We start from the raw sequence: 72,089 nt of genomic DNA, 5'->3' as shown, positions 1-72,089 counted from the left end.
GCGTTGAATCATTAGAGAAGCCACGATTACAGTGCACGTAGGACTAAACACAATTTTCTAGAGAAAATCAGGGCGGCCGTTGTTTCATGAGCTCTTGAATTTCCATCGAGTCTTTTGAACTGAAAAAGGAAATAACAGTTTGATATACCTGATTATTAGCAGATGTAGCAGTCGAGTCCGGGGAGGTCCTTAGAACCTTAATAAACTTCTAAACCCCTCCTTTCAATCCCGACCGACTAGAATTGCTCTCGAGGGAAGCAACCAATTGTGGGGAGGGAAAGTATGTTGGATGACGGTAGAAGGTGGAGCGTGGGGTGGCGGAGTAGGGTTGGAAACGAAGGAACTTGGCGAAGGAGGCCTTGTAATTAGTTTAGGGCTCGTTAAGGTGGCGCGCCTGTAATTACCACTTTAAATCGTCTTCCGTGAATGGGACGGCCGTTGAATGAGGTGAGAAGGGAGATTAAGGCTTGGGAGAGGGAGGGATGGGTGGAGTGGGAGAGAGGAGGAATTCGAATAATGGGTGCGATGGAGGGGTGGAAAATGGGAATGTGGGGGCTGAGCGGTGGTGCGGGGGAGGGAGACAAAGAGAGAGAAAGAGGGATGGGCGGGGAGAGGAGGGATTAGCCGCGAACCTCAGGCCGCAGAAACGATCCGAGCTGTCCACTGTACCTACTTATACAACTTACGTAATTAGCTCCCCACTTACGTAACTAGCTGCCCACTTACGCGACTTGTTCCAATCTCAAATGCAGTGGCTCGTTTTCACCCGGTTCCAAAGGGGTAAGAGTACTGCAATGTTCAAAAGTTTAATGCCAGTAATTGTATACCATGAACTAAGTGCACTTAGCAACGTAGGTAGTTAATTAGATTTAAAAGAAGGGGTTGTACAAACAAAAACGTCTCCGGAAAAGGGAGAACCAGTACATCAGTACATGAGAGGGTAGCATTACACCTTAATTCACAGCAGTTTTTCTGCGACAAAGTGAGCGATAACTATTTAAGCATTTGCCTTGATTTTGCATGTTCTGCGAGAGTGTCCATATATATATATATATATATATATATATATATATATATATATATATATATATATATATATATATCAGTGATTAAAAACTCGTCTATAGGGAGAAAAAATAATTATGAAGAGGGATAAATAGCTATTGAAATTTAAATTCAATAAAGTTACGCCGTTACATACCTGTTGCTCTATAAAATAAAATTTCGCAGCCTACAGATTTATTGTGCAACAACTAATTATCATCCAACAAAATTCATGAGATCGGTCCCTATAACTTCATAATTATTACCAATAAAATATTAGCTCATTGGTTAAACTATTCTTTTGCCTTCAGTTTCACGTTAGTAAAAAGTTTCTGATTAAATACTGCAAAAAATGCAAAATGGTTTCGTATGCAGTTTTTCATTAAATAAGTACGTTTGCTGAGAAATTTCATATATGGGTAGCGTATTATCCCCAGCAAAGTGACGCCAGTTATGAGATTACGTTAACACTTCACCTTCCAACTATTATTTCTCCAACTTTCACGGAAAGATGACACAATTCATGACCTAAGATTGGACTGGAAAAAGGACCACCTACTATGATCGCTAATGATCGTCCTTGTGATTTGTTAATCATCAATGCAAAAAGTTAATATCGAGAGAAATTTCGTTATTTCAATTTTCCCACATTATTTTTCATTTTGAAGGATTAGCATAGAAATGACACCATGCGAAGTACAAAAAGAAAAACACAAACTTCATAATCCTCTTAGATAAATCTTGATGATAACACCCTCAATTTACACTCCTGTCTTTGGCGTCTATTCATGTTCCGCAATATTTGCTCGAATTCTTTGCCAAGCGACCCGCATCGTTCATCGCGGGTCGCTTAGCAATGAATATTTTAGCTTCTCTACGACAAGAAAATTTGCATAGAAAACTAAGAAATAATTGCTCCAAATCAAAAGACAACAAGCATTGGAGAGCAAAAAGTAAGTAGGTTTTTATTGGACTATTATAAATGTATTATTTTTGAGTCGGCATTCGTATCCTAAAATCTAAAATATGGTAAGCGGAGTGAACTCTTACAATTGCATGGGTTGGCGGTAATTCTGCAGGCTCCTTTGAAATTCAATTAAGAATCCGGGGAAATCTCAATGTATTTTACAAAGTATGAGTGATGATCAAGGGTGATATTTTTTACAGATTTTTTATCTTGCACAAAAAAATGAGAAAATGCACAAGAAAAAGAGAAGATTGGCATCATGATTCTCGAAGACCTGCCTTTGGTATTCTTACGGAAAAGAAGTTGTAACGCTCCTTTGAAATAATTGAAAGAATTAATGCATGTTGAATTTCTTCCTGATATACAATTAATTATGCGTCATTTCAGTGGATAATAGTTTCGAGTCAGAGGGCGAATAAAGTGAATACAATAAAAGGCAATAAATCACGATAATAAAATAACTATAAATGGATACCTGACTAAAGAGAACAAAGAATAAAAGGGACACACTGCTTCCCGCAGAAAATATGCGAAAGAAAAATTGAATGCCGCGAACTGCTAATACGTGCAGTTGGTAAACATTTCTCAGAACCTTATTCCTACGTATGCACCTGTCACTTCAGAAGTGAAGAGGAATCTTGTATACCTTGAATGCCTTAGAGAGAATTCAAAAATTCCGGGTACCATTTTACAGGCTAATTCCACGTAAAACGTAATAAATCAAGAAACTATGTGTATCATCTGTAATACTAGTTGATTAAAAGTTATCAGTAATGTTATAATTGTATGCTTACAAAATTTTGGCTTATATTTCGCAGGACGAAAACAATATTAAATTGTAAAACTTTGAAAAGACACATGAAGGTCTAAAATGGTTAGATGATTTGATTCCCATCGATTTTCAATAAATTTTAGGACGTGTCTTTATGTCATTCAGCTACATTTCTGCTACGTTGCAGCTATTAAACTGACAGTTTTAATGGGCAATTTCGTGGAACAAAGGTTGACCATGCCATAAAGTTGTAGGCTCTTCGAACATTTAATGCCATGGGTGTAGGTTATTAATAGTTCCATGAGAATGTACGAGAAAATAGGTGTAGCGACTGAAACCTGCTTGACGTAAAGTATGCCATTTTTGATCCAAACATCTGATAACCAGTCTTGAATATTTGGTCAAAATTTCATGCAGAAGAACAGTAATGGTAAAATTTAACATTGAAATTTCAATTACAATCGCAAATTCGCTAGGTTTTACTGAGAAAAAAATTAGCAATTTATGCATTCTCATAAAAGAGGACTTACCGCTGTACACGGGGCAGAAACAGTGATGAGAATTAGGTGATGAATATATTGGACCCGGTTGTCCCTGAACTTGGACACTTTATTCCCGATTAACTCAGCACAACTCATCTGAACTTAAGTCCTTCCATCCCTTCGTCACTGCGTCCTTCCCCTTCTCCAACTTGCTCCTGCTGGCCGAATTTTTGCTTTCTTTTTGCGGCAATGAAGGAGGAAGACAACGACTGCACTCTGACACTCGGCGCGCACTTAAAATTCGATCGCTCCCACGGCGTTCGCCTTTCATTCTGATTTACAAACGAGTTCTGCCCTCTCATAAATTTCCCTAACCCCCTTTAAGCCGTCTTCGTGCTTCATATCGGTGTGCAATTCCGTTTCGTATTTCCTCTGCGTTTTCACGTCATTAATGGTGTCAATGGATAAAAAAACATCGTAATTTATCATTAATTGCAAATACTGTTAAAAAAAACTACATAGATGCCACCGACGCGATCGGAGAGAGCGAAATTAGAATATCTTATTACCTCAGTAATAATCTCGGTCCCTGAATCCAAACATAAGATTAGAAAGTAACAACATAAATTATTTCCAGTTAATGTTTAGCAAATTCCTGATTTTCGGAGAGTTGATCGCATGTAATAACGCCAGCAATTTTGAAGATACGAAGGTGGTACAGTAAGTCCTTAGAAAAAAGTAGAAAAAACCATTTTTTTGGGCAATTTTATTTTATTTTTTTAACTAATCTCCTTTTAACTCTCCAATTTTTCTATGCGTCTAAAAATTAGGATTTTGGAAGCTCCTCAAAATAAGCATTTATTTGATCGAATTCTTCTTCGTTAGACGGAAACCTTCGTCCGCCAAGCCGTTTCTTCAAGTTTGGAAATAAGAAATAGTCACTGGGGGCCAAATCTGGTGAGTACGGTGGATGTTGTAACAATTTGAAATTAGTAGTACTAAAGTTGCGTTTTTTCTTCGTTACAAGTGTACAAAAATTAGAGTTCTCTTTAGAGTCCGAGATCGTACAAAGTTTTGGTATTTTGATTTATAATATTGTCGATTAAAATGATTTTATTATCACATAAATATCTAAATACTATATAGACTTTGATGGGGCCAACGAGATGGCTCAATTTATCATAAACATTATTTCATGGAACAATCTTTCTCTGAAGAACATATCCTAGTCACATATGTATAGCATGGCTCTTTGACCTAGATCTACATAATACCCCGTAAGCCGCCGCAAGGGCGTGTGGCGGGGGGTGTTTGGTCACCACTCGTTAAAAGGAGCAATACCACATGCAAAATCAACAACATGGAAAATTACACCCACAGAGGCGGACACATTCATGCAAAAATCCCTTTGCCTTCCCAAAATCCCTTGATGAGTGGTTCCAGGAGGCCATTCACAATAGATGATACGCTTAAAATTGTCACCAATAGGCCATTGTTGCTTAGATCAGCCCAAAAATAATATATTTAATATAATATTGTTTGTGTGTCACCGCACCTAATTGCGTTGGTTTATTGCTGAAATTTGATTACACTATGTCCCTAATTGTTTTATTCATTTCCTTTGTGAACATTTTATAATATGCAAGCTTGTGATGTCGTCTTATCAATGTGAATTTTCGTGCTAAAAATATAATACAAGCAGGATGTCTCTGTTTGATTCTTAGATATTTACGGCATTGACTTAGCCCGCGTGCAAGACGGGGGATAGAGATAAGGACAGCAGACACGGTCAGGCACTGCAGAGCGAAATGGATGAAATTAATGACCGTATTATATAATGTACGTGTTGTCTGAGAGATATGGGTCTTTTTCGTAACATCTACTGGATAGGAGATGAGGGAAGTTAATTACCAACTCAGAGAGATTCGCGGTTGATAACGCTTTGGCTTAGTTACGGTTACTAGGATGATGGATAGCAGTTACTCTTGAACAAACTACGGCATCAAATTAAAATTCAGGATACATAGATAAAAGACTATGATAATTAGATTATAAAGAATCCGGAAACTATATTAAGTATTCGAATGAGAGCGAAAATGGAAAAATTTCCGTATTTTATGAGATTTTGGACGAAAATGGTCATGGACATCTACAGCATCAATATGAAAGTTGAGGAAATTTGAGATGTGGGTTTGGAGAAAAATTAACTAAATAAGACTAGGGTGGGATATTGTTAGAGATGGTTCTCAGATGGTTATTCTAAGGGAGCAGATAAAAATGGATAGCAGAAACTTTTTGGGAATAAGAATGTTAGACTCTTGAATTGTGTGACAGGTGTGAGAACGCTGGACGAGTGAGGATGAAAGAGAGAGAAAGAGAACAAGTATTTTGGACGACTTTAAGGTAAATAAAAATTGGAAGCAGCTGCAGATGGAAATGGTGGCCAAGAAAATATTTTAATGTCCTTTAAGCTCGAATTAATGTTTTATTCTACGTTAATTTTTCCCGATGGGTTATTTAACATGATGATTTTTATGTACTCATGTATTACTATATGATGTGATTTCCAGATTTACTTTGTGGAGGCGATATATGACTCAAAAGAATACACTTTGTATTTCCACATAAATTATATATTTGTACGATCTATGTTTTAACGAGTACCGTCATCATCAGGTTTATTACGTGATGATGAGGCTACGATTGGAAACCTAGGACGTCCAAATACATAATTTATGTGTAAATACAAAGCGTATTCTTTTGAGGCTACTCATGTATTGATTTCAATATGATCGGATAAGGTAAGCGTAAATTAGAATCTTAACATTAACTATTTTGAATAATGGTTCGTCCTAAACTCGGACTACTTCATTCAGGTAAATATCTACATATTATTGATTTTTTTAAGGGGTGAAATAACTTTGGAATTTAGAGTTGGATTTTTTTAACATTTGATTATAACCTACCCTTCAGCATATTAGAGGCTGTACTCTTCTGAATAAAATTTAATACACTCCAATAGTTACATCAATCCATGGCTAAAATTTCATGAAATTTAACGTCAATTTGTCTCGAATTTATCACCCTTCGGTGAAATTAAATCCGCGGCGAAACATCGGCCCAGCCGTGAAGCCCTTCGAGAGCGAATGCGGCGCATACAAACTTGGCGGCCTTCCGCTCCAATTCGGCTGCAATCAAACTGCTATTTGGTAATCAACTGATTAATTGTGATGATTAAACCCTTAATGACTCAGGTGGAGGCGATTCACGTCCCTCAGGGGTGCATACGATGCGATCGAGCTGGCGACATCGAAAAAACACGCTCTCTTTCTCTTTCTTTCCATCCCCATCCCAAGGGATCACGAAACGTAACTTTTGGATCACGAATGAGGGAACGGATCTCCGTGAACTCACTTAACCTTTGGGGAAATTATTTCGGGAGATGACGCGCGTCCCGCGTGCCAATCGACGGAGAAATCGGAAATGAGAAATAAAAATGAGAAGACGAGAGCGGTCGCTCCATAATAATTAATGATATCACACGTCCGAATCGGAAGACGAAGGAAGGGAGCGCAGCTGGGAGGAAAAAGAGATCTCGCCGTAATTAAAACTGAGGGGGCGTGTGTGTGAGGGTGGGTGGAGGGGTTGTGGGAGTCAGTCACATGAAGGGGGAGGGAATGGGGTGAGGGAGGAGCGGGATTCAATCAAAATGAAGCGAGGAGCGGTGAATTTCTTCCGAGTCGGGAAAGAGAATTCTCCCGGGGAAACGAATGGATGAAGGCGTGTGAAAATGGAGCATTTGCCACAGTGTCAACCGGTGTATCTGCCCACTTTTGACAACAGTTATTAAGTGTAATGGTGGTCAAAATCATTTCTCATCGAAAGGGAACATTCAAGGTAGTATTTTATAAATAAAGCGTGATTAACCACTGCGATACTTATGACTACCGCTTAAAACGACACGATATACCGCAACCCCCAGGCGAAAATAAACCATTTTTTTTAATTTCGCATATTTTTTACTATCGCATGTTTCCTCTGGCTATCTCGCCTTTACAACGTTATCCCCACTACATTGAGGACTTAACCATTCCAGTGCCCCTCAAAATTCCTTGCATACATTTTTCCTGTTATCTGTGAATTTGTCCAAACCACCATCTCCCTCCTCCACTGCAATGCCCAGGTCTGCCTTCAATGTCGTTTAATGTTTTAAATTCATCTTAACACTCTCGCTCAATGAAAACCTTAAACTTACTCTTTTTCTCTAGAATAAACAGGGACCAAGTTTCAAAACAGTACAGCGCTCCAATCCTTATGGTCTTTCTCAAATATTTTTTGATATTGAAGTAAGTTACTATCAACGGAGCAATGGAGAAATGCTTTTTTCTGTATAAACGACAGATCGATGATTCAAAATTTATACCTGACTATTTACGTAGATTCATACGCACTCGTCTTCATAGGCAGGGTCACCTTGCCAAAACACCACACCATTTCACTTTTTCAGAAATACCTCTTTTCTTCTTAAACTCCTTACAATCGCACTTCCTGAAACCCGAATGTGTTGTTCCATTCTTCGTCGTCCTCTGCATTTCGTTCCATCCATTATTTCCTCTATTTATAACTCCAGGAGACTATCATGGGCGGTAGAACCCTTTGAGATGGCCTCTGGTTCTACTGCTAAGTGTATTGCAGCGCCTACTTTTAAACATTACCCTTTACGAGTACGATATTTAATTATTGATATACTCAATATACTTTTTCTCACTATAAAAGTCGTCTCTTCTCCGCTGTTTTTGACATGGGAACCTCAGTACAATAGGTAAGCTGGCGAAGGTATCCCCCAAGCATTTTGCGGAATAAAATATTTAGTCTCAATCAATATCCTACAATTATACTTAAACTCTAGCCTAAATGAAACCTCCAAATTTTCATCACAAATCGTGTAAATATTTCGATGGCAATAGAAATCCTTAGATTTTGATGTAAATAACAACATATTTGTATGCATCTAAAAGAAACATCTTAGAAAATTCTTCCAATTGGGACGTTCTGTAATTCAATTCTTTTTTGTCATGTTTTTAGCAGCTGAAATGACGGTGCCATTTAATTTACTATCAGCAAAACGTTTTCACTCACGATGCGTGCGACTTTCTTTCGGAGAGAGTCGATAATCCCGCCAATCAGAAAAAGCATTAAGCCAAAGTACAAATCAGACATTGGCGACATCCTTCTGCTAAGGATGTTTACTAATTGCACATTCATTAACATAACAATGAGACCTTTTTACATTGAATTCAATGTGGTGTTTTTATTGACCTTCGCTGATACAACAATTGGGAAATTGGAATGGGAAAATTTCTGTAGCCCACAGTGGAACGTGTCCGAGATTATTTAAATAATATGAGTAATTTATTACAGCAAAATATTTCCATTTAACTTACCATAAAGATGATATGATAAAATAATAAACTAACGTGGTGAAATGGGTACATCATGCAATAAAACTGGGATTTAAATTAACTTGCGGTTTACTCAACAAGCTGGGAAGGAACTTCGACACACAATTCGAATACTGTTGAATGAAACATAAACCTGAGAAAGGTAATAATGCATGGGTGCCCGCTAAGGTCGTTCGTTTTTCTATGCGCACATCTAGTGGGAGACGAAAGTGGTAAATGAAAAGCAAACGGTGTTGTAAACCTTCATTTAGTAGAAATTAGCTTGTCATGGCTAGCAGATGACATAGTTACGCCAGCAGAAAAAATAAAACCCCATGGGGATACTAGTCTCTATGGAAAAATGAAAAAAAACACACACATTCTCAAAATAAACAGAGGAATGTCAAAGATACAGGTCTGTGGCCAAAGGAATGGAGATAATGTTCAATTAAAATTCAATTATAAATGAATGAAACAAGGGACAAGGGGAAGGGCGTTTTATTGCCAAGAGGAAAGATCAACGGCGTTTGGCGAAGCAAATGGGAGATGGTAATCAGAACAGTTTGAGCGAAGGTTTTCATCAAAGGAAACGATTACTGACGGCAAATAACAGTGGACTACATTCGAGGTTTACTTTTCTTCGGCTGTCAGGAGCGGCTTAGAGCAGCAGCAGCAGCAGGAGAGGGAAGATGATTGGAAGCGATGGAGATATGGAGCTACCGAAGGATGATGAAGATAAAACGAACAGACCAAGTGACTAATGAAGAAACCCTTCGAAGAGTGGGTGAGGAGAGAATCCTACGGAAGCCAATGAAGAAGAAGAGGAAAATAATAAAGCAAATATTGATGCACAATTGTGTTCATAAGAATGCAATAATAAGTACCGTAGAATAAAAGAACTGTACAGAGAGGTCAAGGATGAATTGCGTTTGAACCATCGATGGGAGATATAAATAAACGTATTCATAAGATTGGACAGTTGGGCGGATAAAAGAAAATATAAGAGGAATATTAAAATTCATTTTCAGCATTTCTCACTCCTGAAAATGGTGAAATAATTCATCGGCAAATGGACGATGTAACAGTAAGGTACGTTCCAAAAGTAATGCAAATATTTAAAAAAATTAATTTAATGAACAGATTTGCATAAACACAAATTCTTCAAAGTACTGTCCTTGGGCCTTTGGTCTTTTGTGACACGGTTGGTGCGCAGAGGTTTACAATAACTGACGTCATGCCGCTCCCACAGCTTGGAGAGCACTGAGACTTGTTTCGCGGCAAAGCTTAGCGTCCTCCCCACCTACTCCAAGTAGTTTGATCCCACTTCAACCGATAGGAGCGGCGTGGAAAATCCAATTGTATTGCTGTTGGAACACACTTGTGGCACGAGAGATCTTCTGATTCCGGTAGCTTTAAATACTCATCCTTCCATCGCAATATGCAAGCGACGAAAACTATTGAAAACCATTGAAATAGTTTTTATTGACGGTTTTAGCTTCCCAAGAGCCAAATTCACTTTTTAACGAAATCATCGTTAACTTCCTAGCACTTTTCGCAACGTTCCACCGGCTTATTTGATCCATCAGCAAAGATGTTTGCCATCAGGGAATTCAACCAGATACAACGATGGTCTTGAGTCCATCGTCGTCTTCAAACCGTTGTCCATCAAGCCACCGTTCAAGTGCAAAAAATAGGCAATAGGAGTAAGGTGTGGTCATCTTCAATCTTGGCAATAGCGGTCCAAAAACGCTAGTCCAGTCAACATTGACTTTTCTTTGAGTTCGCCGCTAAGCATTTTTGGTACTCATCTTGAACAGAATTCGTGACATCAGAGCTTTTCCGTAGCAGTCGTATTAATAGAGGTACGCCCAACAAGAGTAAATTCATCAGCTAGAGCACTGGCGGCCGATAAGATCGTAGTTCTTGGTCCACTTGTTGAACGATTTCATCGGTCTGGGTACTGGTTTTGACACTCCACTCTTCATTGTGCAATTGATGAATTTTTTTAAGTCTCGACACCAATTTCTAGCCGTTTTTTACTCATTACTGTAGGTCCATAAACTAGGCACAACTCCGGATAAATTCGATGCTTTCAACGATAGGAAAACCACTACTGAATCAAAACAATAGCTTTATTGGCTTTTTTCTAACCCCCCATTATTTTAATATAAAAAAACAGCCCTTACTTTTCGAATATGCCGCGTACTATTTGGTTTACATCCCCAGATCATTATACAACTTGTCTTCATTCCCTCTACAGAACCTATACGATATATTCCTTCTTCTCCCCTACTTACCGGACAATACTCCCCTTGTACCAAAGCCTAATATAACGCACTACTTCCACACAATATTTCTATGAAAATATAATTAGATGAAATGTTCGAAGTCGAAGAATCGACCTAGGTAAGCACCGCTGGAGAACGAAAAAAAATTAGGTATGGGACAGGAGAGAGTTTGCGATTGTTCATTATGGCGCATTATTTTTACATTTTTTATTTTAGTTTTGCGCTGCTATATTCGTTAATCCGGGAGTAGAGCACATGAGCTGAATTTTTGATTTATTAAAATGATGAACAAAATCAACCGTTTCCTCATGAAACAAAAATTAAAACATCGAAAACATATGACTAAATAGATTCTTCGATTGAGATCGGGTAAACTCTAGGGCTCGTGATGTTCAGAAGGATCGATTCTAATTCCATTCATTCTTATTTCCCCTATTCTTTTCCCACTGAAAGGATTTTGCCAACCAAATGCTTATTTTTCGCGAGTATTGCACATGAAATAAATTTCTTTATATTTGAACGCATGAACGGGTGTGACTATTATGGCGGATAGTGACCGTTTCAGCATAATACTAGGAAGGAATTTATAAGAAACTAGTAGCCACAGTGAATACAACATAAGATTATGATGTTTGCAAGGGTGAATTGGGTAACTTAGTGGATTTCCCTTATGATGCGCGGTAAAGAAAATCCTTCTGCTATTCCACATAAATATGCATTTACTGCGACCGATTAGGAAACACCCAGATGTAGCCAGATGATGATAAGTTGTATCGAAACCGGCCACAGTAAATTCATAATTGTGTGTAATAGCAGAGTGATTTTCTTTCCTACGCATAAGTTTTATTCTAACTGCATATTCATCTGTATAGAGCGACAGGCTAACGCAGAAGTCGTATATGATGGCAGAAGAGGAAAATGTACTCCCTTATACCCAAAAAAGAGAGGAAATATTGGGTGGAGAAAATTCTAAGATATAGTGCGTCTCGTAAGCCGTGATAGAAGGGAGAAAGGGGTGGAGAACTGGAGGTAATAAGGTTTATAAATATCATGAAGGCTGATAAGATGAATGAAGAACTGCTGGAGGATATAACGTAGCCCAATGATAAGGAAGTCAATGCAATACATAGAAAATAATACTTGTTGGGAACAGTCGAAAAACCTACCTTATAATGATTACCTTGAATGAATCTTCTCACCAATTCAATGTGACCAGCGCCGTTAATGAACCATTCACGATTGCTGAGGAGGGGACGGGGGTGGGAACATTCCTTCCATCCGGAGAAACTCACCCCAAACCGGGTCGGGGGTTGATTTGGAGAGGGGGCGGGGCCATGCGAGGGGGAAGATGCAGGGTTGGAAGGTGGCGAGGGAGAGAGAGAGCGCCCCAACACATTCGATGTAATTAATGTGTGCCTTAAATGGTGAGAAAGTAATACGGGAGGACGTTAATGAATGTGTCGTCTCAGCAGATGGCTTTCTCTCTCTCTCTTATTCTTATCCCCTTCACCCCTTTTTGTCCCCCCCCCCAAATAGGTGATTCAAGGCCACGTCCCCTATGTAAACCCTTCCCCCTTCTTTCTCCGGACTCCCCAACCCAGTAACCTAGCTCCCACCCCAGGGGAACGCGTAATCGAAAGTAATTTGTCAGCAAATCTCGTGATGGAAGAGGTTGGATTGGAGCAAGGGATTGGAGGGAAATTGAATCAAAGGGATAAGCGGGGCTGTAAATTGTAAGAGGTCACGAAGAGGCGATTCCGGAGGGTGTGGGGAGGGGGTAGATAGATCTCCAATGCTTTTAGTGCGAGATGTTTTGAATCGATATGCATCGAGTGGCATGAAGATGATTTGTGTCGCTTTCCCATCATGCGCGAGGATAAAAAAGATCATATAACATTGCCATGTTTTACGTAGGCAGTATACCGAGTAGGCGTAGTTCTTCACACTCCCTGTGAAGACTCTTCTACATGTCGTAGTAAAATTTTGGAAACCCTCTTAAATGGTACACTTGGCCTTCATCCTCAGGCTATTGCCGTAAAACAAAGGTGATTTCTTTGTTTCTTCTCTCCCAGCAATTTTCATCATCATGTTGGCCAATTTTTCCCTTCTCTTCTCTCACCCACAACCCCAAATCTCTCACTTCAATCGAGACCTCCAATATTTCATTGCTGTTCACCGTCTAATGTGTCTACATTTTCCAATCTTTTCAAATTAACTTCATAAAATTTCTCCATTTTGTCCTGCTTTCCGATACTTTGTTTATTTGCTTATGGTACTTAAACAGTTCGCACTTTTAAACAATTTTTATTTTCTAGAATAATTTTAATTTCCTAGAGTCATTTCCAAGGAAACTTCCCCACTTACGCGTCCTTCCTAATAATTATTCGTTCATACACTCTAGTCAGTTAAATTAACTATAATTATAAACACATTTTTTTTCTTTTCCCGGTCGATTTAGATGTCCTAGCATACGTTTTAAGGTTTCAAGTTAATTTAAAATATAAAAATCTTATAATCAAGAATAGATATTTCGAAAATGTTTATAAGTAAGCCACGGGAAACCATTTCTATTAATGTTTTGGTATTTCTCTATAATCAGATATTTTTCCCCATACTCCTCTGTACTCATATTTCAACAACCTTCAATTAGTGCATCACCCATTATCCTCAAAGACCATACAAATGTAGCACATGCCTATGTTCCATTTCAAAGTGTTCATTGACAGTTTTCTTATGTATTTAATAAAAGAATCCTTGTCATATTTTCCCTTCCGTCGAAGATGTTTCTTTATTGACGCATTCATTTCCTAAGATCTTCATTTATAGTTATTTACGTTCATGAAAGTTATCATAAAAATATGTTCGAGAGAATTGAGAAAAATAATTGTCGAAAGCAATCAAGTATTCTGGAATGGGAAGTAATCAACAACGGGCAAGTACTCATTCAAAACAAATACATATAGGATTGTGGTTTTAACGTGAAGATTTCGGAAATTTGGTCTCTCAGGTAGCCAGCGTAGATTTAATTGACTTCAGAGATGTGAGGGATACGGCGGTGAATGGATAAAATAAGAGTTGGTACTCACAAGGACGCAATTGAAGTAGTCTAAAGGTGAGGGAGGAGTGAAAGTTGGGAAAAAAGCAGTTTCGAAGAGGGTATTAATTTTGAAGGATGCCTGATATTCCTTAAACGTAGGCAAGAACATTTACTTTCATTCACAAACAATTGTACCTTAGAATGTAGTAAAAATTTATCCAATAATGTGCAAGTTAGAATTTGAAAAGTAAGAAAGCGAAATTCCACTACCACATGGACAAGCAACGTACAATGGTCTCCTCCCCCAAGGACACAGGTAGGGATTGTGACTCAACACTTCAGGTAGCGGGAGGGTCCCCCCCACAGCAAGAGGCATTAATATAGATGAACTTTCAATACATATTTGCATGCATTGCTCACGTACAGGTAAGGCTATATATTTTACATAATTTAATGATCACATTAACGTAAAATCTGCAATTTACACTGTCATCATCAATATGTTGAGGTATTTTTAATAATAAAATAAATAACATGATAATTTCAAATAGAGAGTGAAAAAAAGAACGAGATGCCTGCTTACATTTCGGCGACTATTGAGTCTACTACAAACAATTCAGGTCTCGAGAGTAATTACATATATGGACACGTAGAACACTGAGTTCGCTTAGATATGAGACATTCCTGTGAATCCAGCCCTTTCTCCTGCCCTCATTGGATTGTTAAGATTTTGTGAGGTCGGAGCCAGGCTGGATGGGTGGGCTGAAAGTAAGAAAACCGAGTGGGATTGGCACACAAGACGACGGGACGAATGACTGGCGCGTAAATTAACTTTTTTAAGCATTAATAAAAGGGGGCACTTATTGCGCAGGTGAGGAGCTAATGCGCACCTGACAGTTTTGGATTAAAGAAGGAAGGCGCTGAACTTTTGGGTGGGTTTCCTTCTTCCGTCAGACTCAGGGATTTCAGTAATATGAACGCTGTAATTAGCCTTCCGCAATATGTAAGAGCGTGACCTCGGCGCTTCAGTTTTCTCTTCGGGTGCGGTAATTGGAAGAAAGTAATTCCCAAGAATTTCACTGAATTTTTTTACACTCAAATTTGATGGAATAAGTGCTCAAAAAATAAATTGAGGTGTCCATAACGTTTCGACTAGGAAGTGTTAGCCATGGTTGGAGGTGATGGATGGCAATGTCGCCCACACAGAATGTTAGTAAGGTTATATCTGGAAACACACACATATATATATATATATATATATACATTTCTATATATATATATATATATATATATATATATATATACACATAGGGGTCGCGGTAGTCCAGGGGGTAGAGCGTTGGACTGCTGACCGGAGGGGCCCGGGTTGGATTCCCGGGAAAGGCACTCTGAGCACCTGTAGCTCCACCCAAGCTATGTGATTTTTCGGGTGCCAGGTCTTCCTGGGAAACCATAACCGGTAAAGGGAAAGGAACTGGCCCCCCTACCCTGATGTGTGAATTTCACACGCCGTCGGGCTTAGTACTTGGTGAACTCTACCATCACCAACCAAACCTTCGGGTTGATTACTGTGTTTATGGTTATATATATATATATATCAGCAACTCTTATATATATATATATATATATATATATATATATATGCTTTCGTAGACGTAACACGGAAGTGCCGAATAGTACAATACACAGTAACACACAATATAGAAACACAAAAAAAAAGGAAGAACACTCACACGTATTTTCTTGATATTTCGACGGAAACAATCCGTCTTCATCTGAAGATATAGAAGTAATGACTGCTGGCATTGTTGAGGTGAGGGGTGCGAGAGAAAGGGAAGGGGGCCAGGGGAAGGGGAGAACGGGAGGCGAAGGAGGGGTGAGAGGAATGGTTGGGGAGAGGAAAGGTAGAGGGAGGGGGTGGAATTGACACAAAATCGGAAAATAGAACAACATGCTCACCGCAACTATTGCAACATACGAGACCCATTCTTCAACCTACAAAGTATTGATCAAGACCTCGCAAGTCAAAACAAAGGCCACGTACACCAAAACTCATTCGGAAAAACACAGTGTCCACCCCCCGATATGCTTTGCTTCCACAAAGTAACAATTTTAGGCCACTCCCACCAGTGAACGACATTGAGGCACGGATGCTGATAGGCCATACAGATGTAAATCAATGCCATTTCAAGAGTTTTTAATTCTATAGGGTTATCGGATGTGGGACGGGACGCTAGGACGGAAACATTGTAACACTGGTTGAAAGGGGTATTATGATGAAAAGCATGTTTAGGGATGGGGAGACCCGCGGACGGGGAGGAGGGATTGCACGAGGCGCGGTAATTATTAATCCTAATGTCAAGTGGTGTGGAACATTGGCCTATGTAAAAGGACGGGCAGAGTTTACAGGTAAGAAGATAAACAACATTCTTGGAAGTGCAAGAGGAATAGGGGAAGGGCGGGAGAGAGTTAAATGGTGGGATGGAGTGGGGTGGAGTGGTGAAAATAGGGCAGGTTTTGCATCTTGCTCGATGACATGGAGTGGGTATGGGTCTGGGGGTGTGAGGGGATTTTGAGAGTGGCCTGGTGGATTTGAGGATATCTGCTAGGTTGGCGGGACGTTTGAAGGTGACAGAGGGGCATTTGGGAAGAAGATTGGAGGAAGTGTTGTGATTTTTGAGGATGGGGAATAGGTCTTTGAGGATGAATTTGAGAGACTGAATGCCTGGGAAGTAGGTAGTACAGATTGAGAGAGGCTGGGAGTCTGTGGTTGAGGCAGGCTTGGGGGTGTAGGAATGTTTAAGTATTTTTTTATGGAGGAGAGAATCAGGGTATCCTCGTTGGAGGAGGGAATGGTGAAGGTTGTTAAGGTATTTGTTAAGGGATTCGGGATGGTTGCAATTGCGGTGACCGCGGATAGAGAGAGAGTAAGGGAGGGAGCGCTTGGTATGGGAGGGGGGACAACTGCTGTAATGAAGGTATTGCTGCTTATTAGTAGGTTTGGTGTGAACAGAGGTAAGGAATTTGTTAATATTAACATCGAGGAAGGTAATCTGAGAGGATGAAATGGTCGAGGTGAGAGACAGAGATGAGGAATCATTGGGTTTGGAGATGAAGGAATTGAGGGAATCTATGCTGTGTGGCCATAGTAGAAAGATGTCGTCAATGTATCGGAGCCACAGGAGGGGTTGCAGAGGATAGTTTGAAAGGAACTTCTCTTCCAGGACACCGAGGTGGAGGTTTGCATATGAAGGGTTGAATCTGCTACCCATGGCACAGCCCTTTATTTGGAGGTAATGGTTATTGTTGAAAGAAAAGGAGTTGCGGGTGAGAATGAAATTGGAAAGATCAATCAGATCAGATTTTTTTTTGAGTTTCTATATTGTGTGTTACTATATATATATATATATATATATATATATATATATATATATATATATATATATATATATATATATATATATATATATATATATGTATATGTATATATATATATATAAGAGTTGAATAACAAACTTGGACAGCAACAAACAATATAAGAACACATAAAAAGATCACTCACACGTCATTTCTTGATCATTTCGACGGAATTCAGCTCCGTCTTCATCGGAAGAAATAGAAGTAATGACTGCTGGAATAGGAGAGGTGATGGATGCGAGAGAAAGGGAAGGGGGCCAGGGGAAGGGGAGAACTGGAGGCGGAGGAGGGGTGAGAGGAATGGTTGGGGGAGAGGAAAGGGAGAGGAGAGGCTAGAGGGGAGCGGAGATAGGGAAGGAGTGAGAGGGAGGAGGTGGAATTGATACATAATTGGAAAAGAAAACAATCTGCTCACAGCAACTATTGCAACATCCGAGACCCAGGTTTCAACTTAAAAAGTCGTAATCAAGACTCTGCAAGTCGAAACAAAGGTCACGCACACCAAAACTCATGCGGAAGAACAAAGTATTCACCCCTCCGATATGAATCGCTTCCACAAACTGGCAATTCAGATCATTCTCATTAGAGAACGACATTGAGACCGGGATGCTGATAGGCCATACAGAGCCAAATGAATGCCATTTTAAGAGCATTTAATTCTATAGGGTTATCGGATGTGGGAAGGGACACTAGGATGGAAACATGGTAGCACTGGTATAGAAGAGTTGGGCATTCTGCGATTCACTGGTGGCCCTCCAGCCTTACGGAGCTAATATTACTAGTTATTGAACAGAATATTACCTGAACAGCATACTACCATTTAAGCTCTCTTTGATATGCATTGGCGTTTTCCGTAAAATCAATGATCTTCCTAATCGGCTGGGGAACTACTGGTTTGACTTTGCGGTGATCTTTCCTTCTTCAAACTATACTTACTCGCATGGGTTTTCCGATACCGGATTACGTAATCAAGCTCCTTAATTACGGAAAGGTTGAATTTTTCACTTGTTGTCACATTTGTATCACCGCCATGGATTAAGAATGACCTTGAGAGCGAATAGAAAGGAGTTTTCGATAAGATTGTATTGCCAACGCAATCTTACAGCTTAAAATGTTGAGTTTAAGCTTCTCTCCAAAGTAACAGTATATCATTAAAACAGTGTTTTTTACTCCCGCAACACCCCATGTGGCAACAGTGATTTCAGATTTGAATTCACAATGCATTTATCCACGGTTCTATTGCGTTTCGAAATAACGCGAGAGAAAACTGAAAATTAAAATCTATTAGTGCAGCAGTGATTAATTTTAATATGATTTAATCCATATGGCACACATCTTATCTTTAGCAGAGGAAGTATTCATTAATGTCAAAACGTTTTATGCTCGGGGTTAGGATGAATTTCGCGTGATCTTTGCCGATTTTACCCGCAGCGCCAAAAATGTAAAACATCAAGCCCGGGGTCGGTCCTTGTGGGCCATAACAAGAAGTCTAGTTAATATCAGTATATTTGCCACATACGAGCCATACTTCAATCCTCGTAACAACGTGGATTGAAGTATGAAAAAATTCTTAAACAGCAGAGACATTTTGATAACACCTCGGAAAAAACTGTAAAAGTCAATGGAATTAAATTACATTTAATTAAATTCATAATCTTGTGGAATTACCATGATTTCATGTCAAATTACTTATGAAAGTGAAATTATAGCATGGCTATTTTCATAGAACAGTTAAATTACCCATAGATCATGTAATATCATGCTTATAGCAACATTTATCAGAAATATCACCAAAAAGTACCACCACCATTCAAGTTTTTTTTTATTATTTGAGGTAAGGTTTGAAATTATTAAGTTTCAAATTAATCTCCGCATATATAACATCATGGTACATCTCCTACTTTGAAATGAGAAAAAATAAATTTTCTCTTCCTTTTAACAATGTCATTCAATGCGGTCTTCAAACATTGACAATGTCTGTCCAAATCAAAGAACTTCCTACTGGTCAAGAAAAAAATAATTTAATTCGCTACCTCTAATAATAAAAATGGATGGACACGGGGCACTCGAGGAGTGTTTGCGATGAAATTAGGAGAAATAGTGCGAGAAATGTGTGGGTCATGAAAGAATGAGGATTAAATGAAATCACTACTACTAAGTATGAATTGTGTGCTACACTGGTATGGTAATGCTGAGGGGATGGAGGAAAATCGAATCATCAAACATATGAGAAGAAGAATTTGCTGACGACACGGTGATATACAGGGAAATTAAGAGCCAACTAGATCGCGAGCTACTCTCTAGAGACTTAGACAATATCTCGGAATGGTGCAATAAATGGGGATTAACACTTAATATAGATAAATGTGCAGTTTTGAAATTTTGGAATAAAGGAAGCGAGGAACAGGATATAAACTACAAAATAGAGGGTTCAGTATTGACTACGGCAAATCAAGTTAAATATTTGGGGGTTGTTCTAACACCACGCCTTTCATAGGGAGCACATATCAGGACAATATGCGGATCAGCTTTAAAGAAACTTGGCTTCATAAAACGGGTGGTGGGGAAATGTAATGAAAAAGTTAAAGAGAGGTGTTATTTTGCTCTAGTTAGACCTCATTTGGAATATGCCGCAAGTATTAGGGATCCGTGGGAGAAAATTTGGCAAAAAGAATTAGATAAAGTCCAGAGAAAATCCGCTAGATTCGTTAAAAATTGTTATGATAAAAACACAAGTGTGAAAGGTCTCTTAGGGGATTTAGGCTGGGAACCACTTGAAGTGCGGAGAGAACAAGCGAGGCTTAGACTTTTAGAAAGGTTCAGAACAAACGAGTTTAAATATGACACTGAAGGAATTATAATGGCCCCACACTACTTAGGTAGATCAGGCCACAAAGATAAACTAAGGGAGATAGATTCCAAGACAGATAGGTACAAATACTCATTCTTTCCCCGAACAATCAATAATCATAATAGCAAGAAACCGAAGTCACTTTAGAAATATTAAAAACGTTGAATTTACAAGTCGGAACAAAATTAAACACTATAGAGATGTTAGGTATACTTTCAGGTGCATGTGTATGTTAGTTGGTAGTTTGAGTGTTTGCATGTGTCTGGGGTGTAAGTGTTCATGCATGAATGTATGCCATGTTTTTTTATATATGATTTTGTCGTTATTGCATGCGGTTTTTTTTTCTTTTTCTTTTTCTTTTCTAAATTATGGGTGGTGTCCTAGCACCCCCCGCCACACGCCCTTGCGGCGGCTTGCGGGGTATTAAGTAGATGTAGATGTAGATGAGAAAAGGGCGGAAGTTTCCAGATGAAGGGATAAACTCAGAGAGTCATGGGTGGTCATGGCCCAAGAGAATTTCAAAAGACTATTAATATGAGAAGTCTCAAGAACTAGAACTTCGCTTGAGAAAATAATTACAATTATGACCGAGGCAAAAGAAGAATAGAAAGGGTAGGGTAGCGTGGAGAAAATAAGGAAAAAGGAATTTTCCTTTCGTTATCTATCACAAGAGTTTTCCAAACAATCTACTCAGGCAGAAAGGGAGTTTTATATAAATACATCAATAAAAAATCTGGCTTTGCTGTTGGAAAATGAGGTACTTCCATTGATTTATGGATGGTATAATGACTCTGGGTTAATCTCACTGATAATTTCAAAATACCAGACATGAATAAAAAGTATAATGTGATTCATTGTTTGGACCCTATTTGCCGTCAAACAACAAGTTTATTTATCTACGAAATAAATCCTTTGTATATTTGTGTTTTCCTTGTCCTCTCGTATATCGTTCGGTCACTAGGTATATTTTTGCTACCCGCACGTTCTTATAACGATAAGGTAAATAAAGGAATCCCTACAAAACAGGTTATATAAATACCTCTATTCGTGGTTGAATATGAGCAAAATAAAGTGAATGAAACGCACTGGCAATCATACGACCCTAATTGAATTAGCAGTAGAATTGCAGCGTAGAATGGGAATAATAATAGGCATAGAATAGTTTTTAGATTAAAAGGTTAGTGTAACTAGTAAATAGGATAAGAGTTTTATTTGTTGACACAATAGAAGTCGCTGTTATTTCATAACTGGAAGGGAGGATAGTAGGGCGTACAGAGTATTATATCTGGGTAGTTAAGCAACATGAAACGAAAGTTGAAGGAGAAATAAGAAGTAGTTTTTAAATGGGAAATAATGTGTTTCTAAGAAGGTGAAAGGTTTTGCTAACTTTGAGTATGGAAAGAGTTCAATTGTCTAAGAGGTTTGCTAAGGGTTTTACATGGAGTGTGGTCTTGTATGGATGTGATACATGAATCCTAAAGAAGTATTTGGAACATTTACAACCGTGGTTTTGGAGAGGAATTGAGAAATTCAAATGGGTTATGTAAATAATTGCGAGTACATAGACACACATAAATTTAATTTGCTGAAAAGTCATATATAGATCGGCTCAAAGGCAAATGAGGATGCGTTACGGAGGGAAAGAGAGATATTTGTTGAAAATGAGAAGAAAGGGAAGGTATCTAGCTTGATATCTGTCCTGCGTTCAGCTAATGGAAAGCTTGAAGGTAAGAGAGAAATGAGAGGAAGGATTGGGATACTAACGGGTAGACCAAGAGAAAAAGAGAACCAATGTTCAAATAAAGTTAGAGGCTCAGGATCGACTGAAGTGGCAATGGGAAAATCAATCGCATGCGATTGAAATATGTGGAATTTTGACACTTTGCGGTGAGTAAAATTACCGAGCTGTTGTCTTTAGCGTAAAATAAATAGGAAATATTCAAGGTGAAAGTTGTCCTAAGAGAAGACCAATAAATAAGATGATATGAAATAATTAAAAGGCCATCAAAACTATCTATAAACAAAATATTATCCTAATGGTAGGGCGTTCGTGTCAATTTTCGTTTCTTTATTAAGATGAGGATAAGTTAGAATATTTATTAATCAAAAACATCGAAAGCTCGAGAGAAGATGAGGTTCTCATGCGGAACACGAGGTACCGCTCGAGTGGGCAGCTCCAAACCGAGTACACTGAGATGAGAGCGCACGACAAGGGCGCCATTTCGGCCGGTGTCAGGGCGGGAAGGGAATGACAACGCCGCGTGAACCGGGGGCGGATGGGTGGGGGAAGGGTGGAGGGAGGAGAGTACTAAGCATTCTGTCTGGGAATTAAAACGAGTTCCCCCGTCCAGCAGCGGGGGGCGTGCTCCCAGTCTGAGCGGACCAATCGCCGCACCAGTCCTGGGCACTCCTTTGGCTCCCATGTCACGGAGATTGATGGGCCGAGATAGCGCACAGGGGCGGGTCGGACGGGGGGATCCCTGACTGATGAACCAAACGAGGGCGGGGGAATAGGATGGGGAAAGAGGGTTTGCCGTGGAGTGGGTGAGGCGGAAAGATTTCAATTGCGGGATGCTCAAAACAATTGAAGAATTGGATTGGGAAAGAAACTCCCGTGTTTTGGCGCCATACAGCCATCAATGACCAAGTCTTACTCGTTAGGTTGATGTAACGATGAGTTTCACGGCGTGCAAAATCCAAGGATTCGAGAAAAGTCGAGTTAATCTCAGTTTGCGGTCTTCCCGAAATGGTTTAACTGCGAGTATCTCTCCACGTACCCATGATGGCTGGGATACGGCCCGGATTTGAACCGTAATCTTCCAATCAAGAGTCGAACGCTCCACTCTAACGATAAATGCTACCAATATCCCTGCATTATTTAATATCGACAGCACCGAACGCGAATTAAAACCGCCGTTGTGTGCGTGGAATCTTTTTGCGGGGAAGAGCTACCCAATCCCGATTTCTGAATGTCTTCGTAATTCTTGAACAAAATCAATTATGAACCCACCAGATTGGCTGCTCATGTAATACGAGGCATACTCATAAATTAAGGGCCGTTTGCTTGTACTTAAATATTGGCGCTTCAGAACACAGTTTTACCCCTGCAGCGTCATCTATTGATTCATTGAGAGGCTATAGCAGCATTTGTTTTGCTTCAGAAGTCGATTGCTTGTCCGTGCATGCAAACAACAATGTCCACGACAATCGTTCATCCCGTCAGCTGTGAAGTGCGTTCTGTCTTACGATTCTTGTAAGCAAAAGGATTGTCGGCTGCTGAAATTCGTCGGGAGTTATGCCTAGTTTAAGGACCTACAGTTATATGCCCAGTTATATGCCCAGTTTAAGGACCTATGAGTGAAAGAAAGGTTAGACAATGGTGCCGTCATTTTTAAAATGGACGAACAAATGTCCATGACGAAGAGCGATGTGGCAGGCCCTGTATTCTGCCCGATGAATTTTTTTCGCAAGTGGAACAAAAACTGCGATGTGATCGTCGATTGACGATTAATGGTCCGGCTGAACAATTTCCTCAACTTGGACGCACTACTGTCTACAATATTGTCGCGGAAAACCTCGGATACCACAAATTGTGTGTAAGGTAGGTACCGTAAATGCTCACCGACCACCACAAAGAGGAAAGAAGGTCCAGTGGACGCGATTTTTTGAGCCCCCCACCCACACCGTAGTCCTGACCTTGCACCTAGCGACTACTTCCTCTTCTTGCACTTGAAACAGTGGCTCGGTGGACAACGTTTCGAAACCGAAGAGGAACTCAAGAACGGCGTTGTCAATATGTTCAACTCTCGGGTGGCAAGCTTCTATGCAGAGGGGTTAAAGAAGCTGTTGCAGCGGTACGGAAAATGCTAAGAAGTGAACGGCGATTATGTAGAGAAGTGAAGTGGGTGTGTAGCTAACTAAAAGTGCCAATAAAATGTGTTTCATATGAGTACATTTTTTCCTGTGACCAAACGGCCCTTACTTTATGAGCATGCCTCGTACATGGGCAATATTTATGTACTACACTTTTCGTCATCAACGAAAAACGAGGACCTTAGTTTGGAAGATTGCATTTTATCTACATAACACCCCGCAAGCCACCGCAAGGGCGTGTGGCGGGGGGGTTTGAGTCACCCCCCGTAAAAGAGAACAAAACCGCTGGTAAAATCAGAAGATTGGCTCATGTAAAGCAAACAATGCAGCAGACAGAGAAGTCATTAAGACACCATAGTTTGTAACGATAAAATTTTATGATACAGAGGAGGTGGAAATTCATTTATTCGCACATTCTCCTCTTGTGGAGAGTTGGTGCCGCAGCTCGTGCGTCTCTTAGAGCGGATTCCAATCCATGTCGAGGGAATCCGCTCGAAATGACTTGGCGCATTCAGCATCACAGTTGAAAGTGAGTTTATCCCACATGCAAAATTATCTTATTCTTTCTTATTTTAATACCCTTCAAGCCTTCCTTAGGGAGTGTGGCGGGGGGTGAATACACACCAGACCAATTTTGACTCGAATATGACCCAAACGCGGTCGGACAATGTTATGCTGATCCCTTATCGTTCGTGGAAAAAATTACATATTTAACCTATCTGTTCTACACTTAAGCTCTCTAATTTTATTGACATGATCTCTCTTACCGCATTCTACCAATTTATGCAAGAGATTTAATTCGTAATTTGACCTTCGGTCCTTGACACCTCCTGTAATTTAACCCTTTCCTTCCCTCTCAGCAAATAACGCAGGTAAGCGGCTTATAAGAATGGCATTCAAGGGAATTTTTGTTTTACGAGTACATTTTGAGCAAGAAAGAACGGAGCAATTAATGTATTTCGGCAATATTTGGGAAGAAAATGGACGTAGTAATGGGGAAGCATTTTAAAACAGAAGAGAATTGATGAGTAAAGATTTGAAGGAAATATAAATAAAGAATTCACTATAGAGCGTAGTGTTTTATGGACGTGAGACATGATTGGTCTTCGGTGCAAGAAGATGAGCATAGATTGGAGGTTTTTGAATGCGGAGAAGAATGAAGAAAATAAATTGGAGTGAGAAAGGAGGACAAAACAATTGATCAAATTTAATTGGGTTTCCAATTCAAAAGGTTTTAATAAGGTGGGCGAAGAGAGGAAGTTATTTGCTGGGGGAAATCCAAAAAAAGTCAAAGTGGATGGAGGTAATATTGAAAGGTAGTTGTATGCTGATAAACCCGGGATAGAAGTGAGAATGATATAAGGGTAGGCAGATGCTTTTTACACAATATGAAGTAAGGCAAAAGTTAAGATGAAGGAAATAATAAATAATGCACACCAAACTGAAGAGGAAGTCCTCAAAATACTTGGGAGTAGATTGTTTTCAGTGTACGTTTGAAGCCTACTTTTAAATAGGTATATTACTTAGCATGGAAGGAGATGATCAACTGATATTCTCACGTTAGCAGCTGTTTCCGAAGTCGACTGCTTCGCCGCCACCCTGAGAGGCGAAGGGATTAAGCCAGAAACCCAAGGCGGTGATGACCCATCAATCATCCCGCTAGTGGAGAAAAATATGAATGTTGTGGCCGGGGAATCAGAAGAGCGGGTGATGACAGGCAATGTAGCAACACCGCGCATCCGGCGTTTTTAACCAGCGATACAAATTACAAAATACCGCTCACGTAGTGCTACTCTGTAATTCGTTACGAATCTGTCGATATTTGACCGGTAACGGAAATTGTCGCTTGCAACGAAACTCTTTCGCCGTTATCAAAAGGATACAGTTATAGACAGTTGCTGGATTTGGAGTTCTCATCTATATCTACATAATACCCCGCATGCCGCCGCAATGGCGTGCGGCGGGGGGTGCTAGGTCACACCCGTAAATAGGAACGCAACCACATGCAAATTCAGCACATACATGAAAAACTATACACATAGTGGCGTACACATACATGTAAAAATCCTTTCATTCGACACGCATAACCAATTTATGTTCGAGTGTGAATAATTCTTGAGACCTCGGTGATGAAACCTGCGGATATGAATTTATTTAGTAAGTTCAACATAGTATTGAATCGTCTTTCTTTTAATGATACCCACCCAAACTCCAGAAGCATTTTAGTGAAGCTTTACATTTTATCGTAATAGTTTTTAACGAAACGGGCTAACCGGCATTGAACCACTATCCTTGGGGAGGAGAGCGTTTTATTTTGCTCGCTCATTTGTTGGTGGAGTTTCGCATTCTTGCTTTTCATATTCTGGCTTGCGCATTGTTGGATGGATTCCATACTGCATCCTGGGGTGCAATTGTTTGTTGGATGATAGTGCATTTTTTGCATGCATGTTGGATTAAGGGATTTTTGAATGAGTGTTTACGCCACTGTGGGTAAAGTTTTGCATGTAGGTGTTGATTTTGCATGTAGTATTGTTCCTTTTTACGGTTGGTGACCTAACACCCCCGCCACACGCCCTTGCGGCGGCTTGCGGGTTATTATGTAGATGAATATTTAGATGAACCTTCTCAATTTTCCGAATGAGACCTTTCCACTTTCACTCCCATATTTTCCATGCATATTCTATATGCGGCCTTAAAAGAGCTTGGTAACAACGTTCCTTGACCTTGGAATCACTTCTGCCAACAATGCGTCTAATAAATACCAATGTTTCATATGCTTGCCCGCAGATTTTACGCAAACGAGTTACCGATGTTGGTAAATTATAGCAATCATGTGCTATCGAATTTAGGGACAGTGCTCTAATAAGAGTACATAAGGTCTCTAAGATACATCTACATCTACATAATACCCCGCAAGCCGCCGCAAGGGCGTGTGGCGGGGGGTGTTAGGTCACCAACCATAAAAAGGAACAATACAACATGCAAAACAACAAAATGGGAAATTACATTCACAGCAGCGCACACACGCATTCAAAAATCCCTTCATCCAACACTCATGCAAACATATATGCCACATACCAATAAAAAACTGCACCCCAGGATGCAGCACGAAAGCCATCCAACATCACCCAAGCCAGGACACAACCAGCAGGAATGTGAAACACCACCACCACATGAACATGCAACACAAAACACTCTACATGCCATGTTTGCCAGATTATTAGTGCACCAATTCGCAAAGAGAGAACTCAGTTGTGGCGAATACTCGACTAACTGAAGTATCGGGTTAGTACGTAAAATTTTAAATTTTCTTTTGAACGGGAATTCATAAATCTTAAATTCCATGGCGATAAATTCAATCGTTTCTGACTCTACTTTGTGACAATTCACCATTACTGAATGAGTAGACTTTGTATTTTTTCACACGAAATTTTATTGCACTACCACCGGTTTCGACGCATAGGCAACATCATCAGGCTGCATACCTGATGACATTGACTATGCCCGGTAGTAGTGTAATGAATTTCCGAGAGAGAAAATGCAAAGTTCATTTATTCGGTGGCCGAGAAGAATAAATTGGAAATACAAAAAGAGGGAAATATATAAAATTATTTCTAATGTAAATAATCGGTTAAATGTAGAAGGAAAAAAAACTACAAATACAAAACTATTGCAGCGAGGGAAATTATATTGTTGTTTTGCTATTATAACACTTTTCATTCATTTGAAATCATATAAAGACTCATTCGTCAAATCATTTGAAATAGAAAGACCCCAATGTGATCGAATGGTATCCCCTGATACTTCTCTCAATCCTCATTGACATGCCAAATTTGAAGCAAGCTGTTGAACATGTACTAAAACCAGTACCTAAATATTATTTCAAATCAGCCTTAAATTTATTTAATCTTTGAAAGTAAGTTTAAATGAAATTCTAAGTTTTCATGTCATTTTTTGCGAAATTGATTGATAGATGTGCAAGTTTACTTTTTTACGTGGCGCAGCTTCTGTTAAGGATTACATGTAAGGATATGCAGGAAAATAAATGAAGTGTAGCAATCATTAGAGAGTATTACTTTAACCTAGTGGGTGTTGATTATACATAAAATACCAAATTCCATTAACATTAGGCTGAAATAACATTTATTTGATTCATGCTCAATATTTATCTGGAAAAAATAACACAAATTTATACATAAAAGAAGGATTTTCTCCTCCATATTTCTTCAATGTTACCAGTACTGATAGAGATTATTTACATCATTTAATCCGTAAAATCATGAATTCATAATGTATTTAAAGTAATAAGGGAAAGGAAACGAAAAACATTTTACTCCCGTCAACATTTGCTGACATCTCTGCTAGAAGCTACCATGCGATCATTCTCAGGCAATGGAAAAATGTTTTAAACTAAAAAGCAAAATTAAAATTAGCTCAAAAACAAGGTTTTAGCGCCAGAAAATGTCTTCTATTTCTAAGAACCGTTGATACATGTCTAGAAAATAGCCTGCAAGCCCCGTTACTTACTGCGATTGCTGCTGTATTGAAGTAGATTAATAATCCGCCATAGGCAAGCCCTAGCGGCGACCTGTGGGGTATTGTGTAGATTTAGATGTAGATGAAATAACACTTTTGCCAAAGACTAGATCGATGAAGATTAAGCCTTCTAGCATGATTATTACGGTGACGTCAATAACTCTCCTGGGTGAAAAACATACTGTACGATCCCCTTTAATCAATAGGAATAAATAATTTTCGTAAAAATCGATGATATAATGATTAAGGTATATCCAAAGCAAAGCTCAATCATCATAAATGTCGCGATTTTTTTGTGAAATAATCGAGAAATTACATCTATACAATACGCGATATTAAGCTGGATTAAATTTTTTCCAACGATGAAAGGAAAAGAACACACCTTTAACTTCATTTTATCAAATTTATCGGCCAAAAAATAATTCGACGAATTTTTTTAGCATCTGAAGGTGAAAACACGCTGAAAATTTTAATAACATTTATTAATAATAAATATTTTGTATAAAACCTAGCATGCTTAGCCAGAAATACATACCTCATTTCACCCTCCATACGGAGGACATGAGGAACAGACAATAAATATGCATACAAAAACAATATTATATTCAAACAAGACAATCGGCGTCAGTCGTTGTGGCCACGTCGCAGTCGTACTGCCTTTGCCCGGAAACGTGCTCACAATAGATGTCCCGCGACCATTTCACAGCCGCGGAGACCATCTTCTTCCGCAGCGTGGCGACGCGACCCCGGTGGATTCGCAGTCGGGACAGGATTCGCTCGTTCTCCTTGTCCCAGCTGCCGAGGGAACCAACGACGAGAGCGCCCAGGTGAACCTCCTGCTTAAACTAGAGGCGGCAGCGGAGTCTCGCGGCCAGATCGTCGTACTTGGCCATTTTGGCCGCCCTGGCTGCGTGCAACGCCTCCAGTCGGTTCTCGAACGGGACAGTGACATCGATGATGTGCACCGTCCCGCCGGGCACCTCAGTCACGACGAGATCAGGTCGCAGGCGAGAGTGGTCACCCTCCACCTTTTGGTCCACCCTGGCCTTCCACTTGGGAGGCAGTGCGTCCCGTAGGAGCGACAAGATCTCGTCGTCTCCGTTTCCACGCAGCAGAGTGGCTCGCACAGTGGTTGAGGACGTGCGGCAGGGTTTCATCCTCGGTGCGGCACCTCCTGCACTTCCTGCTGGCATTCAGCACACCTCTGCGTGCGCCGTTCAGCGGAAGTACGTTTAGGCGGGCTCGGTGGATGAAGCGCCAGTCGCAGAAACGGGTGAAGCGGCCAGTGGACAAGAAGTGGCTGCTGTCCCAGGAGTTGGTGACAGCTTCCATCGCCTTCCCCTGGTCCTTCTTCGCCACCAGCCTTCGCCGGTAGGCTTCCCCGATCGCCCTACGGATCAAGCCGCACGCTCTGTGGCGGGATGTCGAGGGGATGATGAGGGTCTCCGAGTGGGGCGTCGGATTGCTCAGCCGCAGGGAGATATCGTGGCGGAAGACGCTCCACTCCCATCGCAGCCCGCACAGCCTTTGAAGGTCCCGGGTGGCTCTCCTCGCGCGGGACCATAGGGATGCCGTGGCCCCGGCCGTGGACCCTGCCGTAATCTCAGCGTCCCCGGACAGGTATCCGCATAACACCCTCTTCTCAGGCGGCGCTCCGATTTTCCCCAGTCTCTGGTGGACCGCCTCCTGTAGGGAGTACCAGGCTGTCTTGCGGACGAATGGGTCCTTGCACGTTAGCATGCGGAACGCCTGCGTCACGACAAGACAGTCCTTGAGTACTGGGAGTGGTGTGTAACCCCCGCCGCCAAGGTGTGAGGGGAGGTGGATTATTTCCCTGCTGGCCCTCTGTGGAAGGTATAGCCACTCCTTCACTGCCCCATAGACCACGGTGTCGGTGCGGGCAAGTGACTTTTTCGTGGTGGCCGTGACTCGCAGCGGGAAGTGGAGCCTCGGCAAAAGGAAAGTATGCAGAGCATCTATCTTCTGCCAAGGCGCCAGCTCGCTACTCCCCACCGAGTCGAGATCCTTCCGCAGTTTGGCCAGCAGGTCACCCAGTTGGTCTCCTGCCCTGAGACCAATAGGGGATCCCAGGTATTTGTAGGATTCCCCCTCCCCCAGCCGCTTCATGTCACCTCCCTGGATGGAGAAGGCCGTGTCTCTGACACCCTGGCGTCCACCCCTGAAGTCCAGGTGCAGGGAGGCGCATTTCTTGGCGTTGAAGCGGAGGCCACACCAGTCCGCTGACTGCTTGACTATGTGCAGCAGTGCCCTCAGCGATCCCGAGTCTCTGGCGAATTGGAAATGGCTCAGATTCGCCCCGCTCCACGACGACCGAAGCCGTTGCCCCAGTGTACAGGTCGGAGATGAGGTCCAGCAGCTGCTTTGGCATCCCCATTTCCGCGAGTACACGGATTATGTGGGGGTGGGGAATCGACCCGAAGGCATCCGCCAAGTCAAGCCACGCTAGTGCGATCTCAGTCCCCTTCCCCTTGGCAGTATCTAATTAAATTACTTTATGTTATAATTATGTGGAAACCGCCATGTTTCCTCTTTCTTTTCCTTTCGAATATCCTTTTACAGCGAACACACACAATTCGATCAATAATCACCAATACTGTGAGGCTTTTATCAAAACAACCCGCAATTCACCCTACAAGTTATTGTCCTTTGTTGATACAAAAAAATCCCAATTACAACAAATTTCTTCCGATTCTTCATGAAACGAGTTTTCATATAATACGCGGTTCACTTATGAATTCACATTTTATCTCATAGCATTTGTAATTCCTCCTTAGTTGACTTATAGCATTGAGAAACAGGATCCAGCTCCGATGGCGATAATGACAGGAAATGATAATAACGTGTGAGGCTAGGAACACTTCGAGCATGCATACACGAAGGTATTAGATTTCCATAGGAGAAGAGTGTGCTCCCGTGCTGGACGCCTGGAAAACGAGTCCTTAAATGGACGCGGGCGGCTAATTGTGGAAAAAAGAGAAATGCCGGCCGACAAATGATGGGATATGCGGGAGAGGCGGGTGTGACAGGGGTGATGAAAGTGGGAGGAGAAGAAGGAGACTGGGGACAGGGGGAAGGGGACGGCTAAGAGAGTGGACGGGCGGGTTATTGAGGGCCGAGGGGTGCTGGCCGGGTGTAGCGGAGTGGGGGCTTGGAGGAGCGGATGGATTTTATGGACGATTACGGCAAGGGGATGCAACTGGTGCGATGGTTGAGTGCTATTACGACGGTGTGGGTTGGGTGCGAGGGTTTGTTGGCGGTGCGTTAATGATCCCAGAGAACTAAAGAGGAGTAATATTCAAGGATTGCTAGAGCCTCACCTCGAATAAACTGCTATTGTTATACATGCGTACGTTACCATCACCCATCCTTCAAAGTTGTTCAGTAAGCCTACTCCCCCCCTTCTTTTCTTCTTCTCATTTCCCTGCGGGTTGTAGGACCGAAAATTCAATGTTTATACATACATATATATATATACATATATATATATATATATATGTATATATATATATATATATATATATATATATATATATATATATACATTTATACATTGATGATTTCGTCGAAGTAACACGGAAGTGTTGAATAACAAACGTTGACAGCAACAAACAATATAAGAACACATAAAAAGATCACTCACACGTTATTTCTTGATCATTTCGACGGAATTCAACTCCGTATTCATCGAAAGAAATAGAAGTGAATCTTTACTTCTATTTTTCTTTTACTTCTATTTCTTCCGATGAAGAAAAAAAAAAAAATATATATATATATATATATATATATATATATATATACATATATATATATATATATATATAAACTTTGTAAAATATATACCATTAACCAAAAATACAGTAATCAACCCGAAGGTCGGTTTGGTAGGTGATGGTAGAGTTCACCCAGTACTAAGCCCGACGCCGTGTGCAATTCACACATCATTGTAGGGCGGCCGGTTCCTTTCGCTGTACCAGTTATGGTTTCCCAGGAAAACATATTACCCGAAAAATCACATAGCTTGGGTGGAGCTGACGGTGCCCAGAGTGCCTTGCCCGGGAATCGAATCCAGGACCCTCCGGTCAGCAGTCCAACGCTCTACCCACTGGACTACCGCGACTCACATATACACTCATTCACATGGAAATAGATATAAGGAAAAGGAATTGGAACCCATATAATGGACGAACACAGTAGAGGTGGGGAAGATGGAATAAAGCAGATCACAAGTGCAAAAATATTTCCTAGACCGGGACTATAACTTCGGATCTTTCCACTTGCCGGGCGGATGCTCTAACCACTTGAGCTATCCACAAAACGTAATGTACACTGAGATCTGCGATATTTTAAGCAACCGATCGCCCCGATTCTTTGGCCAAGAGATGGCGTTAGGGAGCTGTTTCACCCACCAAAGGAGAAATAGACAACGCAGAAGAGGAAAGGATAGTAGGTTAGCAATCATACAACATCACAAAGGATTAGAACAGTGCGTTTCGTGGCAAGCATAGCCATAAGTAGAGACGAGCCACATTGGGCAAAAACACATTTAAACACGAAATCCCGCCAAACGGCGAACAAATACTCTTTCACGTTAAAATAGATATCAGGAAAAGGAATAGGAACACAATAAGGACGCACACAGGGGAGGAGGGGAAGGCGGAATCGACACATATAAAGGACGAACACAGTAGAGATGGAGAAGGCAGCATTAAGCAGATCACAAGTGCAAAACTGGGACTTTAACTCCAGCTATTTTTGCACTTGTGATCTGCTTAATTACGCCTTCCCCAACAATGCTCCATATAAATGTTTTGACGAGTCTTTCCTTAATATCCTAACTCAACGTCCCTGTGATCAACTCCCTCCTCCTTGTGAAAGCCTCTTTGCCTAGCGCAATTCTTCTCCTTACGTCCCTACTACTTTGACCGTGTTTGTCCAAAACACTACCGAGATACGTAAACTGTTCTACCTGCTCTAGATATTGCCCTCCTATTTTAATGTTTATCTTAGCCTTTTTCTTTCTTGAAAATCGGATAACCTTTGTTTTATTAATGTTGATTCTCATCCCATACCTGCCGCACTGAATTTCCAATTCACTCAGCAATGCTTGCAGCCCCTTGGCTGACTGACAAACTAAAGCGTGGTCATCAACAAATTTGACTGATTTTACGGATTTCCCTCCGACTTTCATTTCTACCTCCAGTTCTTACTATGTCTCTTTGATCATTTCCTCTGCCTACAGGTTGAACAGCAACAGTGATAATGGGCAACCCTGCCTTACACCCCTTCCTAATACTGCCCATCCGGACTCCCCGTTTCCCACCCGCACCTGAGCAGTCTGAGACATGTACAGGTTGCAGATTAGCCTCCTTTCCCTCCAATCTATTCCTATTTCCTGTAATATACTCATTAGTTTTTCCCAATTCACTCTATCAAACGCTTTTTCGAAATCTACGAAACAGGCAAATACATCCTGATTGTATTCTATATTCCTCTCGATTAGCGAGCTCATTATTGTAATGGCATCACGCGGATCTCGCCCCTTCCGAGCCCAGGCGTTGCCGTCGTGGAAAAACAACTTATCGCCCCTCCAAAGCTCGGACCGTTTTCGCCTTATTCTTTCTCTCAAGGATTTCACAACCCCAAAATAGTACTCTGTATTGACCAAATGGCCTTCAGGTAGGTAATCATGATGCGCAACCCACTTTGCATCGGAAAAAACTGTCAGCATCACCTTGACATTCAAACAAACTTGTCAACCTTTTTTAGGGCGGTGGGATGTTCATACCTTTAGGTGCGAAAATGTATTGATGCGTATTGTAATCAACTTTCTTCATCGTATGGTACGCTGAAATATCTCATTTACAAATTTTTCCATCCAGTAAGGATTTTCACAGTCTTGACCTCAACTAACCACAAGAACAACGTAACTGGAAACGAAAAAAGGGCAATTTCAAGCATGAATATCATCATTAAATGTGAATTTACATAATTAAAATTTCAGGTCAGAGAGAGGAGAGAATAGGATACAATACGAGCTAGTCGAAGATATGGATCGTATAATGAAGGAGCACTCTCGAATAATTTAACTGTTCCCGGTGTAACTCCCTGGAGCTCATACTTAAATATGCACTGGCGTAATTTAAGAGTTTCTAAATAAATGTATTTCCTAAAATAGATTTACTCCTAGAATAAAAGCAAACTCAGGCCATCCATAGGAAGCATCTCCTAATATTTTAACTTGAAGTGCTAATTAACCTTTTCCTTATAACTATTCCCATGCCATCTCCTTTTCCCCTCGCTTTCAGAGGCACAAATGCTAGCTGCAGACGTGATCCAGTTCGCGGAAGACTGTCGGGAAATCGTTAAGTGTTAATTAATCATATGGATCATTCATATTTTACCTTAAGTAGATTATTCTTTCATGTGCAATGTTGGAATAATACCCAACTTAAGTTGAAAACTGCTTATTATTCCGCGATCACCCCAAAATAAACACTTTATTGAAGTAGGTTACCGTTTGGTGACCTTGTTGCCTCGTCATTATTAGACCCAACGACACTTGATGAGGCTCGCGGTAATAACAAAAGTTTTGAGGCCTTTGGACAGTTATAATGTTAAAAAATTAAAGGAAAATTCCTTTGGCCATTATAAGTTAGCACCGCTCGTTCCTCAAAGAAAAACAGTAACCAACCACAACTTCTGGAACGGGATACCATTCTATAATAGTTTGCAGGAATGTTACTTCCTCGCCAGTGACCAGTTACTTACTCGCCTCGCCAGTTACTTCAGGGTGCTATCTTATTATGGCTATAGGAGTCTTCCTTTTATTTGTTAATTTGCGAGGCCATTGAGGTCAAGTTTCCTAGATTTTACTTATAATATTTTTGAAAGTTTTGGGAATGAATGAAATATTCAAGACGCATTTTCGAGTTTCACACATAGTAGCGTTTAACGACCACGTTTCAACAGCTCACTACCCTATCATCTTCAGAATGAAGTATATCAGCTGGAAAAGTCGCCTTCTGACCAATAACTAACTGTCAGGTGTGATCTGATTAGACTCATTCTCGCGGAAAAATCGCAATTAGCCGAGCACAGTCTCGCTATGGGTCAGCGTATTCACTTCGTAAGTACGGAACTCATACGCTATGGAAAAACTTAATGGAATTGCGTTGAGCAGAGAAGTACGTAAATAAGATCGGAAAGCACTCCAAACGAATAGAATATTTACGGTAGTCATGATGAGTGACCGACGACCAACAGAGAAGTTCACTTGTGTCACAAGCGATAAGTGCATAACTTAGTAGACGTATTATTTTGTGATAATGGCGGAGGGGTGAAGGGAAAGCCAGCGACGGCATTAACATATTCCAATGACGAAAGTCCCCCATTGATCACACAACTTTACGTACCATCCGACGGACGGGGTGTTCAACTTTAAGTACTCTGATCGTGGTATCCCAAGTAGAGATCGGGATACTACTTAGGATTAAACCTGAAAAACCCGAACCATCTGGGTGGAAATTCAGGGCACAAACCACGGCACCACCCCAATATCCACAATGGCAGTGGCTTCTCAAATAAGTAAAACTTTGTAACCTGACCCCAAGAAAGTCAAAGAGACGAGGGACCGTATCCAATTGGTCGGATTGGAACATCATAACAGATCAATCAGAAAAACCCGAGACAACTTGGTGAATGTTTTTCACCTGGAAATGTCAATATCGTGTTACTTGGAAGCAAATAGATTTTTCCAAGCTTCCAGAGATTCCAGCTTTGTTGCAATTCATGAGAGAAATATTTTACCACCAAAGTAAATGCGACTATTAAAAAGAAATTGCAGCTTTTATGTAAAAGTGGGAAATTCTAGTAGTGACATGTATTTTCCTTCGTAGTTATTTGCCTCAGAACATCAAAAAGTAATTACTTGACAGAGAACCTAGACTTATGCAATTCATTGGAAGAGCATGAAAACTGAGGAGATGGTTTGAGAAAGCAGAATGAAGGATTCCCAACGCTTCCAATACGCCCTTCTCCCACAAGTGCCATTAACTCTAGATTAAACTTATTACAAAGAATTAAAGCGTGTGGTTTTGCATCCGACATTGGAGATATAATTAGGCCACCCTAATTGCATTGGCAGGACCAACAATTGACTAAAAATTAGAGTTAGATTGTCGAACTGATAAAGTCAAGTATTCGTGTTTCCCGCGCACTACTCGCGGCATCAATAAAAGGGGGAACACCTAAGAAAATAATACACGCTGTCTAAAATAGAGGTTTATAAGATTAGAATCCCACAAAACTATCTCCAAGTCTGGCGTCCTAACGCCCTTCACCCTGCACCATTGACCCAGGTGGGGTGTAGATGAATGTACATATATAAAGCCAATTGCATTTGTGAATTGACCGTCCGGAATGTGCAGAATCCCAACCGGTAATAAATGTCCGAATTTAATGTGTGCCTGCCCTCTTTTGACGTATTTTCTTGCCCTTTTTGTTTAGGCATAGGAATAGCTGCTAACAATGCTATACTCGTAATTTATGTAGGCATGTTGCATGATTGGTATTCGGTCGCCCCCTTTCCACGCGGATTTTCGTGGATTGCGGGGTGCTAGGTGCATGAGAAAATAGAGGGGTATTATGTAGATATAGATTAAGTCTTTAACACCTTACATCAGCCTGATTTTTCACTATTATGATCTCATAGTAAGCCTATAATGTAAAAGAGTACGGTTCATCCGGTTAGGGGGCAAAAGGTGTTAAGGTTCATTCGCGCAAGAATTCAAATTGAGACCGACGTAAATGACATCCGTTGGCATTTCCTGATTTTTTTTATTTCCCCATGGATACATATTTGTGCACTGCTACTTTTTAATAACTCTTTTTATTTGAAAAAAACGCGGTATTTCTCCAGTCCAGCGGGGTTTTTAGCGAAATCAGGGGCCATCAAATAACTTCCCATATAAAAGTACTATGACAGGAGCCACATCTTTCAATGGTCGAGCCGATGCTTCTTCAACTCCTGCGGATGAGCTAGCTTCGATGGACTGCAGCAGCTGAATTAACTACCAACGCATCTTGATTATTTCTTTGTTCGTCCACCGACTCGTCAACGACGGGGTCGCTTAAGTTAGGTATTTTCAATACATCTCAGGTTAGGGTTAAAAATCCATCCAATTTTATTTTCCATTCAAAGATTTGATTGAGTAATGAGAGCCACCATTGCTCTAAAAACAGAAAGTCTTATCTAAAAGTATTTCAGATTGAATTGAAATTCTCGTCGTGTTTACTTGATCAAAACTGTCTTCATCACAGTTGCCATACTAGCAACGCTGAAACCAAGGCAATCTACTATGATTACATAAATTACCAAAAAACATATTTAAAGGAGTATTAATCAAATCAATTTATTTTTAAATCTAGTAAAATATAGAAACTAATTTAAATTCAATTCCTAATCGATTTGCAGTTCATCAAATACGATTTGGTAGAAAAATATCGAATGGCGACTATGGAACTGAGGTTAATCCACGCATGTAACTTACCCGGCCGCGATGGATATTGATTTTAAAAAGGAATAGAAAAGACACACCTTCCAATTGTAAGGTTCCCTTTCACGTGTATCTTGAGTGAATATTTTCTTCTTAAAAGTACGTGAAAAGTATCTCAAATGAATCCCACAATGAGTCATCTCGTGCTTAAAATGTGTAAACGACATTTAAATAACTGTTAAAATCGATAATACTCGTACTTTTCGATATACCATGAAAATATAATGAAAAGGCACTCATGTCGATATGTGTATTCATCCCTATCCAAGCCTTTAAGAGCACTTTTCAATCGGGTCATTCCCAGTGACGCGAGCGGCCCCGACCGCCAATTGCCCACTTATCTAGCCCACTCCTTCGCATTAGTAGAGACGCATTAGCCCTCGCCCTAATTGAACGAGGGCGGGCCGTCGAACTGTGTGAGCCGCACGCGGGGGCGGGAGGAGTCGGCGACGATTAGGTAGGCGACGGTGCGGGGGCCGATGCTCATTTGCGCGATCCCAAGTGCGGGAGAAACAATGGCGAACGATCGCGAAGGCGGATTTCGGGTCGATCATTGAATGGTGGTGATTAAATGAGACGACGGCAGAGACACCTACCGACGTGAATGCGAAGGGAAATCAACGCGTGGGATGAATGACGAAAGACGAACCCAGAAAGACTCTCTCTCTCTCCCATCCTGCCTTTAATAAACCGATAAAGTTCAAAATGCCACAAGAAGACAGTAAGCCTCACAGATATGCTGGAGGATTCATTCACGAAGAGATTAGGAAATACTTTGACTTTTATAAATACACAGGGCACATGAAATTCTTTACGGCACTCAAACAGGAAATTATTATGCCACCAAATTATGTTGGCACATTCGACCATCGGGATTAAATAAGAGAGATAAATACCGTTGCAAGTAATCGTTATTCCTTCGTACAGTGGAAAATTTTTATGTGCAATTTTAATAAAATGTAACCCAAGAACCCGAATATATTTCCTTGGAGACAAGCATTTAATTATTCAGTAATTATTGAATAAAGTATAACTGGCCTGGAAGTATATGCAGTGGTTTTGCATTTATGTTAATATATATGCTATATTTCTGTTAATATATGCATTCCTAACACCCACCGCCACACGCCCCTTGCCACGGCCTTCGCGGAATCGTGTGCAATATAACATCCTCCTATCTACTTAAAATCGTCCTAGCGGCAACAGGCCCACAGTACACCATTTGAACCCACGATAGAGGTTGCTAATTTTGGGCAACTAGACTCTTGTTCTCTTACTGACCCGGTCTCATTACCAAAACCCGGGGTTGTCTCACAGTCGTCATTAGCGGTCGTAGATTCCAGGGAGAGAGAGAGCAGGTTACAGAGTATAAACTTTTTAGAGATACGACGACGACATGCCTTGCCGTCGTCGTTGTGACTACCCTGAAATATTCACTAATCTTAATGGTACCCGTAGAGTTAAACACATTCTTCAAGGTTATGGAACGTCCTCGCATGCCAACTCATTCGTGGGTTCGAACACCCTGTTCTTGAGTGTTGTAATAGTCTTTAATCTTATGTATTTGTTAAAAATTTCGTTGTAAAGGCCAAGAGTTTTTGATGAGGGTAAAAAAGAAACTTCCACTATAAAGATTTAATATTTCACGGCCATGGTTTCGATGCTGCACATCACCATCAGGTAACATACATAAAAATTTTCAACTTATATAGTCTGGCTCGAAGAGGGGAGTAAGGGAGGGGAGAGGGGGTAAGGTAGGGGGAGTAAGGGAGAGGAGAGGGGCTATGGCAGGGGGAGTAAGGGGGAGGGGGTAAGTTGAGTGCAGGTGTAGCAACCTATTGTTGGTCTAAGGGATGACGAGGGTATGTATTGGAAGGTTACTGGCTCAAATTTGTGAAAGTTCATATTAATTAAATAATCATTAAATGAGAATACAATGTAACACTCAACCGTTCTTAGAAATAGCGGTGGAAAAATTAAGAAAAATCCACAAAGCTAAACCTAAAACTATTATATTTGCCAAGAGTTCTGTTATCGGGTTACTATGTACTAAATAAATAAATGCATGCATTAGTACAAATTAGAAGGACGTAAAACCGAATAGGCTTCATAGATATTATCGTTATTATATTGCTAAAAAACCGATTTTAAGACCAAAAAGTAAGGTTTTTTTAGTGTATAATAAATAAAGTGCATTTTGCAATAAATCTGCAGTAATTCTCGGAACATAGTGATCATAAGTGAAAATTTACTCGCTCGTCCCCGCGCTTTGGCAAGGGAGACAACCTTGATGGTTAGCATAACGCCACACGCGTCTATCCCCCCCTTCCCCCGCGTAGTGGGGGGTTAGAGTATTAATTACGAACTGCAGCGCCTCCACCTAGGCACTGCTGGCGCCCGAACCGCATTTTAATGGCCTGGCGCCATGCATAAACGCGGAGGGACGTGGAGCATGGGGAAAGCACCTCTATTCTCTCACGGAGGCGAAACGTACATCTCGTTATTAATCTACCCAAAGCGAAGGCTATTAGGCCGAATGATGCAGTGGAAGGAATGAAAGATGTGGGCCAATGATTTCCAAGATTGAAGTTGATTGATTGATCGCGGCGGAAGGGAGGCGAGGCCCTTCCGAAGTGAAACGGATATCCTTGGGAGGCCAAGTCAAGGAAAGGGCCCGACCCAAGGAACTCGTCTTCACTCGAAGAAGAGACGATGGAATAATCCTATTAACTCCAGCGGTGACTTTCCTAGATAATTAATTCTACGACGACTTATTAATCTAACCGGCTGAAAATAAATGACCAGGACACCTCCGGGTGAAAAATGCACTTGAGAACAATCATCTACTTGAATATATACTGTAAGCACTGCTAAGCACTGCAGGTGGTGGTGCTTTTCAAGAAGCCTTTCTGATGATATTTAAGAAAAATCATAATGCTGATCCGGTAATTACGAATGTAATAATACCAATTTACGGTTAATTGTTTGCGCTCAAGTAACTGAAAATATTTTTTTTCAAGCTTGTGCAAATTCTGGAATAACCATTTGGATATATTTGAAAAAAGATATCTGATACGTTTCCAGTATTATCAATATCAAATTGACGAATCACTAAAATAATTGAACGGTAATGATACTATTTTTTTAATTTTAAATTATAATGGAGAAATTCTGTAGGCCAATAGCCACTGTACAGTGTAAAAATAATTTTTTGGGCAACATAATGTCACAACATTACTTGTTTACGTATAGGAGGACATTAACTCAACTTGTTGCATTACAAATGCCTTTATATCACAGGAAATAGCACCTCATCATCTTCCAAATGATTTACTTTAGTAAGCAAGTTCGTATGCACGTAAAACATAAGTTTCTAGTACTCACCAGGTTTTCGCATTTTAACTACCAAGATATTCATCAGTGACGGTTTATACATTGAGGAGTATAAGCGCAGTAATGCACAACTAGTTCACCGTAAGTTTCATAGCAACGGAGGTAATGTGCTCGTTCCAAAATGGTAAGAAACACAATTATTGTTTCCCCTTAGTAATGATTGAAATACAAATAGTATCGATGATTTAAGCCTTTTATAAGGTTCTGAGGAAGGGGTAGGTTTGAAAAATACTTAACTAAAGCCCCGAATATAGAGAGAGCAGTGGAGAGCCCTGAGCCGTGTTCCGTGAGGTAATCGGTATTTACACTCTCTTCAATGCAACCATACGTTGGTAGTAGCTCGTTAAACGTTAATGCGATAAGTTAAATAGTAAGTTTTGAGTAACTCTTAAGTCCGAAATTGATTTTCTCATAACTTTTAAAGCAATTATTATCTTAAAAAACTCAAAAACCTTAGCGTGTAAAAATTTGTAGAGAAAAAATCCTCGAAAATAATTATGGAAGGATACCAATACACGGCAAGACAAGAAAGAGCGAGAGACTTCAACGCTCGAGTCTTATTTAGAAATATAAGAATCATCCTCGTCAGTTCCTTTAATGATTGATTATTTTTTTTAAAGATATTAAAAATGTTAACAGTTTTAAAATGAGTCAAAATACTTGTTAAAATAACTTCAGTCAAGCTAAATTAAACTAAAATCTTATTCCGGTTAAACTTGGCTCATCTGAAATTAAATGTATCCGCTTCATTCATCGTTTAAGCATTAACATTTAAACTTAACCCACGTGACTTAAGCAGAATAATTAAAATTAAACATATTTTCATAATTAAAAATTAACTCGTTAAAAAATATCTTACGTTTAACTTACCTGGATTCTTTTTACACTTAATTTCTCCAAGGCTCACTGTAATTTTTCAAGTGTCTTCGTAAAAACAGCTTCAGAAGAGAAAGATATGATTTTTAAAACATCCATACAACTCAAGTGATGATTTTTGTTCTTTAGATTTAACTTTAACTGATACAAAAAGTGATATACATTATCTAATTATGGTTGTATTAACATCGGAGAGGTAACCGCAACGAGTAGTGCGCTCATTGATCAGGCCCATGTCCTCGGGTCCAGCCCCCTTTGTGGGCACACAGTATGTGCTGTAGAATAGGAATTATGACTGATTTCTGTCTGCGGCGTAGACTCTCCATCACAAGGGAACCTAGAAGTCACAGTTAACCGCGAGTCCCGAGGGCGTTGGAGGGTGAAGAGTCTTTAAGTCATGCTCAACGGAACGCAATTATTACTCCACATTAAAAATTAATTTTTACGATTGAGTCTCTAATGCGAGCGAATCCATCAGTATATTCAACATTAATTCATCAACCACCCGTCACCTATTCACTCTACTAATCACAAAGGATGGCACGCTTCCCGGACGCTACAAATGCCCCTCTCTCCCCCCTTCAAACTGCGGTAGCTCAGCGAGTAAAACAAACTGATGCGACATTAAAGCTAAATCTTAGCATGCCATTTTCAAGGTTCACACTATCTGTAGCTAGTCTATCATAATGGAAAAAGGAACCATAATATTTCTATGAGATCTTCATGAAACTTAGTTTCATTAAACATCCAGTACATATAAATATTCGTTATTTCATTGAACAATCAGGAATAATAATAGGAAAAAAATTAAAGCCAATGTTTTTACAAGCGAGAGCAATATTAAACGCTGCGCAGCCATCGGGTGCATTCGCAATTGCATATGCTTGTGTATATTAGGGCACAATGTGTTTGTGTACGCGTGTATTAGGTATATTTTCGTGTATATTGTGCATATTTGTGAGTTAAAATAAATTTTTAATAAATATAAATACACGTCTGTGTGGGTGTCTATCGACATGTTGCTTTGTTTGGCACGCAGTTGCATTCTATTCAAAGGGTGGTGTCCGAACGAACCCCTGCCACATGCCCTTGAGGCAGCTTGTGAGATAATGTTAAGATGTAGAAATAGTGTATGAGGATAAGTGGATTATCATTGGAACAAGGTTGTTAATGCAAGATTATTTGTATTTATGTAATGTAGAAAGGTAAGACGGAGTTCTTACTTCGCCTTAGCTTGGCCAAATTTGGGATAGGGTGCAAGTTTTTGGTATCTACAATCTCGTATGGAAGAAAAATTGAGTTCAGGGATAGCTAAATGTTTCAAGAAAATCTGCTGGGTATGATAAACATTACGACGAGAAACGAGTAGGCGTGACGGTATGACGGCATAATCAGACTGGGAGTCTCCTGATTCACGAGGAGGACGAGAAAGAGTTAGACTTATAGAAAGGTACAGAAAACCTGAATTTTTTGTGACTTTTTGTGAGGAGTTATTATGGCAACGAATTATATTGGCAGATTCGACCACTGGGATAATAAAATAAGAGAGATGAGTACCGTTACAGACAGTTACACATATTAGGACTTCTTTTGCACGAATCGCAGGTATAACAAAATGGATACCAAAGAACCCGAATATATTTACTTAGAGATTAACATTAAATGATTTAGTCAACCTTTTAAATATGAATGTAAGCATTTATGTGTGTATTTATGAGACTTTTTCATATAAGTTAATATACACTCAAGCGTACGATATGTATGTATTAGCTAATAGTTTTTTGGATATGACATGTGACCTTCCACCCCCTCCCACAACCACACGCCTTTATAGCGGCCTGCATGGAGTTTTATGTAGTTAGAGAGAAAATTAATATACGTTCACTTAATTTACAATGCCATGCACTACTCAAAGTTTAGAAGACAATCAAGTTTACTGCGACATCAATATCTGTTGATTAAGCTTGAAGAAAAAACGCTCTAGTCTTAAAAAATATTCATATAGTATATTCTCTCATCCCAACATTCATTGTAATGAAAGGGTTGTCACTCTTAATTCCTTCTATGTATTTTGCTAGTTAACCTAAAATAATTATCTTAAGGTAAAATGTAAAAACGCTAATTTACTCAATTGGATTTTAAATATAGGTAATTATGATATGAAACTTTGTCACTGATCTCACCTCCGGAAAGTCTTGAAAAACCAACCATATTTATTAATTACTAATTGTTATTCTCGATAGAATGAATCGAACGTATATTCAACCAGGATTCCTATCTCCACCAATTAATTCGAGTGAAAATGTATTAATAAACTATTTCTTGGTATGGTGAGGAAATTAATCTCCTGACATTAGGATATTAATTTTTCCCTTAACACAACCTCTTGCCATAGAAAATACTTCAGAGCAGGCTACACATCAGACCTTTACATAAAGGACACGATACGGCCACGAGGATGTCCCTTCGTCGCATGCTATTGGCACACTTTTTCGACGATTCAATCTAAATTTTTCGTTCCTCCGCTCTGATATTTCTACCACAAGATTTATAAATATTATCAGTTCATCCAATCCTATCTATTATAAAGAACTAATAGAAAATACCTTGCCTCCACATATAAATAGACAATAATATCGAAAAAGGGTGGATTAAATCAAGTTAGACCTCATTTTATTTGGATCATCAAAACTTTGGATTCATAAATTAGGATTACAACTACTTGAAACTGTCCAGTAGAGGAGCTTATGGTAAATCAAGATGCGATAGGCACGTTTTCCTCAAACAAAATGCATTTAAATGACTATTTCAAATAATTTCTCTGAATTTTTAAAATTTTTCAATGGCTATCAAAAGTGCCATAAATTCTGAAGGGTGATCTTGCTAAAGCATAAATTAAATTATGATTACAAAATAAATACATATCACTTACAGTATCAATGATTGATCTGAGAATTTTACATCCTTTGCCACTCTGAAACGCTGGTATCACGAATTCCATAACGGCCGCCGTTCGCACCGCGACGAAAGTCGTGAAGGTCGTTCAAAATCAGTTGTTGTGCCAGAAAACATTGATGCTGGGCAAGAAATAGTAAAGAAAGATCGCCATGTGACTCATCGTGAGATTAAGGTATCCTTGGGAATTAGTATGACGAGAATCGATAAGATATTGCATGAACTTTTAGCTGTGAAAAAAATTTGTTCGCGTTGGATCACGCATAATTTGGCAAAACCTTTTAAAATAAATGAGATGTTGAAATTTCATTCGTAACCATCTGGCCAATATTTATTTTTGCGAAAAAGCTTGGGATTCTTGTTACATTTAATTATATACTTGAAAGGTCCCTTTTTATTACAGTTAAAAAAATTCACAATCTTGCTCAAAATTGCTGCCATTAATGGAAATATAAAATGAACAGAAACGAAAAAAAAGATGATGTTCTGGGCATGGTAGGGGAAGAGAGACGGTTGTTAGGAGAAATTATAAGAAGGTATGACAAGTGGATGCTGAACATCTTGAGTGGTAATGGGGCGCTGAAGATAGAGAACATATTAATGGCAAATCAAGGTCGAGGGATCCTTTGTTTTCCCAACATTTCTCAAATCATACTGATAGGAACTAAGGGAGATGAAATGAATTCAGAGCTAAATAATGAGGTAGGACTTAGGAGTAGAGTGGTGAGTAGTGCAAGGGTCTTTTCAAACCTATGATAGATTAGCGCTAATTATAACATTCGTATGCTTACATCGCAAATGAAATGTATCGTATTCAAATATGTTCGGTTGCATGTCCACTGCTTTTGCAAATTATCGTTTCTACAAGTTTGAATAGCATGCATCTTTCACTTTCGCAAATATCAACTGCAGTAACTTTCGGAAACCAAAGAGGGAAAATGGCGAGTTCCCTTGGGGTGGTTAACGGTAGGAATGACAACACATAACATTCAACTCCGAGGGCCACGTGAAAGGAGTGTATAGGCAGGAGAAATACTGAACGTTTACACAATATATCCTAATTGAAAAATAAACCATCAAAATATGCCACAAACGATATCAAAACTTGACAGTGAAGTATTCTTTATGCCGATGCTACTATTAAAAAGAAATCGCAGCTTTTGTGTAACAGTAGGAAATTCCAGTAATTAAACGTATTTTCCTTCGTAGTTAGTTGCCTCAAACATAAAAAACTGATTACTTAACAGACAGCGCAGACTTATGCAAGTCATTGGAAGAGCATGGAAACTGAGGAGATTGTTTGAGAAAGCAGAATGAAGGATTCGCAACCCTGTAGAAGGGTTGCGAATCCTTCTACACACCTGTAATACGCCCTTCTCTCCCAAGTACTCTTGACTGTAGATTAAACGTATTACAAATAATTGAAGTGTGTGGTTTTTCATCCGACATCGAGGATATAATTAATTACGCCCCTTAATTACATTAACGAGGCCAATAATTGTCAAAAAATTAGAGGCTTATATTGTCGAACTGACAGATTCGAGTATTCGTTTTTCCCGTACACTATTCGCGACAGCAATAAAAAGGGGATCACCTAAGAAAATAATACACGCTGTCGGAAATGGGGGTTTACGAGATTAAATTCCCACAAAACACTCTCTAAGTCTGGCGTCCTGATGCCCCCTGCCGTGCGCCTTTGTGCCAGGCGGGGTGTAGGTGAAAGTATATAAAGTCTATTGTATTTGTGAATTGTCCGCCTGGAATGCGTAGAATCCTAACCGGTAATAAGTGTCTGAATTGTATGCATGCCTGCTCTCTTTGGACGTATTTTCTTGTCCTCTTTGCGTAGACATAGGAATAGCTGCTAACCTTGCAATACTCGTAATATCTGTAGGCATGTTGCATAATTGGTTATCGGTCGCTCCCTTTCCACGCGGTTTTTGTTGGATCTCGGGGTACCCCGTGCGTGAGGAAATAGAGCGAATGTATGTAGGATAGCTGGAAACCGACCCACCATCCCCTGCCACACGTCCTTGCGATGGCTTGTGGAGTAATGTGTAGATGTAGATGAAACGGGCTTGGCAGAGGACTCCATTGAATTCTTGTTTCGCGCGTCGAGAGAAAGGGATAGCCCTCGGAACACGGCCAACAGGGGGTCCAATCAGGGGGGAAGGCAAGGGGACGGGGGCGTTTGCTCGTGCCGCCGCCCCTTTGCGGTGTCCTCCACCCCTTTGGGCATCGACAGCCAGGGATACTAATGGCTTCCTCCCTCACCCCTCCCCAACAACCTCCCGCCCACGGCCGGGAAAGAACAGGGGGGTGGTGGTGGGGGTTGTGTATGTTTCTGAGTAGGCGGGTGGGGTGGGGGAGGTAGGCGTTTCCCCAGGTAGGAGCCGAAGTAAGAAGACAGTCCATCAGTCACATGGCTAACGACAGCTACGCCCTCGTGGTGGTTAATCCAACTAGCGAACAAATTTCCCACCCACACCGACGAGATGTGCAGGTGGGTGGTGGTTGCTTCCCCCGTCGCAGAGGTCGCCACGGGCGGGGTTGGCCCGGAGGGAGCGAGGGGAGTGGGATACCACAACTGCTAACTTTCCCGTTATCGCCAGAAGCTCTCTTTTCTTAGCAATCCATTTTGCGAACTTATCCTCTTTTTATCGCAATTTTTCTTTCCAGCTTGTTATTCACAAGGTAACCGTGTTATGATATAAATGTTATTATATAGAGAGACTATTTCGTTATTGTTATTCGCTGGACTATAACTACATTAAAGAATCCTAGAAATGACTTCCTAATTATCTCTGAGAACATGTGCTTAATTTTCTCGCTACTCTGGTTGAGCTTTTCCCCAGAATCCCTACTCGCCTTGATTTCAAATTTAGGGACTAACTTGTTTCATTTGATGCAAGACTGATGCTTATAATATCTCTGTACTTTTGGTGGTTTATAATTGGATATATATATATATATATATCTATATAGATATATATATATATATATATAGATATAGATATATATGTGTATATATACACACACACACACACACACACACACACATATATATATATATATATATATATATATATATATATATATATATATATATATATAATGTTCTTTTATGCTTACAAAGAGGATCTTACAAATTAGGCCCTAGAAAAAGTAACAGGTGTTGGGTTAGCTTGTGTAGGAATGTGTTTTTCAATAGCATGGTGAAATGCTTTCATTAGAGTTTCTACATTTGTTGGTTATTTCAGATTTTTTTGTATTTGTTGGTTAAAATAAAATTCTGATGGGGCCCAAAGGTCTTGATAATACTCTTTTAGGTCTTTCTGGATAGATCCTTTGAATTTTTCTCTGTTGGGTCTTTCAAACAGCAAGATTTTTTCATTTTCCCTCATTTGCCCAGCTCGAATGGTGAATGTAATCAAGAGGTGCTCGCTAGAGATATTGCCCAGATTCACCTACCATTTGCTTATTGATTTGATAGTGTTGATTTTGGATGTGGTATTGTTCCTTTTTACGGGTGGTGACCTAACAACCCCCGCCACTCGCCCTTTCGGCGGCTTGAGGGGTACTTATGTAGGTGTAGCTTTCTCTTAGCAGTCTGGAGTTAGTTATTTTAAGATTTGATTTCCCCTAGGTCCCCAGAATATCGGTGGTTCGTTTACGGAAGAGTGGGAACGGCTAGTTGCTAATAATGTTTATTGTGTTGATAAAATATATCATTGTGTTTCACGAGCTGAGACGGCTTGTGGGGATATTTGTAAAGGTATATTTACATGCAGATACCGACAATGATTGAATGTCAGTGCCATTAAGTAACCCGGTAGGCCATATTCCTTGGGTGGAAAGGATGGAAAGATTTCAATGCAACAATTTCAGAGTGTAAAAATCATTCGCCTTGACTGGGATTCGAACCCAGATCCCTCAATATCCGGTCAAGTGCTTTAGCCACTTAAGCTACCCGCAGTTTCTTTGGAATTTGTCAAAGTATAAACACCATAAGTGTTTAAAGTTGGCTTTAACCTCGTGGACTGTGGCGCGTCGCGCACGATTCCGAATGCCTGTGACATTGTATGTACGGCTTTTCGTCACAACATCTAGTTCCTTTAAAAGCCCCAAAATTTCAGAGTTTAACAGGACGCCTCGGTAGCTTAAGTGGCTAAAGCACTCGACCGGATATTGAGGGATCTGGGTTCGAATCCCAGTCAAGGCGAATGATTTTTACACTCTGAAATTGTTGCATTGAAATGCACATTAGCGGATGACTCCGTTAAAAGTTACTGTTGCGGTATCTCCCGTAGTTTCTTTGGACTATGGAAAGATTCCTGTTTTGGAGGTCGCTGAAACAAGGCATCTTTGGACGGAATATTAATTCACGTTTTTTAACGCACATATCATACCACATTTAAGATCCGCACTGGAAATTCGGAAAGGTAAATGTTTGCTCTTTTCTCGATATCAGTATCCAGGTCGGGAATCCTAGGTAGCTGCTTAGAGATACTAGTACCTTGGGAAATAAACCTCGATACCGATACCCAAGTATCGGTAACTAGGGTAACAATCCCATCATTGATATCAAGGTACCGGTGCTGATACTGATATCCACATCTAGTCAATTTTGAGTAAATTTTAATGTTCCAAACTTCGTGAACGAAATTAAGTGAAAATTTTTACTGCATAATTATGTGTGATATTTATGAGTTTAAAGGTTTGTTGAGTGATTAAGCTACGATTACTCGTAATAATCTTCTTCAGAGGTCAGCATTTCAAAAGTCGGCAAATTCTGGACGATTTTGAGGAAGAGAGTGGTGATCTGGAAATAGCAGCTTCCACTTTCCCTCCACCTTCCATCCCCCCCACTCATCCCCGCCGTGAGACGCAGTCCCCCGGAGGCAGGGGTCAACTGACCCACTCGCGGATCATACCCTCCTGCCGCTCCTCGACGAGTGACTCTCGTTCTCCGTTTGACATCAGGTGGGGAAGGGGTTGCTTGTTTGAGGCCTTCGTGATGGGGTGGCTACTCCCTTTTTCCCTATCCCCGTTGAGGATGCAGCAGTTTTAAAGAGGATACCTACCGACAGCCGAGGCCATTTTTGCCGAAAAGGGATAGGTATTTAATTTATTAATGGTAGGTAATTCAGGGAATGGGTGGAGAGAGAAACTCGGTGTCCGCATTCGTAGCCTACTCTAATAACGACAGACGCCGAGGGGTCGAGCAATTTAACATCCCATCCAGCGGAATCCGTTTGAAGTGCTCTTCACATTCATGCAAGGACTCCAAGCAGGGATCAGGATACCAACTGTCACTACCGGGATACGGACCAGGGGCCATCTCGGGGTGGGTCTAGCACTAGTTAACCAGCTATCCCACCGAACACGATCCCATTTCCATTTTAGAGTACCTGAGTGATGGAGAAAGGGAACGGCAGAGGTCAATCTGAGCAGATCTGATTTCACGTGGACCAACTGTTCAGCAAGTGGCTCGGGCATTGATATACGAATCATCTAAAGATGGCGGTCTATTGATCCCAGGTAAAATTAACATCGGCGATTCCGAAAAATAACGGTATTTTTTGTTACGGCGGTAGAGAGACGAAGAAGGTAGCCAAGGAAGTTTTAATCTAATGATAATTTTCAGGGAAAGCGTGTTTTAAAAGTAAAATAAATGTATACTTACACGTCAAGGCAATGACACCGAAGGTTGGCAGTGATAGGTAAGGGTAAAACCACGGACTGAGAATTTAGGCGCGTGACATCTACTCGTTGACAGGGTAAGGGCAACGGAGACCATTAAAGGATCACTTTGGGGAGGAGAGTAGTCTGCTGGATTTCTCCCTAGAGTGTCAGGGTTCGATTTCTCATGGTAATAAAATTTTCCTGGGGTATCCTGACGTTTACTTTGTTACTCTGTGGAGGCATCTCAAGTGGAGGGTGGAAGTTTAACTGTTTAGCCATTTTGTATTTTTCCTTATCAGAGTAAGCTAATGCTGTCGTAGGGTCGCTCTCCAACCCTACTCCATTCCCTGTACATACAAATTCCAGTAAAAAATCAACAAACCCCAAATCGTGTAATTCTACATCTACTCAATACCTCGCAGGCCGCCGCAAGGGTGTGTGGCGGGGGGTGTTAGGTCATTGCCCTTTAACTAGAATAAAACCGCATGAAAAACCAAATTATGTTGCCACCACACAAATATTAGTTTATTCACGCACTTGACAAACCTTAACCCCACGAAAGAAATAAAGTAGTGAAAAGTTTGTGAAAATTTGTTATGAACAAGGTACCAGTATCACGACACTATTGGAGGAATTAGGATGGGAGCCACTAGTTCACCGTAAGCTTAAATACAGGTTGAATTTACCTCGTAAATTTTAGGCAGGTTACTTATCAGAAGAAGCTAGAGACATATTACAGGCCCCGACTTACTACGGTAGATAAGATAACGTGTGTAAAATTTCGAAGTAAGGTATTAGTACGGATAGATTTAAAGTGAAGTTATTTCCTCGTATCATTAGAGATCAAAAAAATATAACCGATTGTGTGAGCTATAATTAGCTTTGGCATGGTGTATATATTTTGTCAACATTCTTCAGGTTTTCTATTAAATACAACCATTTTTTTTAACAGTTCCACCGCATAATTTGAATATTCAAATCCTATTATTGCACATTGTAGCATATAAGTACTTTCTTTCGTGCGATTAACGTTTTTCGAGTGTGTGATCAAACTAATATTTGTGTAAAGGTAACATGATTGAAATTGTGCATGCATGGCAGGTGACCTTACACCCCCTGCCACACGCCCTTGTGGCGGCTGGTGGGGCATTATTTAGATGTAGATGAAGATATGAAAAAGGAAGTTTTAGCTGTTATAAGAACTAGATAAGCTCATTATCACACTTGAAAACGATCAGAGGTGCTGCTTTTTAGAGAGGAAGATAAAGTTAGCATTCCCAGTATAAATGGGAGAAAACCGACCGAAATAATTACGGCGATAGTTTTAAATAGGTGATTGAGCTGGAAGGAAGTCCTAAGTTAATTTCATCACGCCACAGTGAAGCAATAATCATGACAGGGTGTTTTAAAATTAACCACTCAAGAAGCATACATCTGAAACTGGTTTGGGTTGAAGCTCATTTGAATCTCACTTTGTAAATTGAAAAACATGCACCTCAAAAGGAGTTGCAAGAGAGTTGCATGATATTCAATCGCAATTGCTGAATCACATTAGAATAATTATAGCAAAGGAGGTTTGCCGGCAAGTCAGTTGCAAAACAGCTGAGCGAATTGCCAAGTATTGAATGGAATATCTTATTAGTAATACATAGAAGTGACAAGGAGTGTCAAAGTGACATAAAATGAGTTTTTTTGTTTCACATAAGGTACATAGGATTCTTAAACCAGTTTGCAGGCATTTATTTTTCCTCGAACGTACATTAATAGTATTGTATGGATATAAACGAATACCATTGGAGAATACGAATAACGAACATAAATAAGTTACGTAATGAAAGAATTAGTGCTTTCCCAACGTATTATCTAGAGATCTCCAACCAAGTCACGTCGCACTTGGTTCAAGTTGACCGTTGGTGATCTATGCTACGAAATATATTACCGATATGTCTATCAGAATTTCAATGAGTTAACTACAGGATCTTAAATGTACGTATTAGACTGTCCGTAATAACTGTTAACCATGAAGAGTCACACGTACTGTTTTTGCATGCCCGGTATAATTTTTTTTTCACTTCATATTTTCTACGGCCTATTTGTGAATAACAGCTTACAGGGTTTTTTAAGAGTATTGAATGAATTGGAAAAGATTTAGGAATGAAAACAAATGCATAAAAGACAACATTGATAGGAATAAGTAGGAATTAAGGGATCATTGTCATCTCCTTTGAAGGAAAAACTAAAGATCAAACGAAATTATTTGAGCATTTGAAAATCTTAGTAACTTGGAATGGAAGCTGTATCTATAAAATAGGAGAGTGGATATCAATGGAAAAGAAAACATTTGATAAAGCGTGAAAGGACTTTTGACATCAATATGAATTCCAATGGAACTGAGAAAGGGATTTCCGAAACGTTTTGTTTAAGTGTATAATAGCTGCGAAACGTGAATGGTTGAAAGAAAAATAAGAAAAATAGTTTTAAAAGTCTTTAAATGTGGTTATGGAGAATAACGCTCAGGGTGAAGTGGACTGATGGATTGGGAAATGAAATAGTATTGGAGAGTATAGGAAAGGTAAGAAAGCTACAGAGAGAATTCAAAAAGAGAAAGACATCTTGTTTTTGGCTTGCTGAGAAGAGTCATAAAAGGAAATATTGAAGGAAAAGGAGGAAATGGAAGATAAAGATTTTTCATACGCAATGACATTGAAAAATGGTAGGAATTACTGGCACTCGAAATTAGAAGTTCTTTATCGCACAGATACAGTTGAGAAGAACTTGAGAATAACACACGGAAAATTTATGAAGTTTCGTAATTAACATTTATGATCTACAAGAGGATTTTTAAATGTATTATTGCCTCAGGGAAACGGGTTCTCGTAACCAACCACATTGTTAATTAATTCATGCAGTCAGAATTTACAAGAATGCGAATCTTTCTCTGTACCGCCCTTTTATTTATTTGGCTTTAGTCCGAAAACAGCAATTTGGTCTTTGCATAGGAATTTGAACAATGATACAGGGATAAAAATTTGACAGTTACATACACCCAAGCCCTAGGTGGAGGAAAAACCACATAGGTTGCGAATAAATGCCCGAGTGCGTTCAAACTGTCCAGTAAAAGGTGGAATATGCTTGGAAAAATCTGAGGTTTTAAAAAATTTACACGAGGCATGTTTACCTAAAGCTATATTAGTATCTAAATAAGTCCGAATTAAAAACATTTTAGTAAATTTCTCTCAAAGATACCGGTATTATGGAAAAATCTATAATTTCTCCTTTAAATATTTTAATTCCGTTTGACCACAGTCACAAAAAGCTGCACATTCAGTGAAGCCAGAGCTATTCCAGGTAACTATATTTGATTGGCATTTTTGAAGTCATTGTGTTGCAAATGTAATCACTGGAGGTTGAAAAGTATGATATGGTCTTTATGCGCCTATATGTTTGTATTCCGAAATAATTCTCCTTTCGCATTCAACGTTTATGATGTGACAACATGACGAGAATGTATAATAATAAAGATATAAATATGTAATATTTTTATCGCCAGCATTTTCAAACCATGCCGCACGCCATTCTGGCAACTTGTTTGGTACTGCGAAAATGTAAATCATGAAATTTCGTATTAGGTACTAGTGATAATACCTACAAAGATAGAATGAGGCCCGAATTCGACGCCTGGCCCATTCTAGTGGAGTGATGCCGAAGGGTTTTTTAGACCGGCAATCGGAGACTAAAAATGTTTCTATTTAAATTATAATTGTTAAACCGGAGTGAAATTTTGTATCACTCATCTAATAACTTCTCAAAAGACAGCTAGCTTAGTCACTTGATGACCATGTGTAAAGAATAGCTATGAACACAGATGACTATCTAAAGCCGAAGATCCTCTTGAAGACCCAGTGAGGCCAATTCATTTCCAAAAGACCCGGGTAAAGTTAGAGTAAGAATGTTACCGTTAAGATCGTACATGAATTTTAGCGTTAGACATAGTAAAACGTAAACCGCTAGAGAAAGGAACGGTTATAAAATTAAAAAAAAATAATAAATGATTTCTAATTTAAATTAAAGAATTACTTACCATGTATTTGAAAGACTAACAATCTCATTCCTAACCCCATGCATACGTTAGAGCCACGCCAAGTCCTATGGCTAGGTTGAGGGTTTAGTCTCAATACCCGAACTCAGGCCTTGATAGAATGCAGTAATCTGGACGTGTCCGGAGAGTTATGTTCAAATTTCGAGGAAGGCAAAGAATTTGAGTATAAGAGAGTTGTTTTCCCTTTGGATGGTTTATAAATCTAGATTCTACCGTTCGAGCCGTCCAAAGGGTAGCGTGACAGTGAGGGATAGGTTACCATCTAATTGTAGTCGGTCTATAATCTTCAAGCTGCCAAGCCTTATCCCATTAAGTTGAAATTTTAATTACCAGTTTTCTGCTGTTTTAATCACGAATTTTACGTGGCAATTCAACAATGACGTGACTCTTCGTGCTCGTCCATTTCTATTCCTTTAAAAAACTGACACATTTTCTGCTTATCCTATTTTACTTTGAAATTAAATCCTTCCGTGCAGCTGAACTTACATAAAAGCCCAACACATATTCGTTCAAAGTGGACTACAGACAATGAGAAATCTTTAACGCATCAACATTTTCATTCGAATATTTTCCAGTTATATCTTTTATGGAACCAAATTCCTTTCTCGAACGCAGGGGCATCTCGCATTTTGCCTGAATCAGCAAGTGCTCAAAAAAATGCATCACGCGAAATACAATAGGACCTTTACATTCAAAAAATCCTAAAATATCGATATTTGAATACTCAAATGTCCGCTTTATTCTTAGACTTCGAGAAGGACTTTGACAAGGTCCCTTACGAATCACTGATAGATAAACTGGTACATAACAGTACGAAGAAGAACATATTTATTTCACTTGATTTGAGATTTTATATCGCATCGTAAACAAAAGGTAGTAGAGGATGATATGAGCTCATTTGAGATCGTTATAACCACTAGAGTGCCACAAGGAAGTTTTATATGTCCCCTTTTCATCCTAATCTACATCAACGAAATGACTTCCGGCATAAATGGTATTAGAATTAGGTAATTTGCAGACGACGCGGTGGTATACGTATAGGGCGTTAAAGTTGACAGCCGATCGCTAATTACTCTATATCTACATACGTACCCCATGATCTACCAAAAATGTTTGTGACAGGGGGTGCAAACATGAGGTGGGATAAGTATGAGATAAGTGAAAGCAAGGGTGTTTTAAGGATTAGGAAAATGGAAAAAAATACCACTAATATCCTCAAAAAGACGTGTAAATTCATATAAATGTTAACGGAAAACTTATGGGTCAAATAAGTGTTAATTTCACTGCCTATGAAAGTTTTCGGATACGTGATAAAGGAGGAAATAAAAACGAACCACAGCCATTTACTATCCTTACTCTCCAGCGATATAGAAAATATTTCGGATTGTTTTCATTTATGATTTGAATTAGACTAAAAATGTCAAATAATGACATTTTTGGAGAAAAAAGGGAAATTCAATACCGCATGTAAAATTGAAGAGATCAGAATACAGTATTTTGAAAAATTAAGGCACTTGGTCGTCAAACACAAGAGAAAATTAAAAGGAACCGAGCAAGTTTGAAAGATTTTTTGAGCAGCCTTGAAGAGACATGGATTCATTCAACGAATTTTAGGAAAATGTAATGAGAAAGTTAGGGAGAGGTTTTAATTTTCAGTAGTGGGGCTGCAATTGGAAATATGCTATAAGTACCCGGGACCAACGGGAGAAAGAGTAGATTAAGGAGATTAAAAAAATGGCAAATAGGGACCGCTAATCTTGTGAAGAAGTGTGACGATAAGAAAGTGAGCAAGACGCGGTTAATAAAGGAACCAGGATGTACACATATGTAAATCCCTCCGAGCACGAAGAAGAGAGGCGTAGCCAAAAAAAATTAAAAGGTCCGGGACACTCGATTTCACTTCACCGAGGAAATCGATAATTCCACCCATTACTTCGGCAGATTGAACAAAGATAGGAGAGATTAAGGTTCAAGAACAAATTCTTTCCTTCCGTAACTCGCGATCAGAACAAAAAACAAAACTAGACCATGAGTAAACGAAGCCTGATGAGTCTAGCTGCGAACTACTATACTCAAAAACCTGTGCTCTCAGTAATTGAAGGCTGATGACCAAGCCTGCCACACACCTTTTGGACGTTTTTGAGGATATGGCCTAGGTGTAAATTTACTAAATAATTGGTTTTTTGCGCTACCTTATGGCACCTATCGCCAAGAAAAAATATAGGAAATAAACACCAATACATCTACATGTTGCCCAGAAGGCGCTATAGGGGGGGGGGGTTTGAGGATTTGTTAGACCAATGGCCATTAGACTATTTGGTGATTAATGGCTATTATTTTTCAATATGATTTTATTTCCAGGGAGCTCGAAATGACGCCCATCCGCTATTATCTCTCTCTCTCTCTCTCTGAGTCTAAAGGTGTAAGGATGCAAGGAATTCCTTCCCCTGGAATTAATTACTGAGCAATCTTTTCAGTATTAATTTGAGATCCCTGACATCACGCACTTATGTTTTTGAGAACAGGAGAAAGAGTCTCGCAATCCAAATTATTGCTTATATCTCGATAGATTATCATGTACATGCATGCGTTGGTATCAACGGCGAATGATCTGACTTTGATGACAACTTTGCCGTTCATTTTCTTTAATGTGAATGAGAAAAAGATAAGCAAAACAAAGTGCTTGAAGTTTACTGTTACAACTTAATACGCTCATCAATACACATTCGAACTTCTTTCATAATTAAATAAGAATCGATGTTTCATTCCTCTTACTGGCAGCGTAAATGGGAAAATGTAATAATACTCAGTTATGTGATTGCTAAAAGAATCTGCGGAAGCCTCCAATTTAAGATCTAAGGATATCAGCTATCGAATTTCACCTGGAATATAATTCTGTCGACCATCAAAAACCCAAGCGATCAAAGTCGAGGCTCGGTTTTCCTAACGGACTACTTTTTCACGAAGAAAAATGGCCAGGCTGAAATCATCTGTTACGCAGCGTCCCATTGTAAACTACATAGAGATCTACATACCAATTAAGCAAACAGGATTATATCATATAAATGTTTTCCGAGCTCATCAATTAATGTTTATTAAATGCACAGTCTACAATCGATAAGAAACCTACGTTAACTACCATTATAATTGCAAGCATGCATCGTAATGCGATGGAATGTCATTAGTTGCCATTTTTTTACGCGCACGAATTAATTTTAAAACTCATTAAAGACTTGTGGAGCCTGTCACATCCCCCCCGTAGGTGTATGACAGTGGGTGATTGAGGATATTGACGTACAATACCGTATGCTGGAATTATTGCACGGCTTGAATACGAGCATCTCCGAGCACTCCCCCTCGTGCATAATTCATAATTCCTTCTATTGGTTTTCTCACAGTGTTCTTCTTCTTACAAGTATCCTCGCTCCAAATATAGAACGCACCTCCCATTCGGCTCGGAAAATAAATTAAATCCATTCGTCTATCTCTTAAGAGTCCCATTCGGATGAAAATTAAGAATACGATTACCGGAGCACCTTTGCCTTCCTTCCGGACCCGGAGGCTCTACTGCCGTGCTGCGATACACGGAGCCGATGATTCCGAAAATTGAAACGAAAGAGGGCGGTTGACAGGCCAGGGGAACAAAAAACAAACAGTTTCCTGCCGCCTCCGTTCACGAGAGGAAGTATAGTTCATTAGAATAATAATGTTTTCATCCGCTTTTGAATATTTTAGCTCTGAAACGAAAGAGGGATTGGACCGGGTCTCTGAAAGTCGACTTTTCTAAAAGGTATTTGGATGACTAAGTGCTGTCAACTTTGTGCTCGCCGTCATATTCTGCCTACAGTCAAAGGCCTCTTAAAATTAATATATATTTTATAACTTCAAACCAGCTAGATTATTAAGTTATCTCAAATTATTTAATACATGTCAGACTAATATTTCTAGAGAAAAAGATGCTCGACAAAAATCAATATTCCATTTAGTCATCTAATATGTCACGTGCTAAGTTGACCGTAATATTTAATAAAGAACTTATTTTACATGAAGCATGATCTCTTACGGCGTAAGTGCAGCAAAGACGGTAAGCTTCCAAGAGTCATACACAATTAAGCAATCGCGGTGTTTAAAAATTTAATAAAATTAAGTGCTGTGGGTTCGTAATGAGTGTTACATTTACAGGGACCCCTCACCAGGGACCAGCTAGTGTCAAACGTACATATACAACCACCCACGTACTCCACACCTTTACTTACTATGCAAATTAACTCCTTCATAGTGAGTAAGTTTGTATCGTATAACATAATAAAAACGACCTGCTTGTACTACCTGTCTTCCGGAAAGTTAAAGAGCCTCGTAAGAGAACCACTCCACGTGATACACTTCCACTCCAACTGTGGTTGCATACAGAAAAATTAATCTCTGATCGGTAATAAACACTTGATTTTAGATTTAGTTAATGGGGATAGGATAGTTAGTGTACATGTATGAGTTGTTTTCCGTCTGATTGCTCGTTTCGAAGCTGGTCAGCGGCGCCTGGGACAACATCTTTGCAAACTAAGTCGTTGAAGATAATATACGTAAGTGAGAATGTGGTGAGCGGATCCATGAGTTGCAATTAATTTGCAAATGAACGACTTAGTTGCATGAGACCTTGGAAGTGTAACTATACAACGAGGACGTGAAAATCCTAGGAAAAGAAACACAAACCTAAAGAGTGATTTTCCCTGGCGAGAAACTGATTTATCATATAACGACAAGGCTCTTGAGAGTGCGGACGCTTATGGACGACTGGCTTGGATCAACTTGATCTCCTGCGTGGCATTAATATCTCCGCAAAAATACACGCAAAGAACTTCTCACATCTATTCATTCAATTTTTTGATGTGAATTTCTTATTTAGCAACACATTCAGTTATTTCCACGGCTCTAGTGCTTAGCATTTCATGACTTTTCCACCTTTGCGACAAAGCTTTGCGACAGGTTTGTAGCGGCCTCTATTGAAAGTACGTAGGTAGGTAGGTTATACTCCATTCGCATTGACCTGTCCGATGACTGCCAAGAGAAATACTTTTTTAGTTTTAGTTTTATTCAGTGCCCTGCGTGTCATCGCTAAGGTGTGTGGCACGCGGGTGATTGCACATCAGACTACCCTTGACCTAAAACACCTTTCTCCTCCTCCAAGCGCGGTCGGACAAATGTTATTTTATTCTGGACCCTTATCGTTCGTAGGAAAAATAATATCTTAAATCTATCTGTTCGACACTTAATCTCTCGAATTTTGCAGGAGAGGGTAAAGTTTAGAGTTGTCTGTGCAAACCTTAGAAATTATGAGTGACTGATTCTTATTTCGGGCGAATTCAACTTCAGTATGCTGCCCGTAGAGGAGAGTTCCCTTTCGTGGGGACATAACCAAGACGTCATCAAACTAACCAATCTTAAGAGGAGGATAGGCAGCCGGCATCCCTCAGCTTCCCCTTCCCTTTAAGCAACATCCCCTGCGAATATTGGTCGCGCTTTTCTCCCCTAAGAGTAAGCATAATCTCCCCAAATTAAACGAAATTGTCCAGGTCCACATTGGCAAAAAGCTGCTGAATTCCGGCCGGCTTATCCTGAAGGGATTTATAGGCATCTCTTCTTCGCTCTGGCCTGACCACATTGGGTGTCGAGCGAGGGAGTGAGAAGTGGGAAGAGGGGGGTGGATTGGTGGAATGAGGGAGAGGGTTGTAAGGGGAAGGGGAAAGGGTCGAGGAAGGAAGTTTTCAGAGAGAGGCCCTGAAGGAGACCGTTGGCTCGTTTCATTAACGTGATTGGCAGATTCAATTAAGGCGCTCCTCAAAGAAATGGGGTCGTCGCTTGAAGCTTTAACGGCTCGACCGGCGGTGTCTGAGGCGAGCCTCTTCATAACCACCCCAGGGACAGAGGGGGTGGGGGTTGGAGGATGAGGAGGGGATGTACGTGGCGATGGCATTGACGGAGCCTTGCAAACCGCGTCGGGGCGGACGCGAAAGAATGGAGAGGGGAGAGATGTATGGGGCCCTAGAAGGGAATATGCGCGTTCTAACCCTTCGGGAGATGAATATGTATGCGCGCTGGAGCTCGGGCGAGTCACGTGACCAGAGACGAGACCGGAGATTTACGGAAATTCCGAGTGTGGTCATGGGGGAGTGTGGCTTGAGGGTTGGCGGATCGAAGGAGGGGAGGCACAGGGGATGGGGTGGACACCAATCACCAGAGAGGGCGCGGGAATACCTTCCTACCCTCTTGAATATTAGCTAACGGTCCCTTTGCTTGTTTAATTGATTGACTGCTTCGTTATGCGTTCTGAAGGAGAATGGCAGGTCTCGGGAGAGATTGGATGTGAGGGTTTTTAAGGTGGATGGTGAAGGTAATCGTGAGGATCGCCGGGTGTTGTTGATTTTAGTGATCTTTTTCACTTTGGCTTGGAAAATTTTGAGAGCCTCGTCTCATTTCAGCTCGTTTAAATAAGCGAAAGTGAACGCCGTATAGCCTGGTAATGTATACAGGACGCGGAGATTATTCTTTGAACTTTTCATTAAAAGTGGCTTTTGCGTTATTAAACGGACGCGAAATTCTAAAAGGCCACGAGAATTCATTTCTAACCCGTTTAACCTATGAATAATGTCCATAATGGATTCAAAACGGAAATAAAATATGATCGTCATGATATCAGGAAGTAGGTTTAGCCTTTTGATTAAAATCTATTACCTAGAAATTGTATCAAAACAAATCTATATCGCGTGTGCTGTGCTATGATAGCTGTGATCTTTTAAAAAAGCATGAATTCCTAGTGAAAATAACTTAGTACTACGGACTTTTTCCTCTATAGAATACGCAAAGTCTTGAAGGATGGATTTGACAAACTCGTGGAGAAAATTATCCAGTATAAAAATCGGCCAAACGACCCTAATAGATTAGAGAGAGACGACCAAACCCGATAGATAATAGAGAGGCTGTGCTCTCATTAATTCACAACGATCTTAAGAAATAGGTGCAGACAAACAAACCTATTCGTATTTAGGAAAATCATCATCCCCCTTCCCTATCGTACGTCACAATGCCTCTCATCAACATCTCCCCCTTTCCCCACCCAATTCCCACTAGCCTTCTTTTTAACGACGAAGGCAGCCTACGTACACATTACCCCGTGAGCTTCCACTTGTGCCAGGGGGCCTTATGTTCCAGAATATTATGATAAATCGTAATGTTCAGATCATTCAGAAGTATCAGGACTTAAAGTTAGTGACGAAAACTGTAGGAAAAAGATTAACCTTCATGATCGATATCGGTAGGTGTGTTTTTAATAAGGCGAAAAGGCTGATCACATTCAAAGGGATTCTAGTTAAACTAAGATGAAAGATTTAGTGCTTCGTTTGGAGCAGAGTACTAAGTTCAAAATCAGTGATAGGAAACTTGGGCCATTAACGATACGGATTATAGATTTTGGAAAGATTTTGACATCTGGCTCTGGAGGAAGATTGGCAAGGTTAAATGCATCGATCGATTGAGAAATGGAAAAGTGTTGTAAAGCATAGGAAAAGGAAATTCTTTGATGAAAATGATAACAAAGAGGATGGCTATATGGAGAGACTACATCCTGAATGGATGCGTGTTTAATGAAGGGAACTGGTACTCAATGGAAAAATGGAAGGGAAGAGGAAGAAGGGAAAGAAGTTACGAGGCACTTTGAAAGGTGAGAGGATACTACTCAATAAAATATACACAGGATGGAGAGAAGTGGGGAAAAGCATTCAGCTGACACATTTTTAGTAGAAATCCAACGAACAAGAATACAGAAAAGACTATGCAGGAACATGGGTAAAGGTTGACCTTCGATTGTTTGAACAGCAGAGCCGTAAATTCCACAGCCGTCACAACATATTGTGCGGAGGAGAATAATTGATTCCTTGGACGTATAGGCAGACTTTTGGGCAGTTAGTTATTCTAATCTTTTTGGTTTCTGATTTTGCTCTCGTCTGCAAATCCAATTCAGGTATACAAGGTGTATTCCAAAAGTTTTGCAATTATTTTTTTAAGCAATTTATGAACAGATTTAAACAAACACTTAAAATTCTTCAAAGTACTTCCCTTGGTCCTGTATACATTTTTTCCAGCGACTCTGCCATGACCGGTACGCGCCATAGAAGGCGTCTTCGGGGACCTCTCGCAAGGTCTTCGTCACGGCTGATACCGTTTCCTTTCAGAGCTGCCTTAATCCAAGGGAACAAAAAGGCGTCTTCTAGGGCGATGTCAGGACTATAGGGGGGTGGGGCAGCGTTAACACCTGGTGTTTAGCGAGGAACTCGCGGGCTAGTAGCGCGTTACGGCAAACACCTTGGGCACGAGCTTGGCACACACTTTCGTCATCGCTAAATCTTCAGTAACAATGCAAAACACAGCAGTAGACGAAAAATTTCAGTTAACTGGCAACCATCTTGATACTCAATCGACGGTCAGATTCCAACAATTGTCGAACATGAGCCACATTGTTGCCCGTTTTGCTGGTTGACGGCCGCCCAGATCGTTGTTCGTCGTGAGCCTTTTCCCGGCCCTCCTTTAAGGCCTTTACCACCTCGAAACTTGCGATTAGGACAGAGCACAGTCTCCATAAGCCACAAGAATCATAATGTTAGTCTTCTTAAGAGATTTTTTCGGTCTAGCACAGAACTTAGTAATCGCGTAACGTTGCTCGATCGTCGATTTCATTTATTTCGTGACACGGACGGCGCGCAGAGGTTTACAATAACTGACGTCCTGCGGCTTCCACAGCTTAGAGATCACTGAGACCGTCCGACAAGCTTAGCGCGCCCCCCCCCTCCAACTACTCCAAGTGGTTCGACCCCACTCCAACCAATAAGAGCGGCGCGGGACTCTTAATTGCATTACTTTTGGAATGCACCCTTTAGAATTATTTCAAATGGATCAGAATCAGGCGAGAACGATTTTTAAGTTGATTTGGCTCTTTTAATTCGCATATGTTACCATATGGCTCGCAATCAAATATTTCCAATTATTGCGTGGTACTGTACAATCCTCGATAATGATTTTTTAAATAAATAGAAAACATTTCTAAATTCAGAAATCATTTCCTTCTATTCAGAATCCCAAATCCTCAATAAGTATTCAAGACGATGTATTGGCAGGGATACACCTCTTTTTGGCTTTTTAATTGGACTATTTCAACAAACATTCATTTGAAAAAAATTTATCTCTTTGGCACATTCTTGCAGTGAATGAAGTGCTATTCGCATTCCGTACCTCGAAAAGTAACATAATCGATATAAATATAGCAAATAGAAGGTATCGAGACCAGAATCCGGAAGGAACATTTTTCCCACGAACGATAAGAGAACAGAATAACTGTAAGCGGCCGCTCATTAGGGAATAAAAAGTATTTTCCTTTTCATTCTAAATAGACAGTGTACATTGTCATTATCTCATTTAACTATAGTTTATTGTCCTTCTTGTTACAAAGTGCTCTTATGTTATGCGCATAGTTATGTTAAGCATATCTCATTTAGATACCGTCGTGCATTTACCTGTAGCTATCATGATCTACTTTATTTAAACTATTTTACGTGGGTATTTTAACTGAAAACTAGGAAAACCTGACTTTTTACGATATATACCTGGTGTTGAATCGCACCCTGCCATACACCCTAACGGTGGATTATGGGGTTCATGTAGATGTACCTTCAGTACCGCAATTAAGTTCCAGGAACACAAATAATTGAGTGTAACACACTGTTGTTACCTATTAATATCGTAACCTGATTTTCAGTCACCACACCACGCCCAGTCGGCGGCGGGGAAACGTCCTCATCTGCCAACCCAGAGGTCGCAGGTTCCATTCCCGCCTAGGTAGTTTTTCCTCCACCTTGAGTTTGGATGTGTGAATTTGTCGAATTGTTATATCAATGTTCAAAGTCCGATGTCAAGGTCGAAGTGCTGTTTTCGGACTAATGCAGAATGAATAAATCTTCATTCTTTAGTTCCCAGATCGCCCATATTGCTTGCATCGCCTACATTCATACTGGTGTGGGTAAAGCTACATGAGCACTGCACGCCTCTCATATAGGTTACAATATGCATGGACAAGGTTAAAGAAATCGCTATCTTACGTGAGGAGACAGCACTAAATATTATTATGGCCCTTAGAAAGGAGTTGATTGTCGAATTGGTAATAACCGAGCTAGAGTTATGATTTGAAAGGTTAAATGAATGTAGAATTGAAGATATGACGTTTCGAAAAATTCCGTATTCCAATGAAGAGATTAAGGATATGTCATCTCAATAGATATGAAAAGACAATAAAATATTATGACACTTTTATACCCTAGGATATACATATAATGAATATAATGTAGTTCCACAGTATTTTATTTGGACACGACCGGGGTTTCGATGTTCAACGTCATCATCAGGGTCGTTTCTAAATAAAATACTGTGAAATTACAAAGTTTTAGATTTTTATTGCGAAATTAATCGATTCGATGAGGTCAAGCCTCAAACAACTAATCCGCGCAAATACTTCATATCCTGATTTCGTCTCATAACTTTACCCCAAACTATTTCCTACCGCATCGCATTTTGGTATTTGACATATAGGGTTATGGGTATAATTTACGGCTACCTTTGATTTTCTCTTCATATTACACAATGCATAAAATCATAGAGAATTACATAATCAAAATGTCCAGATGCATCGCATGCATTTGAACCTCTGACAACACGATGAGTCGCCGAACATTTTACCACTACTGTTCTCCTCATCCAGTCATAATATATAATCATATGGGCATGATTACTAATGAAATAGTATTCTGGCGCACACAGTAATTTGCATGGTCTCAAGCATCAAAGGTTTGGATATAATATCTCATGACAAAGTGAAGGAGAACCCAGACACGCAGGAGAGGTTAAAACCTTTCGACAATCTAAAGAGTTTAAAATGGAGACTTCGGGCGGTTGACTGCAAAGTGAAACAAGAAAAAAAGGTTTTTAAGACAGCATTGAGATCGCTCAGAGCCAAAGACTCAGGCGTATTAACGCTGCGCTGCATTTCCTTGACACAATGTGCCTGCTATGACGCTAATTACACCCTCGAAACGTGTTGTCAAATCCCTTAGGCTTGGAATCCGACAACTAATTCCAAACGGTTGCTCTCTCATCCAAACAGCGGTCTCTTCGTTGCGTCAGGTCTCGTAAACATACGACATCATGAGCATAAAATTTAGCGGTTTGATTTCTATCAATTCACGTGTAGGTTTAAAATGAAATACACAGTAGAAATTTTGAATGCTGAAAACCTAAAAGATAGAATTGATAACCGCGATGAGAGAAAAAATTTTCCAAAGTAGCCGTAAATACATACTTCTGCACAATAATCGAAGTAAGAAAATGAATGGAAAATTATTCAATTAAACTTGCATAATTAAAATACTGGCTGCCGGTATAATAATGACCATAGGAGTCCACAGACTGCATTTTCCTTGACGTTTTAATCTGCGTTTTTTTTAGATAAATTTATGAGTTGATGAAATGTGTCTTAGTAAAATATCGTGCTACATGAGCATTTCATAATTCATGTTGGGATTTTATGATAATATGTTGGGAGTTTAAAGACCACGAAGAAACAGTGTTTACGCAATTAATCAATAGAATTTCAAATGACGTAGCAAAAATCTAGGGAGCTAGACAAACACCATCAAGGACAAATTCAAATGCTCGTTCTTGCCTCGACAATGCAAAAATATAACAAGTTCAAACCTAAGAATCTATTACTTTTGTAATGAAAAAAGTTCAATATTTTACCGAAAGCATCCTTTATTGTTTGATATATATAGACATTTATGCAAGAGTATTTGTGTTTACGCATGTGAGAAAATATATATTTATTTATCACACGGTGATGCCCTATTATTCCCCGAAAACGCCCTTGCGACAGCATGTGATATATTGTATAGATATAGATTTTGAAGTTATCTGGTCCTCCACTAATAAGCTGTCGTGAATAATAGGCAGAGAGTAATAGGGAGAAACCCACTCTTAGGTAAGATGATGTTAAAAAATTCTACGAAATTCCTCGAAGGTTTCGTGACTTAGCGAGTGGCTGCCGCCAACATAAGGGCCGCTAATTGTCCGGAGGACGATGCAGTAACTATTATTTACGTGAGTTAAGGTGTGAGCCACAAAGTTCGGTACATTTATCCCATCTTAGGCGTCATAAAGTTAACGTAAAGGGCTAAAGTATGGCGATGGAAGAATAATATAACTAAAAATCACCACAATATAATCCCGAAAAGTAGCAACACAAAACTCTGTTCAGTCAAAATTTTAAAGACGTGATGGAACTCCCTCGATTAAAACGTTTCGTAGGAAAAATATTTACTAATCAATTCTCTGAGAGGAGACTACCCAATAGAGTTTGATGAATAATTTTAGATTGGTAACTGGTTATGAGAACACCGGAAGCCCTGCGGAAAAACCGGAGGATCTGGGCGTAGAAATGTGACGAGCGGTTGTATATATTTATATCGCAATTGAATGACCAGATGAAGGAAATTTTTTTAGAGAAAGCTACAGGATTATTCACACAGGATAGATGAGCAAACATGGATTGCCATAATGTCCAGAAAGCAATGCCTGGATGAGTGAGAGGGGCAATGCGCTAATTAACCCACATAAAGTCGGGGTTTACGTAGTAACCAAGACCACGGACACCATAGTGGCAGCAGGCCTAGATGTGCCCACGACGGACTATTAAGCTGAGGAAGTAAAGGAGCTCTTCGAAAGTATCACATCACACACTCAAGAGAAATTAAAAGAATCTCTTTGCGATATTCGAAGCCAATGATTAATAATCAACCATGGTTTCACAGGTAACTATCGTTATCAAGGTTGGTTATTAATAAATTTATAAGGAGCATTAAACAATGATTTGTTCATTACACGATGAAAAGATTAAGATCAGCGTTAAATCGCAAACTAATCTCTAGAAGGAGATTTCAAATTATATTTTATTACTGCAAGCAACTAGTGTTTTTTATTCATTTTTTACTTGACTTAAGTTGACGAGTATATACCGAGAGAGTAAAATCCGCGTAAATCCTGAGTACGTGTATGTGTGTACGTGACTCAGCACAGTCAAAACTGCGCATCACAACTCCGAGCGGGAGAATGTATATAAGGTAATATTTCCTCCTTCTCAATTTTTAATATTTTAATTTCCTTTATAAATTCAACTTTCTTCACTACTGCTTTCCCCAAAATATCTCGACTTTGGATCCACTTTTTTAATTTATTCTAACGGTCCTAGATACGTTCTTCCATTAGTCAGAGACGAAATGAAATGCCAAAAAAACCTAAGTGGGAAACAGGAGTAAAAAATGATCATATATAGGAAATGATGAATTGCTATTTCAAATTATTTTTTAATTGAATAAACCAATGAAGGATAGATGGTAGGCAAAAACATATGAGGGATATTATCCAAGGTTTGCCTATAAAAGGGATTTGAAAGGTAATTTAGAAAATCATATTGACAACGCCAGGGTGAACAAAAAGTGGCAAAATAGTAAAGCGAACTAATTATGGACTCGAAACATTTTGACAGTTGAACGAAAGCCAATAAAAGGAAAATCAAAATCATGCAAGGAGTCATGCAAATGATCGAAGAGGGAAGAAATTACAGGAATCGCAGAATTGAACATGAAGAGCTGTCAAGGAGATAATGGAACAACTTACAATTAGTGAAACCTACTTAATGATTTTAATAATACCACCGGGTTTCGTCGCATCACGACATCCTCAGGTGAGGAATTACTACACTCACATACTGATAACTGGGTTCACAGTAATATAAAATGACGGATTTTTTTTGTGAGCGTTACTCTTTCTGTGCATCATATAATCATTGTACAACGCCAAAACTGTGACGCTTATTTTTGTCCTTTTCTCTGCTGCTCTTCTATATACTTCGTTGCTTACTATTTCTATCCCTCTAATCTCCTTCATAACCCTCCATCGCCATGTTCAAAAGGTCTCTATTCTTCTTTGCTCTACTTTTCCAATGTTTCAAGACTCTGATCCGTAGAATGACATGCTTCATTCGAAAGTTTAGACAAAATTCTTTGTCGATTCCAACCCTTACGCTCTTGTACCATCTTCAGTTATTCCTTATTTATTTCCTATGAATTCAAAAGGCGGATGATACCAGCACCTTAAAGAAGAAGATCGGAAGCGATGAATACATATGTGGTGAAAACGAAGGACGCCGAAAAGAAAATAAAACGCGGGTTGCGTGATTGATATGAAGAAGTCCTTCAAATATGCGAAGTTTACGGAAGATGCTGATCTCTGAAAGCGGGAGAGGAGGATCAAACTGGGCACATTATCAGACGCAATGGCTAATTGGAGACAGTGACGACATGATCTTGTTTTAATTATCAACTAAAAAATTGCAAATATATATATATATATATATATATATATATATATATATATATATATATATATATATATATATATATGCTTTCATAGACGTAACACGGAAGTGCCGAATAGTACAATACACAGTAACACATAATATAGAAACACAAAAAAAGAGAACACTCACACGTATTTTCTTGATATTTCGACGGAAACAATCCGTCTTCCTCTGAAGATATAGACAATGTAATGACTGCTGGAATTGTTGAGGTGAGGGGTGCGAGAGAAAGGGAAGGGGGCCAGGGGAAGGGGAGAACGGGAGGCGAAGGAGGGGTGAAAGGAATGGTTGGGATATATATATATTATATATATTACACCGCAAAAATCAATGGAAAAGTTTATATAATGTGCATTCATAGATGTTTGACTCTAGGAGGGGCATTTTGCTGCGCCTGATGAATTTTTATCGTTATCATAACCAGTGTCCAGAGAGTACCACATGATGACAGAAAAGAAAATGAAATCCCAAGCCCAGTCACGAAGTAGAATTATGCCTTACGCATATAAGTTGTGCCCTTAAATAAGTTGTCCCCATTTCATATTGTTTCTCATTTCCTTATCATTCTCAATTTCTACTCCGTTTCTCAGTATTCCTCCGTTCAGTAATGAAAAAAAAATGCTCCCAACTTTTCTAAGGTCTTCATCTCCGGTCTGATATTTATTGACCATAAGATCCTCCCTATTGAGTGTTATGCATCAAAATAATGCTTCCACGCACTGCTCCCTTGTCTGCAAACTTATATTTTTCATCAACAATTACAGAAATCACCGCAAGCGGTCGCAAGGGCGTGCGGCAGGGGGTGTTAGGTTTCCAGCCAAGCATGTACAATCCCAATCATGTAACTCCTACGCAGATATTAGTTTGATCATGCACTCGAAAAAAGTTTAACCCCGCGAAAGAAGGTACTTACACGCAACAATATTCAATAACAGGATACGTATATTCAAATAAAATATTTTTGGAGCCTTCTTGGCGGAGAATTTCTTCATTGCTTGATATCCCTTAATGCTATCGAAGCTCTTCCAATGGCGTCCCAAATATCAGTATGGTAAGTCAATCTCTCACCACGTTGACCCTGGTTGAGATAGTCACGAATGAACGGTAGTATAGTTCACGGGAATTTATGCCGCACAGAGAACGGAACGTGGAGAACACATGCAGTCAGGGACACGGACTCAAGAAAATTGTTATGTCGGGCCTCGAAGACAGAATAAACATTCATGAGACAGTGTCATGAACGTTTGCTTTGTATATTTATTTCCGATGGTGTGCGACATGGTCCCGGCAAAATGCGCTTCGTCCTGTCCAGGTCCTTCAGCTTGGAAAAACCCTCTCCCTCAACCGCAATACCCTCTCTAACGCCTCCCGATCACCCCTTCCCACCCCTCTTCGCCGCCACCCCTCCCACAGTTCCCCCTTCCTTTCGCATGACGGCCCCACCCCTCTCACTCAGCGAAAGGAATGTGACATGCATCTCACCTCAACAGAGCACGCGGTGATTAAATTTCTAGCAATTAAATCGGCAAATTATTGTGCCGACAGTATTATTTTTTACGTTATTATTATTGCTGCTAGTAAAAAAAGATCCGTCTTTGCGATTAATGCGCTCCACACAGCAGCATCGCGCTTATTAATCTTATAAAACGAAGCCATCCTCCTGCCTCCATCCCCCCCACTCCCCCCAACCAACCATAGCTCTCTCTATCTCCTCCCCTTTCCTGCCCCTTAATGAAAGATACCCAACTCGGCGGCGCGCCTATTTAAATTCCCGACAGGCCATTACGTAAACAAATTAATACATTTCAGCCTACCCCTTGGTTGCCCACGGCAACGATGCGATGTCAGGGCATTTCTCAGCCAATCAAATTAAAATGCCTCGCGAGCATTCGAGGTGGATGTCCGTACCCCCGACTAAGAACGCGGACCTCGTCTTTTACTTGACTTTTGAGCGCTACTTGTACGTTTCCGCACGTCCTAATAACGGCAAACTATTAGACTGATCGCAAGATCTCTCTCTCTCTCTTCGCTCTAAGTGCTCTTCGCTCTCCGTTGCCTCACGGCCCTTGAGCACATTCCACTGATGCTGGGCGATCGTTCAATTATACACGAGCCCTGTTTAGCTGCTCTGATAATTATGCAGAACATAGGGCAAAGATTTTTTTGTATTAATTCATGATTAGATTAACGGTTACCTTAGGGGCATTGCTAATTGAAAACACTGCATAGTGTTTAATGTGACACTCCTCGCCAGAAATTCGATTTTTATCATAATTTCTCATGTGCCCA

At 40.0% G+C, this 72,089-nt stretch overlaps 1 protein-coding gene across 1 annotated transcript; it reads right to left on the bottom strand.

Annotated features, from left to right (window-relative positions):
• Positions 1–29,725: 29,725 nt before the first annotated feature.
• Positions 29,726–30,835, bottom strand: LOC139695642 (uncharacterized protein T26G10.4-like). The gene has a single exon (XM_071594452.1). It carries the CDS (start codon positions 30,833–30,835, stop codon positions 29,726–29,728), a length of 1,110 nt encoding a protein of 369 aa, XP_071450553.1.
• Positions 30,836–72,089: the final 41,254 nt, after the last annotated feature.

Source organism: Hetaerina americana, unplaced genomic scaffold (assembly GCF_022747635.1).
Source record: "Hetaerina americana unplaced genomic scaffold, ioHetAmer1.1.p SCAF_61, whole genome shotgun sequence".
Lineage (NCBI taxonomy): Eukaryota > Metazoa > Arthropoda > Insecta > Odonata > Calopterygidae > Hetaerina > Hetaerina americana.
The sequence above is the reverse complement of the archived record's forward strand: the minus strand, read 5'-3'. Positions and strand labels throughout refer to the sequence as shown.

Excerpts from the sequence above, each read along its gene's own strand:
- LOC139695642 (XM_071594452.1), bottom strand. The coding sequence starts at position 30,835 with ATGAAGCGGCTGGGGGAGGGGGAATCCTACAAATACCTGGGATCCCCT.